Source organism: Magnolia sinica, chromosome 16 (genome assembly GCF_029962835.1).
Source record: "Magnolia sinica isolate HGM2019 chromosome 16, MsV1, whole genome shotgun sequence".
Taxonomy (NCBI): domain Eukaryota; kingdom Viridiplantae; phylum Streptophyta; class Magnoliopsida; order Magnoliales; family Magnoliaceae; genus Magnolia; species Magnolia sinica.
The window spans coordinates 53,635,643-53,707,731 of NC_080588.1; the positions used below are offsets into that span (position 1 = coordinate 53,635,643).

At 41.7% G+C, this 72,089-nt stretch overlaps 2 protein-coding genes and 1 pseudogene across 2 annotated transcripts in view; 1 reads left to right on the plus strand and 2 right to left on the minus strand.

Annotated features, from left to right (window-relative positions):
- Positions 1 to 506: 506 nt before the first annotated feature.
- On the minus strand, positions 507 to 41,036 carry LOC131228849 (uncharacterized). Its single transcript, XM_058224698.1, has 16 exons — positions 40,976 to 41,036; positions 30,635 to 31,056; positions 27,629 to 27,892; positions 26,621 to 26,745; positions 25,920 to 26,139; positions 23,978 to 24,103; positions 23,633 to 23,889; positions 22,674 to 22,781; positions 21,675 to 21,816; positions 21,402 to 21,567; positions 8,673 to 8,830; positions 5,865 to 6,188; positions 5,675 to 5,749; positions 4,511 to 4,580; positions 2,819 to 2,976; positions 507 to 790 (listed from the first exon to the last, which is right to left on the minus strand). Exons 1-16 carry the CDS (start codon positions 41,034 to 41,036, stop codon positions 644 to 646), a joined length of 2,823 nt encoding a protein of 940 aa, XP_058080681.1. The 3' UTR covers positions 507 to 643.
- A 20,357-nt stretch (positions 41,037 to 61,393) lies between these two features.
- LOC131228850 (ubiquitin-ribosomal protein eL40 fusion protein-like) lies at positions 61,394 to 61,938 on the minus strand (annotated as a pseudogene).
- A 3,747-nt stretch (positions 61,939 to 65,685) lies between these two features.
- The window catches only part of LOC131228851 (uncharacterized), a 17,071-nt gene continuing 10,667 nt past the window's right edge, over positions 65,686 to 72,089 (plus strand). The window contains exons 1-2 of the mRNA XM_058224701.1: positions 65,686 to 65,946; positions 65,998 to 66,414. Coding sequence (XP_058080684.1) covers positions 65,686 to 65,946; positions 65,998 to 66,414 — 678 coding nt within the window. The remainder of the gene's footprint in view (positions 65,947 to 65,997; positions 66,415 to 72,089) is intronic.

Below are 72,089 nucleotides of genomic sequence, written 5' to 3' on the forward strand. Positions count from 1 at the left end.
CGCTGCCGTCTCTTTTGCACATGGCCCCCACATGGTTGCATGCTCAGGTGATCTCCACTGCCCCTTACAAATCTCACAGATGCTCCCAACCAGTAAGCTATGCATGACTTTGTCATTTGATTTCATACATTTTACTACTTTTGTAATTATTTCAAAAATTATTTACTATTCCTTACAGGTTAAATTTATATTTATTAACCATCAAGTCGAGTTGGGTTGAGTCTTCGAGTTGACCCAACCCAAGAAAAACAAAACACACACACATGCAAACTCGTGAAAACTTCAATTCAATGTGAATCAAGGTTTAAATTATGGTCTGAAACCAGTACATATCAAGCAATACACAACAGATTTGGCTCCATGACTCTGTGGTAGACAGACTCTGTTTCAACAATGGGAATCTGGGATCATGGGATCGAGTGCCCGTATGGTGTGGGCGTGTGTGGGGGTGGGGGTGGGGGTGTGTGTAAAAAAAATTAAAGAAGAAGAAGCAATACACAACTGTCTCGGCCCAAAATCAGGTGATATGATCCGGTTTCAGTGGTGACCGGTATTGGCCCGAAATGGGGATATATGATCAGGTACACCAACTCTGAATCCTTGATGTGAATACAACTCTGACATTTGACTACTGATAATGCGATTACAGTAACGAAACATGAGTGGATTCATTCAAGAAGAGACAACCAAACACCAAATTGAAAAAATCTTTACCTCTAATAGCATCACCGCTCCCTAATGCTCTTGTATCATATTTGCATGCTCTAGTACAGTCGGGGCAGTAGGTAACCTGCAGTCAAACCAAATAAATGATATTTTCTAGAGAACATGAAAATAATGGAGGGGGTGGCAACTCCAAATTTCTGGCCTTTTTCTAGTCAATAAAGAAAGAAAGAAAGAAAAATGATTGGATGTTGTTGTATTTGATGTCTTAAATCGAGTCGGATACAAGGTCTATCGATGCCATTGACAGTCTGTTCGATGTCACCTTCAATGGCATCGAACAGTTCTCGATCCCATCGATATTTTCTAGATTTTCTTCAGTTAGTTGTTCTCACTGGGCACTTTTTCGATGCCATCGACAGGCCTTCGATGCCATCGACAAGATTCTACACAGATTTTATGCAAAACTGCGAATATGTGGGATTTGTTTCCGATTTCGTTTGGGATTCTTTCCAAAGCTATATATATGGGTGTAAACGGGATTGGAAGGTATTCTAAGTGTTTCTAAATTGTCCTAAAGGTTTCAAGGGGTGTAGCAAGGGTGAGATTTGAGGTTGTTCAAATCGGGTAAGCTCTATCTCTTTGTAATCTTTGCTTTCATAGTGATTATTTGTCGCTTTGTGCCCTGGTTTTTTCCCAAAAGGGTTTTTCCACGTTAAATCGATGTGTTCTCTTTGTGTTTGCTTGGTGCTATTGGGTTACTATCCTAGATTCTTCTCCGTGTGCTTCCGTGGTCCCCCCAACAGATGCATTAACTACAAGATGCTGGAACAATCTGTACAGATGGGTCCACCTTTAGAGAATCCAAACCATTGAGCCACACCATGGAAGAAAACTGCTACAGAAGAAAAATCTCCCATCACATAATCCTAGCTCAATTGATACATGGGTTCCAAATGGATGCTTCAAAGTGATCCACTCGGCAGTTGATATGCAACATGGAAAAAATTCCACATAATCAGATGGTTGGGTTTGTTCTAGGAGCCCATTGTTGGGCCCAGCCAGCAAATTACAAAAATGAATCCCAATCCACAATGGCAAGTTTCCAATCAATCAAGGACTCAATACATGAAGCCCACCCCATAGCATTCAATTTTTCCCTTCTAAACACACCCACCACTGACCAACTCTGATTTCGAAAAACAACGATTATTCCTTTCCAACCATAAAGCCCAAATACCCACTAGCAGAACACGCCTCCAAACTGCCTTCCCATTCTTTCCTACACCTCCCCCATGTCATACTGGCAAAAAGCCTTCAATAGATTCAAACATCACCCAATCCATGTTAAAGATTACAATGAATCTCTCTCGCATTTCCCTCGTGAAGGGACAATGAATGAAGAGGTGATCCACTGGTTCCACAGTCTGCATACACACAACAAAAATGTTGGGGATGATCATTCTCCTTTTTTGAAGGTCATCAATCGTGACAACCCCATTTCTTCCCACCAACCAAGCGAACGCCGCAACCTTAAGAGTAGCACCGTAATGCCAAGCCAAACAAGGACAGCCACTATGCACCCCTGATGAAGATCCAAGCAACAATCTGTAGAATGAACAAACCGAAAACCAACCCGAGCATTCTATCTTCCACACCATGCAATTGCTCTCCTCGAAAGACAATTGATAGCTATGAAGACTATCCAAAAGCCTAACAAACTCATCGACCTTCTCATCTGGAGGGGTGGGGTGCAGACCACAGCACCACTAAACATAAAAAAGTACCGAGCTACAATGATATTCACCATTCTAGCTAACCTCAGAAACTCCTCATTGAGTGTCATCTCCACTAGCTACGAATCTACCCAAAAGCGGACTCTCTCACCATCTCCCAACAGGAACCCAATGCCCTCTTCATGTCATAATCAGGGATTAAAAATCAGTTCTGGTGTATTGTATTGTTCGCCACCAATATGGGGTTGTATCACCCATATCAGGCTGTTCTGTTATGGTCCATTATGGCCATATCGTTCATGGACAAAACCAGCAGGCATTGAGTACTACCTACTGTTTCCATATAATACTTCAAACCTACTGAACCACATCCAGTTGATTAATCACTGCCTTTTAACTACCAAATGTTTCATACATACCTCCAATAGCTTAGGCTGAAAGGTGCTGTCAAGCATTACATCGACACCGTACATTGCCCTCGAAAATGAACTGTGCATTTCTGGGTGTACTGTTGCAGCTGATTCAAATACTGCTCGAATCATATTTCTGACTCGCTGGTGGATATCCAGCCATTTCACTGCAGGGTTAAAGCATGAAAGAATGTTGAAGTCAGAAAAAAGAAGGAAAAAAAATACTAAACTCATGAAAGCATAAATTTCCCAAGTTCTCCACTTTCCCTCATTCCAGAAGCATGTGGACCCCACTGACAACTCAACATTCCATCATTGTCCAGTGGGACCCCCCACCTTGCATTTCTAGGATACCAGCATATAAATGGAACTAACATGGTTTTCCGACTAGACAACAACCAAATGCTGGGTCATCAATGGTGGAACCCACTTGTTTCTGAAACAACAAGAAACAAGAATATGGTGTTTCTTCACTTCAAATAGGCTAGGTGTTTGCATTGAGAGCATAATCCGGAAATGAATTTGATTTCCATGGAAGTGTAGTTTGACATGTTGGTGTTAAAAAAAGAAAAAGAAAAAGGAAAAAAGAAAAATGAAAGCGTGGAATTCAACCTCCATTTCCAAGATTCTACTCAAAACACGTAAACATCAATTTCTCCCAACTTGTCCAAGGTGATGAGGGATAGCTCTCACCCTTTGACCATTAACCTTTTAACATCTCCATAGAAAACTTCACTCAAAGCCAAACAATGGAGTGTTTATTGTTGTTGGATTCCAGAATTTTCCATTCGCCAATGATTCCATTCAGGTTCTCCATTTCCATGTTTTGGATTCTCTCTATACAAACAGGTAGAGGAAAAATTTTAGAGTGCATTTGGATGTACCCCAAACCACATTGGATATTTTCACGGAACGACCGGTGCAGCATATTGGAACCACATTAGGTAGGGCTATCAATGGGCTGGGCTTGGGCTGGGCAAAATTAAAATTTTGAATAGGTCCAGCCCGAGCAGTTCAGAATCCGGGATGAAGCCAACCCCAGGCCAGGCCTGTTGACAGCTTTAACATTATGTGGAATACCAGTTTCCAGCCCATTCAGCCCCAAATCAACATCCAAAACAATCCAGGTCCTACCCGAAATGTAACTGATGTTAATTAAGCTCAACAAGCATCCTACCCGCCCCACCTTCCTAGGGCACCCAAACATACCCTTAGCCAATAGAGAAAAATTTTGATACTGTGCCAGTGTGTGATGGATGATATGCAGGCACTTAGAAATTGCGTGCATGGCATACAAGTAGTTAAATTAAACCGTCCAAATTATGGTACCCAGTGTAGATTTATCATGAACCAACATTAAGCTCATTAGAAAATCTGGTTATCAGACTGATGGACATTTATCGCACCCTTTTTTTAAAGATACATAAATTGGATGGTTAAAATGGGGAAAAAAATTCCAAGTCCAATTCCACGAACAAGTCTCCATGAATCGGAGGTTAGGATTGTTCAACCAATCTGATATTGGGGTTTGTGACCTGGCAACAGTGGCATGCAGTAATCCAGTCGGTTTATTTGAGTTAATATATGTGATGTGTACAATTTCTGAGTGCCTGAGTATCAAGCATCATAGGCAGCCTGAGTATCATATAACTCGAGTATCTTCCCATGCACTTAGGATCCAAGGGAAAGAATGAAAGGCACCTTGATGTTCCTTTTCGAACTCCATCACGAAATCTGGCGTGTTCATGTGATTCAACTTCCCAATATAATTCTGGAAACGAACACAGTTAATTAAAGGATGATAAATTGCAGAAATTCCTGGAGAATGAGATAAATGTGGAAAAATGACCTCCAACATGAAGTACTGTCAACTATGAAGATCATGAGTGTTTATGAACCTTGATTGCGACTAAGTGAATCTGCAAGGCTGTCAACTGGATGGGCTGGCCAATTGGACTTCTGGTCTAGTCTGCCATGGGCATGCATGGCCTCGCATTTAGTTAGTCCCATGAGTAGACCTGGGCCTGATTTTCAGGCCGAGAAAATAAATGAGCTAGACCTTGGCGTGACCACAAGTTTTACTTCGTTATTGAGGATGAGTGTGAGAGTGGTTCACTATGCGCTTGCCATGGACAGTCTCAGACCCAAATTTCATGCCTGACAAATGGCCGGGCAGGCTTGGGCTGACAGTCTGACACTGGCCTGGTCTAACACAGCCCACTGCAAGCTTTGTTAACTAGTATGTGTTTACAAGGCATCTCATCTACATGCCAGCATGGTGCACGGACATGAGATCCAAGCCATCCATCTGGTGGATCCCATCATTTGGATGATTTGGCCACAAAGTCAGGTTGGTCTGCTCATCAGGTCGGCTACAATTTACAAAAGGAATGGGCAGATGAAAAAAGTTTAGGCAAGTTTTCCTTAACCGCCCACCTATTTCTAACTTTGTGGCCCACCCGACAAGTAGACCAGTTTGATTTCCAGGCAAGGGTCTCTACTCAGTTGGATACACATGATGGAAAGTGTGGATCTCACCCCGTCTACCATGCGGGCACGTGTCAGTGTGTGCGTGAAGTGCCTCATAGAAGTTTGTGGGTTTGCAAAACCTCATCTGGTGCTCCTCAATCAATGCTTACAACCACTCCTTTCTGACAAAATTGAGTGATATGATCAGTCATGTTAACCGGCATCAAACTTTGGCCACAACTTTTTCTTGTGAATTTTGACAATCTGTCATTTCAAACAGAGTGAAACAATGGAACAGGATTTGGGTAGCTGATCCCAATTAGTTGGGATAAGGCTTAGATGAAGACAATGGCGATGATGACAGTGACATTGAAAAATTCGGTGCATAGAAAATACCATGACGGTGAAATGAGTTTCATATTCAAAAAGGGTGCTCTTGTCTAAAGAATATGGGTTATTAGCCAATCTCACCTGCACAAAGAAAAAAAATTGCGAAAATTATTTTGGAGCCCGAAAGTACAACTTGAATCATATTTTCAAGAGTCTATGAAAATTAAGTCTTAAAAAGAGAAAATGAACTGCATACCCAGAAAATATCAGCAAGGAAAATCTCCAAAGGATTCATGCTACGGACCAAGACAATGTAGCGGATATCAAACTTCTTCCCGTTGAACAAAGCAGGATGCTCGATGTACTTTTGACAAATCTTCGGACCAGTTTCCATAAGCCGTATAATAGCAGATAAATCACCAGTAACCGTCGTATCGATGGTCCTTGCCATGTTCCATGGTTTCAAAATCCATAGGTTGTTGAGACCATTTATTTTGCGAACGCGATAGTCCCCAATGAGTTCAGATAAATGCATTTCTAGATTATAGGTAGGCTGAAGCCACTCAGCCGATCCTTGTGCCTGTTGAAAGGAAAGTTAACCCTTGCCACATTCAAAATTTTAAAAATCACAGTACAATCAAAGTATGTGTCATCTTTTGATCAATGTTGTCAAATCGCATATGCAATTGCATGCGATCAGCATATGCTGTTCGCATATGAGATCGCACAATCGCATATGCCATGGCATTTTTTATTTTTTTTTCAAAAAAAAAGGAAAAAAAAAAAAAAAAAAAAGAGGGAAAAACTCGTCTAATTAGTACACATGATTGGATCGGGTTATTTTACTTATTTCATTATAGTTTGAGTGTTTCATTAAGTGATATATTTAATTACTTATATTATATTATATAAATTTTAACAATACGATCAACAAGCTACATTCAAAGATAACTAATTATTATAAACTTCAAACAAAGAAATTTTAATGATAAATGGATAACTTGAAACAACTTACAACTTAATTTACAAAAAGTAAGCACAACTTATAAAATACAAAAAATAAACATAAATGAAATAATTGTAAAGAGATTAGAGTAAGAAAGAAAGAGGTGTAAGAGAGAAAGAGTAAGAGATTTAGAGCTTTAGAGTAAAGAATAGTGAAAATGGAGGGGATACGAGTGACTAATTATAGGCAAAAGTTCTCCAATTTGAAAAAATAAAAAATATAAATATAAATCTTCCGCTCTTGGCTATTGGGAAATATGCGATCGCATATGCAGTATGCGATCGCATACTCCCATATGCGATAGCATATTTATCGCATATAAAAGTATGCCATGTCATACTTGCCAGGATCGCATATGCCATCATGGCATATGCGATTTGATCAACAATATGCACATATGCGATCGCATTTGATAACAATGCTTCTGAGAGCAAAATCTCCCACATTGGAAGATCCTAACCAGTGTTCGAAATATCGGTATCATGTTACGTATCGCATCCTTGGGATATAGATACATATCGGTTATCACATGGGATATATCGTTTGTATCAAGTAATTTATCACACTTTTTGGGAAACATTGGGAAAATGGTTGATTTTTTCAATGAAATTTCAAGAATTGTTAAAAAAGACCTTAATAAACAATTTTAAATCACAACATCTCAAAAAAGAAGTGTGCATAATAGGTTTCCTTTGTATAGGGTCCTAAGTTATGTGTTGTCTGACTGAAATAACGCAATTATATTCAAATTGAAAGCATAATATTTAGAGTGTATGTGATGATCATTTTGTCAAATACTCCTAAACACTTCAAAATTAGTCTCAATTGATAGTTGGTTGAAGGGAAAATTTTAATATTTTTTAATTAAAAACGATTTTTATTTTTCGAAAATTGACGAGGACTTAATAAATCAGTAGATCAACCCTCATACATACCTCATTTCATGTTTGGAGTGCAAGTGTGCAACATTGCAAGCAATTTGGGAGAAATTGGGGAAATTTCGAATTCTTCCCAAATTTCCCCAAATCAAACCACTTGCACTCAAATTTCGAAATTAAAGTGTATGTGATGATCATTTCATCAAATACTCATGTCTTAAATACGTCGAAATTAGTCTCAATTGACAGTTGGTTGAAGGAAAATTTTGAAAAAAAAACATGGAGAAGATGAAGAACCAATGGATATCGAATCGAAGCTCCAACTCCATGATTTTTAATGCAAAACATGAAGACCCAATGGATTTGTAACCATTTGTCACTGATTTCATATAATTTCAACAACAAAATTGGCATCGAAAATTGAAAATTCTCACTGGATCGAACATGTGGAATTTATCGGCACTACCTGTGCATTTCGTATCACACAGGTAGGATAAAAAATGTGGTGGGATATGTCGGCTGATATCATCAATATTTAAAACATTAGCAACTCGATCTTTGCCTATAATGATTTTCACTATTTATTTGTAGATCATGAATAAAGGGGCATGATCTTCTAACTTCGGAGATTTTTCAGGCCTCACCCATCCACATTGAGTTGGGGCCCGCTAGATCACGGTCTCGACCCTAGTTGCACAAAGCATGACAGGAAGCAGGAGGGATTTGGGTTCGAGGGAGCGTCTGTTTTGAAATGTCAGCAAACACACAAGCCTAGAAAGCAGGAGGGTGGAATCTCCCAACTTGGGACATCTTTTGGGTCATCCCCAATCTGGCCCATCAGATAATTGTCTCACAAAGCGAGGGGAAGGGGGGATTTTTGGGCGCAATCAAGGGTCCATTTCCATATCTTAGCAAGTGTAAAAGTTCAGGACGCAGGAGCGTGCATCCAAAGGGCAAGTTTGAAGCAGTTGCACACGTAACTAAGGTGTGGACCACCAAAACATGGGCTCCCACATATACGGAAACATGTGCAGCAGCAACCTGTAGGTATGCTGCAGTGCAGGATACTATAATTCCTATAGTGCAAGTGGTACATGATATGTAGCTTTTAGGGTGTTTGATTGCACCAAATATCATGAAATTTCAACCAAAGGCATCATTAGATAAGCAATTTCTTGACCTTATGAATCGTCTCAGCCAAATGGTGCTTCATGACAAGGCAAGCTTCAAAAGGGAATTGATTTATGTATTGATGGTCCTTTAGTCCAACAGCATTCTTCACCTCCTCGTCCACTTGCATGCAGGTCCAAATAATATCTGCATCTTTCGGTTCATTTACTGCAAACAAAACATAGAAAAAATATATATATATCATCAGAGTAAATGTTTTGAAGCCTACTCGACGTAAACACAAAAAGGCCACCCCATCTATGAAAAGAATTAGAACTTAAATTACTAACACCCCAACATTTTGTGTTTCCTAATGGCACGGTCAGAATTATGGCTCATTTACAATTCAGGTTGCTCTTTTGGATGACCCTAAATAATGGTTTGCACTTGTATTGAACTGAAGTTGTGGCCCGTGATAGAGTGGAATGCTGAAACAGGATTCTTGTAACCGACCCCAATTAGTTGGGGGTAAGGCTTAGATAATAATGATGATGACAATGACTTGTATCAATAAGTTGTGATTCAAATTTATATTTAGAATGTAACATCACATATATACAATATAATGCTATGCATTTATGATACATTGTAATCATGCTGTTCATTTCGCATTGGAGGAACCCACACAATCCTATCCCTGGTGTACCACGTACTGGAGGAAGTAGCGCAGCACTTACTCATTCCTATACCATGTACCACAGCAACCCACAATCAAGGTAACCTTGATCGGAGTATCTTGTAAATCTTTTAACAGATTTGTAGAATGACTAGGAAGAAAACAAAGTTTTCCAGAAAGCCCACAAGAAAAGGCCAAGCTTCCAATACATTTTTCAAATCTGGGTGAAAAGAAAGATGGGGCAAGATAGAACACTGCCCTCCATCCAACCTTAAATTTAAAGAGTGTAAAATCAACCAGAAATGAAAGAGTGATACAGGTTTGCCTCCACATTTTAAATCCTTCGATGGGGCCTTTCCAAGTTAAAAGATCCTGTGTCTATTCATAAAAGACTCACCTACGCAATTGATTCTCAAATCAACTTGTTGAGTTTAAATTCTGAACTGGTGTACGGACCATAACAGCTCCAAACGGGACATTGTGCAATTAGTAGATTTATAACAGACCATCTTTCACGTGAGAAGGAAGGGAGCAGAAATCAGAATTTTCATGGCCTGTAACAGTTTTTTTTTTTTTTTTTTTGTAATTAACTATTTACAAAGAAATAGGTAATCAGATCATTCAATCAGGTGAAAATTTCCATCATTTATTTAAGCAACTAGCACAAATTGTTTACTTGATTAAATTTCTTGTGAATGGACTTTCATTATGATCAGGTAAGTCAACAAAACCCAGAATATGTAAATAATGTTTTTAGCTAATATTTTCTCATTAAAATTCTTGCGGAGGCCAAAAAGAATATCTAGAGTTGTAAATAGAGCTGTACACGAGTTGAGCCGAGCCGAGTATTGCCCAGCTCGTGCTCGGCTCGCACTGCTTGAGTCCCAGCTCGTGCTCGGCTTGGCTCAGCCTTCGAGCTCGGATGCCCAACTCGTGCTTGGCTCGTCCGAGTTCGAGCAGATATCAAGCTTGCTTCTCTCACTGCAGGGAACGGAAGATGGAAACAATAGACACCAATATTGCTAGGGTCCAGGAGGAGAGGAGAAAGGAGGAGCAAGAGCTTGCTTCTCTCACTGCAGCTACCTTCGATGCCGATCTTTATGGGGGCGACAACCGCTTTGAGGGCTATGAGCAGTCAATCCTTGTCAATGAAGACAAGGAAGATCAGGATGCCGGGGAGCGAGAGGTTGCTAGGAAACTGGCATCTTATACTGCACCTAAATCGGTATTGAAGGAACTACCAAGAGGAATGGGTGGGGATGATATTGATGATTTTGGTTTTAAGAAACCGCAGAAAATCATCGATAGGGAGGATGATTATAGGAAGCGGAGGCTCAACCGGATAATCTCACCAGATAGGAATGATGCTTTTGCAATGGGGGACAAGACACTTAATCCTTCTGTGAGGACTTACAGGGATATTATGAAGGAGGCCTTGAAGAGAGAAAAAGAAGAGACATTGAGAGAGATTGCTTAGGGTTTTTTGTTTTGGGTATATATACCCCTGGTCGAGTCTGAGTCGAGCCGAGTCGAGTCGATTTCGAGTACTAGTCGAGTCGAGCAGGGTCAAGCTCGTGCTCGGCTCGAACTCAATTAGAGCACCAAAAATCAGCTCGTGCTCGGCTCAAACTCATTCCGAGCCGAGTCGAGTCGAGTATTTCCGAGTCGAGTCAGGCAAGTTAACGAGTATATTCTGCTCGTGTACAGCTCTAGTTATAAATGAAGTTTTGCTTAAGCCCACACGTAGCCAGACGTTCCAACCTAGTACGTTTGTTGGGCATCCAAGCCATGTATCAGGTTGGCCCTGCCACATAGATGATCTAGCTAGGAGATCAGGATGGTCCACTCATCAGACACACCACTTGTGTACATTGATGTAGACCTTTTGTAAGACCAGTATCCAAGACCGTACCGTTTCGTCGGCTTCTGCGGTCCTCCCGGTCGAATTCCGACAACCCACGACCTGTAACAGGCATTTGCACGCGATCCTGAGTCGTATCCCTCATTCCAGAGTCGGCTCGACCCGGGGCTTGTACCCTTGCGACCGCGCCGTCGCCGCGGTTCCGACGCCGCGTCTCGCCTGCCGAGGCGATACCCGGGCCAGGAGATATGGGCGCACATTCAGTTCGAGGAAAAAGGCCGCGCATTTGCAATCCCAAGAGAATGTCCCATCAATCACATCAAATGTCAAGTACTCCATCCCATCATGTCAAGTACAACACTCATCCCCAAGCAACCCCTAAAGTCAACTCTCTCTCTCTCTCTCTCTCCACCCATCAAGTACACTCATCCATCACTCACCCTTTCACCCATCACTATCTTATATCACCTCTCTCTCTCATCTCTCTCTCATTTCAAATTCCATCTCCCAAGCAACCATGAGAGGTGGATGTCCATGGGAGAGAAGCTTGGTGTGGCCCACTCCCTACCACCCAATCCCACCCTCCAAAACCAATCTCGACCGTTGAATCTCATCCTTTGGAGCTCTAGAATGCGTTGATGGAAGGAGAAGTCCATGATCAAAGGTGGGTGATCTTAGATCTACATCTTTGTCATTTTATTTTATTTTAGTTTTGTGATTTAAGGCTGACGCAGGACGTGAATTTAAATATGATATGCAAGATTGCGGGCTTAGATCACACCAATTCAGAAACAATCACACAAATTCCACATCCTACATGAAAATCCAAACATTCAATTAAAGGGGAATCTATGCGGGTCCAAGTCGACACAGGCTAGGACTGGACCAATAAAATTATAAGCTAAACAATGTCAAAGGGAAATAAAATCAACTACTCATGCATAAAAATCAGCCCCTAATCCAAGGGATTCTCTAATTTCAATTCAAGGAACCCTAAGGTGATAAAAAGGGGCAAATCAATTAGGGATCATGTAATATAGGGTTAGGATTCATGAAAAAACGGCTATGAGAGGATAAAAGAGGGTAAAAACCTGAGCCAAAAGATGATCCCGCATGTGGACAGCAACAATGGCCCAGACGGACGTGTGTGTGATCCCAGCCGCACGTGTGTGGGGCCCACTATTCAAAAAAAGGCCACCTTGGCCCTGGTCGGCCAGGGATGGACTCCAAAACCTCCAAATCTCAGCTCGATCCGATGTACGGTTTGTGCGTGGTGCTCCGCCGAAGTTTCAGCTCGCCTGCGGGCTGAAATCTAGAAACCTGCTTCAATGAAGAAATCTGATGCAACAAAAGGACAAATTCGAAGTATGGATGGTAGGGGAAGATGGAAAAAAAAAAAAAAGATGATGGAAGATGGGGGTGAATTGGGATCGATGTGGCTTTGCACCACGGTAGTTAGCCCTTCGAAAAGGGAGGGCTTCGCACCCACTTTTGAATTCTTCCACAACTCACGAAGAGAGCAGAAAAATAAAGCAGGAATTTTTTTATTAACTTCAATGAATGAAAAGAACTACAAAAGGTGCCTATTTATAGGGAGAACCCTATACCCAAAAACTCGCACCATGTGCGACACCTATTACTTGGCGATGAAGTAAACTAAAATAAAAACCAAATAAGAAAATCTAAAGCGTTCACGATGTTCTAAATAATAACAATAAGCAAAACCTAAAATATAAAACCAATCCGACGAGTGGGCCACGATCATGAGATCCCATGGTGGGCTTTTCTTGACTATCGGGCCACTTTTCTGAACCAAAACTTGTCATCTATCTAGGAGGCCCTCCTTGGACGTCGTCATCGAGGCAGATCGATGGTGGGGTCTTCCATCTACGCACGTACGTGTGTAGGGGTGGCGGCGTGAGTGCGCGTGTGCGCGTGATGTCCCCATCAATTCTCCCCGGCTGCAAAGATTTCGCCACTGGAGAAATAAAACTCCTGAACCGCTTCAGGATGTCAGGATCAAGTCTCTGAAGCTCCTCCTCAGTGAGCCACGTGCTGCCTGAAGCTGGGCTTAACTTCCATTTAACCACGTACTTCGGAAACCCGCCGTCCGACGTTGAAACTATCTGATGGTCCTGGATATCCTCTATTTCCTTTTTGGGTATGTGAAGGTTAGGTATGGGAGATAGAGGCTGGGAAAATGAGTCGGGAATGATAGGTATGGGGGGTAGAGGCTGGGAAGATGGGTCGGGATGGGTAAGTATGGGAGGTAGAGGTTGGGAACATGGGTTGGGACGGGTAGGTATGGGACGTAGAGGCTGGAAAAATGGGTTGGGAAGGATAGATATGGGAGGTAGAGGCTGGGAAAATGGGTTGGGACGGGTAGGTATGGGATGTAGAGGCTGGAAAAATGGGTCGAGAAGGGTAGGTATGGGAGGTAGAGGCTGTGAAGAAAGGTTAGGAAAAGTAGATATGGGAGGTAGAGGTTGGGAAAATGGGTTGGGAAAGAGCCATGGTTCAAGGGATAAATATGAGGAATCAGGATGGGTGGGCGAAGGGCCGGACAAAGTATCAGTGGTCCTCTGAAAAGTAACTAAATCCTCCACATCGGATGTGAAACTAATTCCCATGAAAGGTGGAAGATCTATCTCATACACATTGAGACCGTTTCGTTTTATAATTTTGACGGGTCCAGCGCTACACGCGTGTAACTTACGAACGGCCCTCGAAGGATACCGCTCGGGCCTGATGCAGACCATCACAGAGTCCCCAATATTGAATCCTTTGAAACATTTATATTGGTCTATATAAAATGTGCAATGTTCATTATTAGCCATGATCTTCTGCCTGATTTCTTGATGCCATGAATGAATGTGATGCGCAAAAGACTCTGCAGACTCTGACGGCCTATGGGACAGTGACATAGGGACAAGATCAATAAGTTTCCTAGGTTTATAATCAGTAACGACTTCACAAGGACTTAAACCTGTGGACCTATCGACAAACTTATTCAACGTGAACTCGGTTGTAGGTATTACGATGTCCCATATTCTGGTGTGCTCTATATCCTTCCTAGGGGACTCATCCGGTAGATCATCAGAAAAGATATCACGTAACTCATCCATTACCGGAATAGCCTCAGTGGGTAACTCTACACTAGCCGTTGGTACACTCTCTCCAGCCACAAGGCCACACATGTTGTACCCCTCAAAATAGCGGTCTTTATATCTCTCATGGGGTGGGTGTCTGGGTGCACACCCATAATTGATTCCTTGACCAACTCCATTCATTGGTGTATCCTCCAGGCCACCTGCTTGAGATTGGACATCTACCCCAATGGTGGGGTTTGTCCTAGCGATGGTTTTTAGTCGGGTAATGCGTACATCAAGCTGTTCACAGCATTGGTCCATTTCCAAGCGCTTAATCATAGACTCCAACGTCTGAGATATCTTGTTTAGTGACTCTTGCAATTGTTCCATATTTAGTGTAGGGTGCAAACCGAAACTGCGACCCATACGTGTGGGCATACACTGACTTACTCGACCTAAGGACCTGCTATGACAACTATATGCGTCTAAAAACTAAATGACCCTACGAGACTCTATATGAAGGAGACTACACACTGTTACTAAAATTCAGCTATATATGATGGACTAAATGCATGAAGGACTCAAACAAACTAAACCCTAAATATGTGGTGAATTCCCCTATAAGAACCCTAGGCTCTGATACCAAATTTGACGCAGGACGAGAATTTAAATATGATATGCAAGATTGCAGGCTTAGATCACACCAATTCAGAAACAATCACACAAATTCCACATCCTACATGAAAATCCAAACATTCAATTAAAGGGGAATCTATGCGGGTCCAAGTCGACACAGGCTAGGACTGGACCAATAAAATTATAAGCTAAACAATGTCAAAGGGAAATAAAATCAACTACTCATGCATAAAAATCAGCCCCTAATCCAAGGGATTCTCTAATTTCAATTCAAGGAACCTTAAGGTAATAAAAAGGGGCAAATCAATTAGGGATCATGTAATATAGGGTTAGGATTCATGAAAAAAACGGCTATGAGAGGATAAAAGAGGGTAAAAACCTGAGCCAAAAGATGATCCCGCGTGTGGACAGCAACAATGGCCCAGATGGACGTGTGTGTGATCCCGGCCGCACGTGTGTGGGGCCCACTATTCAGAAAAAGGCCACCTTGGCCCTGGTCGGCCAGGGATGGACTCCAAAACCTCCAAATCTCAGCTCGATCCGATGTACAGTTTGTGCGTGGTGCTCCGCCAAAGTTTCAGCTCGCCTGCGGGCCGAAATCTGGAAACCTGCTTCAATGAAGAAATCTGATGCAACAAAAGGACAAATTCGAAGTATGGATGGTGGGAGAAGATAGAAAAAAAAAAAAAAAAGATGATGGAAGATGGGGGTGAATTGGGATCGATACGGCTTTGCACCACGGTAGTTAGCCCTTCGAAAAGGGAGGGCTTCGCACCCACTTTTGAATTCTTCCACAACTCACGAAGAGAGCAGAAAAATAAAGCAGGAATTTTTTTATTAACTTCAATGAATGAAAAGAACTACAAAAGGTGCCTATTTATAGGGAGAACCCTATACCCAAAAACTCGCACCATGTGCGACACCTATTACTTGGCGATGAAGTAAACTAAAATAAAAATCAAACAAGAAAATCTAAAGCGTTCACGATGCTCTAAATAATAACAATAAGCAAAACCTAAAATATAAAACCAATCCGACGAGTGGGCCACGATCATGAGATCCCATGGTAGGCTTTTCTTGACTATCGGGCCACTTTTCTGAACCAAAACTTGTCATCTATCTAGGAGGCCCTCCCTGGACGTCGTCATCGAGGCAGATCGATGGTGGGGTCTTCCATCTACGCACGTACGTGCGTAGGGGTGGCGGCGTGAGTGCGCGTGTGCGCGTGATGTCCCCATCAAAGGCCCCACATATAGTGGGACTCACCTTGATGTAGTCTTTGTATCAAAGAGGGGCCCCTCCATCACCACCGATATCTCTCTCTCTCTCTCTCTCTCTCTCTCTCTCTCTCTCTCTCTCTCTCTCCGTGTGATGGCTTGTGGCCCACCTTGATGCATGACCTTATCCACGCCGTCCATTGATGTGGACCCCACCGTTCACGTGGGTGGTACGCGCAAAACACAAATATCAACTTCCTCCAAAGCTTGTGGGTCCACACATGTGGACCCACCTCAGATGTATGTGGTCCATACACATGGGACCCACCTTCCATTCTAACCGTCCATTCGTTTGAACGGTGGGTCCCCACCATGACGTGGGCGTTTCATCCAGCCGTCCGTCCATCTGGACATGGCCCACTGTGACGTGGGCTTCATCCACTCCGTGCATCCCTTGCAGCAACTGCTGACGTCAGTGGACGGGTGGGGCCCACCTCCTATGACATATGTGATATCCAAGCTGTCCAGATGGTGGGGCCCATCTGCTAACTGACGTCAGCAAGTTCTGCGGGTCCCACGTGATGTATTTGTTTCATCCACACCGTCCAAACCATCTGGACGGTGCTGGACCTGATGGACGGTGCTATGTGGGCCACACCATGATGTATCTGTTAGCCACGCCGTCCATCTATGTTCTGAAAGGGCAGGGCCCACTTTGATGACGTGTTGTATATTCACACGTCCATCCGTTTTTCCTGTCAGTGGGTGGGACCCACCCTGATGTATTTATTTCATCCACACCATCTAGATTGTACTGGACGGTGCTGGACAGTGTTTGGACGGTGTTGATTCACGCAAACAATGTTTGGACGGTGCTGATTCACGTGGACAATGTTTGGATGGTGCTGATTTACATAGACAATGTTTGGATGGTGCTGATTTGCATAGGAAATGTTTGGATGATGCTGATTTACCTGGACAATGTTTGGATAGTGCTAACCATGGTTAGTGGGGCCATGTGCCCCACGGAATGATAGTGTACAGTATACACATGTTACACCTATAACCATTGAAATGATTTTTGGTGTGGTCCAAGTCCACTTGAGGCACATTGATACAGCCCATCATGATGTATATTTGAGGCCCATGTGATAGGGACCACCTACCTTGTATTTAAGGCCCATAGGATGGGGCCCACCTACTTGAATCTGAGGCCCATGGGCAAGGCCCATTGTGATGTATTCGAGGCCTATGGGCAAGGCCCATTGTGATGTATTCGTGGCCTATGGGCAAGGCCCATTGTTATATGTATTAGGCCCATGACGCGTGGCCCATGACGCGTGACCCATTTGATGTATTCGAGGCCCAGATACGTGACCCATTTGATGCATATGAGACCCATGTGTAGGGTCCACATGTTATGTATTTGAGGCCCATGTGCAGGGCCCACTTGTGCATATGAGGCCCATTAGTGTGGCCCTTGAATGTGGCCTACTTGTTGTATATGAGGCCCGTTGATGCGGCCCACTTGATGTACATGAGGCCCATATGATGAGGCCCGATGTGTTATATATGAAGCCCATGTAATGCGACCCATCTTGATGTATATGAGGCCCACGTATCGCGGCCCACTTGATGTATATTGGCCCATTGGTACGGCCCATGTCATGCGGCCTATCATGATGTGTATTAGGCCCATGTTATGCGGCCCATTGTGATGTGTATTAGGCCCAGGTATGTGGCTCGTTATGATGTATTTGTGGCCCGTGTGGCGAGGCCTGATGTGGTGTATATGTGGCCCATTTGATAAGACCCATCTTGATGTATTTGTGGCCCATCCGTTAAGGCCCACATTGATGCAATTGCGGCCCATAGTGATGAGTGTTATGCCCGTGTGAGCGGCCCATAATGGTGTATTAGGCCCATGTGATGCGGCCCATAGTGATGTGTATTAGGCCCATGTGAGCGGCCCATAGTGGTGTTAGGCCCGTGTGAACGGCCCATAGTGATGTATTAGGCCCATGTGATGCGGCCCATAGTGATGTGTATTAGGCCCATGTGAGCACCCCATAGTGGTGTGTTAGGCCCATAGTGATGAGTGTTAGGCCCATGTGATGCGGCCCATAGTGATTTGTATTAGACCCCTGTGAGCGGCCCATAGTGATGTGTATTGGGCCCATGTGTATGGCCCATAGTGATGTGTTTAAGACCCATGTGATGCGGCCCACTTGATGTATGAGACCCTTGTGTAAGGCCCATTGAGATTGTAGGTGGCCCATTGTGATTGTATGGGGCCCGATGTGATGTATAAGGCCCATGTGATGCGGCTCACTTGATGTATGAGACCCTTGTGTAAGGCCCATTGAGATTGTAGGTGGCCCATTGTGATTGTATAGGGCCCGTTGTGATGTAATTGTAGCCATTGATGAGGCCTGATGTGATGTATATGTGGCCCTTGAGCAAGGCGCATTGTGATGTATATTAGGCCCTTGCGTGAGGCTATGGGCCCACTATATGTTTGGCTCTATATAGGCCACTCCTTGAGAGCAATGTTGGTTAAATGACCACATTGATGGGCAATGATGGTTAAATGTCCTCATTGTGACCTTCCCTTAGGCCCTTTGATAGGCCGATTATCGATGCCGGTTATCGATACCGATTATGAGTATGTGACAACACAGCATCATGATACATAGGGCTGTACATCGAGCCGAGTCGAGTCGAGGTGGGCCAAGCTCGGCTTGACTTGTCCATGCTATACTCGAGCTCGAGCTCACCCTCGAGCTCAACATTGAAGCTTGGCTTGTTTGCCAAAGCTTTCGAGTCGAGTTCGAGTCGAGCTAGTGGTTCGAGTCGAGTCGAGTTTACCTCAGTAGGGTAAAAGGAAAGCAAAAGAGGGAATGGGGACGAGTAGGGTTTTTTAGTAAAAACTTTTAAGTTTTAACTTTTTTAAAAAAAAAACTTAAATATATATATATATATATATATATATATATTTAACATTAATATAATATATATAATATATATTATTAAAATATATTACTCAAGCCGAGTCGAGCTCGAGTTGAAATACATCATGGTCGAACTTGGCTTTAACTCAACTCGAGCTTTAGTAAACAAGCTTGACTCACCTTGAGTTGGCCTTTCAATCCGAGTCAATCCGAGCTGAATCGAGCCGAGTCGAGCGAGCTTTTCTAGCCAGCTTGACTCGTGTACATCCCTAATGATACATGCCCATACGTATCATCTACATGTTTGTTATAAGATATGGTTGGCCATTGCATATGTCATAGAGCAGGTTGTTCATGGGACTCCCTGATAGGCGGAGTTGCCCCCACATGAGTGCACGGTATGTGCAGGATTGATGCGTGATTAGACTGTGTGACTCATGCATCTCGCATTGTATGATTATGATTACAGTACGCTCTAGTGACATCAAGGTCGTAGCCTCCACAGGCATATCGTGGATGGCCAGATGGGACACCGAAAATCTATTCTACATGGGGTGCTATAGATATCCTTGGGTGAAATTCCCTAAACCCTTTTGGTTCCAGAGGTTGCTCCAACGTCTAGACCGAGTGGATGCATGAACGCATGAGGGCCGTATACCATTAAGCCGCGTTTCCCACTGTGTCGTAGTCGGTTGGAAAGGGGTGCGGCCTTACCTGCCCGAAAGGAGGGGGCAAAGCTAGGCTGAGTTTGACCAGCTCGAGGAATGGGTCCGCTATCGACGAGTCAGACCCGATATTGGCAGGCGAATAGTGAGGTCTCTTCCACTCACCTTGTTGCGCGTGATGTGGCAGCAATCTGGTTTGAAGTGTACTAGACCCCGGTGATTTTCCAGAGAGGAACCGTACTGATATGTGGACTTATTGAATAAGAGTTACATACTCATTCATTCATTCATTCACTATCCACTCGGGCTGGTGGTGCGCAACTAATTGTTGTGTACCTTCGTAATGGTAAGGATTTCGGTTGGGGCGCGCGACTAACCTGAGATCAGGAGTCTAATACATTGTGTCTGGCTATACAAATTTAAGTATGGGACTGGTTTGGATAGAAGTCCCTTGTGATGGACCCCATAGCCTGCGATACTACGTACTATCATCCCGACCTCACACTCTAGCTTGATCATTTCATTTGCATCGCATATTGTATTACATCCGCAACATTTAGCATTTTGGGTTGCCATGTTTCTGCACTTATATGGCCTAGACGGACTTAGCAGGATTTGCATATTACATTGCATCCTCAGTATATGATATTTGCCTCATTATGATCTGCATTACGTACTCTGATATTGTATGACTCGTGGACTTACCAGTATGTTTCCGCTTACTCTGATATCGTATGATTCATGATCTTGTCAGTATTTTTGATATTGTATGATTATGACATTGTATTGAATACTTGACACTTACCTTGTGTACACACTTACACCACCCTCTAAGCTTTTTGTAAGCTTATGCACGATAGATGCGTGCAGGTGGCGTTAGATTGCAGCAGCATTGAGCATGGAGCATGCAGCGGCCTTCTGGAGCTTTGATTTCGATATATGTATTTTTCCTTTCAGCATTGTGTTCAAATGTTTATATTAGTGGATATGTGATGATATTGTTGTCTTTGTGATTTAGGTAAACATGTGATTATGCTTATTATGAGACAAATGTAAGTTGGAAAATCCTCCTTGTAGGATCACAGGATCAGAATCTGGCGTATGGGCGTTGGGAGCCGAGAATGGGGTACTACGAAGGTAGTCGGCACCGGATTTGACAATTGAGAATTTTTGTGAGCCCGATTTCCGGGTTTGGGGCGTGACACCTTTGACAATTTTTTAACCACCTACTGTTTTAATCCATAAGTGGGCCATGTAATGGGTTGGAAGGACTGATTGTGGGCCTGATCATTTACGGTGGGACCAAACTAGTGCAAGTCTCTAATGTCCAATTTGCATGTCAGATTGGCACATGTGGCCACATACAAAGGTGCATGCAGGGTTAGTGAACCTCTCCAAATGAAAAGAACAAAACAACCCTGGAACATGGTTAGGGATGACAAAAGGCTCAGCTGGCGCGGTTTCAGGCCCCACCCTGATAACAAAAATCTTCCATGGAGGTCCAACCCTAGCCCAAGAACAGGACAGCTTATGACATCAATTGGCTGGTTTGGGACTAAAATTGAAGGTTTGATTACAAGCGATCTGGGCCTAGGCTCAGACTTTTGGCCTGATTAATAATTGATCATGCTTGTGCGGAGACTGATCCGACCCATTTCCACCCCTAAACATGGCCATAGTAGTCTAGAACACAAAGGAACTTACCAATAACAAATTCAGGCCTTGTTAAAAATTCCTCCACTTGGGGTAGATCAGTGTAAACGCGAAGGGCGTGCCCATCACTCGGAAGCATACTTTGGGTTCCAGAGACCTCTAAACGAGGAGGACAAAGGCCTTTTGGGCGAAGTTGCTGGCAGTATTTCTCGTACTCCTAAAGAACACAAGCAAATGAACTTATCAACCAGTACTACTATAGTTTAGGGTGTGTTTGATATGTGCAACCAATCTCACCCTCAGTAATAAATGGTGTCAATTTACCTGGATAAAATAACTTTGTGGCGTATGGAACCAAGCAGTAAGCCTGGCAGACCGTTGCTTATCCTCCCCTATACCAAACAAGAAATCACGAGTGCATTCTTCCCCCTTCTGAACATTCTGTGTCGGCCATAACACAGAAAAGCTGAAAGCATTTTATTCAAGTCAAATGCAATTGTCGCAATTTTTGTTGCTGAACTTGCTGAGACAAAAAGACTGAAAGATAACACCACTTCCTTGAATTAGACTGGCAAGACTGTTATGCCATCATGCAGTACTCAAATGCACTAGAGCTCGAAATATCTGAACCTGACATTTAAGAACAGATGCATTACACATTTCCCATGCTTCAATTTGTCATGGGCACAAAGACATACTTGATCCATACCCATGCCATCTGTGGTTAGATGCAGAATCCAACCCTATATGCCCATATATGACCATGACGCCAGATACAGATGAGATATTTCAAAGAAATCACCCGCATAACATTTACGTTTTGATATCATAGCCGTGGATGCATTGGCCTGATACAATCATCTTGAAGCCCTAATCATGTAGTCTTAAACATTGAAATCGTTGGCCATAAAAGACACTGCTATCAAGACCTCAATGCTTTGAGACATCAGTGAAAGAAATGGTGTGTGGATGGGTCCCATTGAAGAAGTAAGCATCCTCAGCTGCATGGAAATTGCAGGAACCCTGACCATGGAACAGAAACTCAGCCGACTGAGCCGAGTTGACTTGGTTTTAGAGGAAACAGTTCCAAGTCAAATCCCCAATACACACACATTTCCTGAAACAGTACTGGTTCCAGTCTCTGGGTGAGTAATATTCCTCTGTGATTCCACAGTCCAAGCAAGCCAGAGTTGTAAAGGAGCTGATCACTACTAAAAGAGAACATGGGAACTCCCTACCTACATCATCTATGAGCATAGAAGAAATAGACCCAAAATTGTTGTCAGACCCAGAAAAGCAGCATAAGAATGGTAGATAAAGCACCTCACAGCTGACGCCAACTTCCCCTCAGGCATGTACAGAAAAGGAGCAATCCTGAAGTTCGGCTCATCACTATGCCACAAAGCTGAACCCAGTTCATCCATCACATACCTAGAAGAGAGATTGCCATTAGAAACCTGGAGAATAAACATTAGAAACCTGGAGAATAAACAAGTCGCCAGAATCAGTTATGCATGACAAATTGCCCAGTTATTGCATGTGGTTCATTTCATAGAACCTGTAACAGGTTAAAAAATTCTCATTACGATTGCGCAACAAAACATTGAGTAGCAATGTTGTTAAGAGACTTTATAGTATTCAACTATCGTATCCAAATCTCCTCCTTCTCTTCCACTTTGTTCACATCGATATCAAGGCATAGATTTTATATCCTCATCAAGTCCGCTACACTGAAAGTAGTGTCCTTATTGTTAATGATGATGGGTGTGGGCACTTAAATATCATCCTTGAGAAATTTTGCCTACTTTTCAAGCAAAGAATCTGGGTAAGGGATCCAAATGCCCATTATTCAGGAAAATTTCCCAGTTTTCAAGTTGAAATCCAGTAACATCACTAACATACCCATCCTCAAGGCCATTCGCCATCTTTTCAAGCTAAGAATACCGGAAGGGCACCTAAATGCCTATCCTTGAGGCATTTTGCACACTTTTCAAGCTAAGAATTCAGGTGGGGGCACCAAAATGCCCATCTATGAGCCATTTTTCCTGCTTTTAAAGCTAAAAATTCAAGGTCAGCAAAGTCCCCATCCTTGAGGACTCTTCCTACTTTTGAGCTAAAAATACAAGGGCACTAGGGGCATTTTGCCCAGTTTCTCAAGCACATCCCCTCCTATTTTAGGCGTGGAGAAAGATCCCTCTAGGGTTTTTCTAGATTTTTGTTGAAAATTATGAAAATGTCACTAAGTTAAATGCATAAAAGAAAGAAATGATACAGAAGCATACCACACAGAAGTTTCATCGATCTTCTCTTCATCAGCAAGCCTATATGTCATCAAATATAACCACATTGCACTAATAACACGATCGACGAGGGGTTCGCCAGCATTCCACTCAGGAAGGCGAGGTTGAAGCATTGAATCAATAACATGTTTTTCACTTTCTAGAATATGTGATGCACTGACCCCATTTAGTAGAGAGAGATTCGGAAGAGATTCGAGAATTTTAATTGCACTCTTTCCAAGAGGACCAGGAATATCCACCTGCAAGATACCATAGACTAAGAATACTGCTCGATTTCTTTGAGCCCATTTCAGCAAAAAGCAATCAGGCTAGTTCCATTGTGGATACCTCTAGAGCTTGCAAACAAGTGAATCCTTGCAGGAGTTTCAACAAATCACCAAAAGAATCCTGGTCCAATGGATTTCCGCGAAGATTCAAATATGAAAGTGATGGCATTTCGGCAGGGGAGAATGCCTGATAGGGAAAAAAACAATAAGAGAATGAAAATCAATTAAACCAATTAAACAAAAACCATCTTGAATGAAAATCTGCTAACTACCAATGGAAACTTGGAAGAGAGGAATGACATGATGCTCAACCCAAAGATTTCCACAGTATCATTGGGTAACTGTGCAAGTGGAGATCCAGATCATTGATCTGATGGACTCCGCAAGTGATAGACTCTGCAAATAGACAGCTAAGAAAAAATATAGAAAGAACCTCATTCTACAAATATAAGTGCTTTTTGGGGGAATCCCGCATTCACATTGTGGGGCCCATTAGACCAACAGTCTAGATTAGCAAACGATAAGAAACCCATTTGTGGACTCAAAACCCGGCAATGCTATCCATATCCTTGGATTGAGGATAATACAGTTCCACCTTTGAAGATATGCTTAACCAGTGAAATGGGTCCGAAATACCTATCATTATAATTTTCTGTGAGAATTGAGATGTTCATCCAAATCAATTGAATTCTAACCACCAAAACCTTGAAAGTTGAATCAAATCGCAAAATGGCATGAGGATTGAAATTGTAAATCGTAAATCGCAAATCATACAGTCATAGTAGGATTTATAATATTTACATAAAATATTGAAAAATCGCAAAATGGCATGAGGATTGAAATTGTAAATTGTAAATTGTAAATAGCAAATCATACAATCATAGTAGGATTTATATTTTATATTTACAAAAAATATTGAAAAATCTGAAATAATATTCATAAAATCTAAAATTTAGGATATGATGAAATATTCATATTTTATAATTCCACATCATAATTTGTCATTACCTAATAATAGATTACTACAACACATTGTTTGACATTATCTTAATAAAAATCAAGCTAAATATAGTACTTTTCTGGCTTCAAAGTTTTTGAAAAATTCATTGCCAAAACTTTAACTTGAAAAACGTGACAGTAAATTAAAAAGTAACATTATCAAGAGAATGAGACGGAAGTTTGAAAAGATTTTCCAAAAACTCCAAACTCAGGTCTCAAAATTTGCTTCTCAAAATTCTGGCAAATCATCAACTTAAAAGTCTCATAGAAATATATTATACAATTGGTCTTAAACCCAACGGTATTGCTACCTACTCGATGACTTCAAAATAATGTTCCACAAACCATAAAACATTGTCCTGTTGTAAAGTCAAAGTCATAAACTGCAAATTCCTAATGAGGCCTTTGAAAAAAATCTTCAAATAAGTTTTTCATTATTATGAAGAATTAAATGAACCTTTGAGTTTAAAGTCACATAAAGATAACCTAGAAATAAGTCATAGATCAATTTGGTGTCTTAACCAGTTAAGTACGAAATCATAAGGAAAAGCTCCACAATTTAAGGTTGAAGAGAAGATCCATCACTTAGGCCCTTTTTGGTTGCCACTTAAAGATGAGTTCATCTTATTTTAGTTAACAATAGTTATTTGTTAGAATTTAGAGATTTTGATAAGGATTAAAAATAATCTTGGTAACCCATAATTTAAAAGATTCTTAAAGCCCCCACTAATTTAAAAACATAAACTGAAAGCCAAGCAAAATTTTAAAAAGAAGTATAATTTGAATTGTAAATTGGGATCTGAATCATTAATCCCAGGATTCAAATCATAGAATTGTAGGATTCATCTAAAAAGGGTCACAAAGTGAGATTCAAATTGTTTTTCCTAAGATTTGACTTCCATCACAAAAGTACATCATCGGATTTTGACAACTATGCCAAACATAGGAAAGGAAACACAAGTCATACGCAAAAGAGAAGTGATAAAAACAAAGTTGCATCTCACCTTATTAGTAGATAGCCTCTGAATACATCTACTTGACAGATTGAGATTGGTAATGCCTTCCAATGGATGGTCAGTGTTCTGGGAACTGCATGGTTTGTCATTTCCATATATTCCCCCACAAAAACCCAGTGCCCACTCACCGAAATTACTAGTGAAACGTGAGTTGTAAACCTCTAGTGTGGGAACACCTTCAAGAATTGCATGCACAGCCTGACTATCACTGAAAAAACACAGCATGATATTTTATTTATTCTTACAAACAAATGCAATAACCACTACAGTGCTACCACAAAACTGAAACAGAAAGAAACACCTACCATGCAAGCAAAACACCTGATATTCTTTAGCCTTTGTAAAAGACACCATACACTTTTGGTAGATCCATGTGGCTTTCTCAGAAGATACGTTATTCTTTCAATTTTATCATTGGCTAGATTACTTCTCAGAAGTTTAATAGTATTCTTTACAGGTTGTAAGCTGCCAATATTGGCATTTTATGTAATTCCATTCTACTTTGCCGAAAAAGAAAAACCCTTCATCATTACACAATTGTACATGTTAACTCCATCAAAAAGCCTTACAATACCAGTTCAGACAACTAAAAAGGAAATAAAAAGAAAAAGAGAAAAAAAAAAAAACACCTCAGAGCAAGTAAGGAATATTACCATACAAAAAGAGCAAAATATCAGCAGAGAACTTACCAGTTTTGCATTACTGGGTTGTCGTTCATCCAAACAGCTCTTAGGTTTCTACATCTTGTGATTTCCCGCGCAACCGTTTCTATGTGCTTGAGCTTGTTTCCCCACAGGTTAAGGGCAACTAGATTCTGATGCAAGAAGTGTTTGAAGAAATCAAATCATCAGCATCATGGCCTTGCCACAGTTATTCGGGTTCAGCTAGATGAAGAAATCAAATCACCAAAATCTGACAAAAGATTAGTATAAAAAATAAGGGGCTCATGGTTCAGCAATCCAGATGGTCGTTCTGACTGGTCCCACCAAATAGATATGTGATGGCCTAAAAATCCTCTAGATAGGAAAATTCTAGCCCTTCAACCCGTGGCCTACAAAAAGACATTTAAGATTAAAATAAAGCAAGGGTCTGCATTGAACTGATAAAGGGCGAAAGATTAGGTGGGTAGGATCTTCCAATCTGAAAGATATTTGGCATATCCCCCATCTGCAATGTGCCTCATCAGATAGATGGCTTAGGTTATAAAACCATTCCCCCACAGTTTGGAATCTTGTGTGGCAGAAATTTGCACATTTGCTACTGAGCAGGACGCCATAATTCCTCAAATAAAAATAACCCGGTGTGTGTTGAGAATCAAGGCATAAACAAGCTTGAAAGGAACTCTTGAGTAATAAAATGAAGTAAATATGTTGTATGCATGCAAATGTGACTGCCAAAGAACACAAGTATATGCCAGGAGAAGTGACACACCAAATATTTACTAGATAAATCCAGAAAGCTAAAGATATCATCATCTGTGTCAAGCTCGTCAAACTCCCTTACCAAGTGGTCTTAGCCATTAGATGAAAATGGACAATTGCAACCAATGTCCACATTAACTGGGAGGAAATCAGACACTGGAAATCATCTGACGGAGGACATTTTTGGTTGGCCAAACGGCATGTGTTTGTGTGTGTGTACTATGGGAATTATAATCTTCTAAGAACAAAATCTTGTGTCGAGGAAAAGTGACAGACCGGAAATTTACTAGATAAATCCATTGAGCTCAGCATATCATCATCTATATCAAGCTCTTCAAGCTCCAACCACGTTTTAGCATCAGGTCCTTTCTCTTGGGATTTCTTCAGTTCCCTCTCCAAGATCAATGCAATACTTTCTTTGGCAATGTTCTCATCTTGCCCATTGGATTCAAACTCCTCCGCTTCAGCATCTGAGCTAAAGTCAATATCTACGCACATCAACGCAGCCATCCTCTGAGCTAACCCCGGAACTTCCTGCAGCTGCATGTGCCCAAGATTCCAAGAAGTTTCAATCGTGAGAAAAAAGAAAAAGTAAAGAAAATATAGGGGTTCAAAGAGGGATTCAAGTAATTGAGTTCATTGCATTAAATCCTAGGAAATGCTGGTCAATCCTGCATCATCGTAAAGAAAATGCCTCAGCTTGACACAGATTTGTTCAGTTAGTAGCTTCTGTGACATAACAGCCATTATCGAAAAACAATTGATCTTATTTAAAAGGTGTTTCTCCTACATGACACAACATAGAGTGATCGTTCCCATTATAACAGACACTATTACAAGCATTATGATGAGTTTTCAAATCCTTGCTCAATAGCGCATCATGCACCATTAGGCTGCATTTGGCTCAACCCGCAGGAGAAACCATTAACGATTTTTGGGATTTCTATGCTCACTAGAATTTCAAAAAAGAAGAAGAAGAAGAAGAAGAAGAATTGTACTCATTTGGATAGGAAAGTGCTCTTTCTTTCCACTCCAACAAACAAAATAAGAGTCCCATTTTGAATCCTAGAAATTCTAAAATCACCAATTATGTTTCTCCTCTCCTGAAATGGCCATGAGCCAAACACAGCCTTTGTATTTCTAGATGTATAACTGACATCAATTCCAATACTAAAGCTATTGCAATTGAAAAAAATAAAGATTTTCTAAGCCCACACAGCATGTACAAGTGAGCTCATCTGCACACCGCCCTATGTGCCAATGTTGAAAATGTGTTCGAGGTCCAAACCATCCATCTGGTGGGTCCCTCTCTGTAGATGCCCCTGCCAAAAATCAGGCCAGTCTGCTCATCAAAGAGCCTGCGATGTTAGAAAGAAAACTATGGTTTACAAGCCATCCATGAGTATTGGACAGACCCAATTTTTGGTCAAGGGCATATAAACAACTGAAGGATTGCCTCCTTGTACATGTGTGTGGGCTCTATAAAAGACTCTCCATCTCTCGACATAATTGTACTAGCTTTCATTTTGAGTTGAACCTAGGACCCGTTTGGCGCTGCTTTAATAAGAGTGTTTAGGCAATTATAATTCCCAAAATCACTTAAATGAGCATTAGACACATTTGGTTATTGTCCCATATTAATTTTTACTAAACCCAAAAACAAAAATACTGCTTTTTCCTTCGGCAACTTGAGACATTTCTAAGACCGGTTGTGTACTAAACAGGCAGATGTTATTTGAGGGAAGCAGACTACATGACAAATCTATGTGCATACAGCACACATGTCAGAGATCTAGGCCATTCATTTTAGGGTAGCATGCTCATCAAGTGAGCCACACATGGATGTTAAATTTGGACTGTCGGACTTTCTCTGATGGCTCATTTTCTTATACAAGTTTGACCTACCTCATCAGCGGCACAACAGAATATTTAGTCCACGGCATATTCAGTGTACTCTACCTAATGAATGTTAGGATCTCTGACATGCAATGTTTATCCTATCTCTAACATGTGTTCTGACCACTCGGGTGTAGGGGAATTTCTTTGATACATTAGCAAGGTGTCAAGGTATCAGCCAAACGACTCCCTCTGTTTTTTTTTAAGGCAAACCTATGTTTCAAATTACATGTAAAGTCTTTGCACCTGAAAAGACATCATATATTGCAGAACACGATGGTTGGTGCACATGCATGCTACGTGGGGCCAACTATGATGTGTACAGTACATCCAATCCATTCATCATGGGACCCACATCCTTCATTTGACCTAATTTTATCTTTGGGGCCCACATCCTGATTGGACCACAATAAATTCATGTGATGGTATGATTCATTCAGTCTATATTTTGAACCTTGATTCTTATTGTATATATCTTTTTTAATCGGTTGTGCAATATTTCTGTGCTTTCTCAATTGGTGATTGAAATGTTCATTTGGAAGTGCCACTACATGGATGTGGGCTGGACCTAAATCCACTCCTGTACAGTTGCTGACATGTTATTGATGGTACTATTGGGCCAACTGTATTTTATCCTTTGTTTCAATTTGTAGGCTGATTATTGGAAAGTTTTGTACGAGGGACAAGCCCCTAAATGATGTATCAGTATCATTTATCACTTTAATGTATTAGTTGATAGATTGAAATGGTGACTCGCCAACCATCTTTCAAGGCGACCAAATTTTGTCGCTTTTCCTTGGAATTGACCCCAAGCTTAAACATGAATGGTTAGAGAAGAGCATTTGGTGATAGATTTATTCTAAATGTTGTTGTCTAGAGTTGTTTTGTATTTGGATTAATGAAGACATACAGTTAATTAGCTTTTTCTTAATGTGTTTATGGTTAAATGTTTATATTCAGTTATTTGTCCTCATAAGAGGTCATTTGAATTCATGGGCCCACATCCATCGCTCACCTAATGCTTGGTCTAATGTGAGAATCAGCCCTAACCTTTAGTGAGCTGGGCTCAACCCAATCATCCATCGTAAAATCCACTCTTATATGTCATTTGAAATTTTCTTAAGGATTTACTTCTCTATGCTATGTCAGCTGTGAATATCCAATTACAGTATATAAACAATTTACAGGCTATCCAAACACAGACAATCATTTACTACTTAAAACATTTACAGGCATCCAAACGACCCCTTAAAAGCCAAACAGGATACACCTAAAACTCTTTTTGGGCATCCAAACGACCCCTAAAACAACACGAACTATCGCAATCGAAACCAACCGCACATCCAAACATGGCCTGGATAGTTGCAATTGAGAAATGATTCCAACCTGCTTCCGCGCGTCGGATAGGCGAAACGTCCACGCGTGGTCAACGAGGAAGATATCGGATTCCTTGGGCATGGAATCTGAGGAGAGGACGAGGCGCCGCTGCAGTCCGTTCTCGCATGGCTCGACTTGGAAGAAATCCCCACCGTCGAATGTTTCGGACGAGAGCTTGAGGAAGAGCTGCTTGTAGAGAGAGGGAGGGATGGCGGAAGATGCGAGTAAGATTGCGTGTACCTTAACGAAGTCGTCGAAGTTCTGGATGCGAGTAGACATCGCAGTGCGGTTCAAGCGCCGCCCCTTGGAGTGCTGCTGCTGCTGCTGCTGCTGCTTTTTTGAAGAAGGTAGCAGTAGGCAGTGGCGGGGCAGTTTACGATAATAGCCCTGTGCTTGATTAAGAATTACGAAATGAGAAAAAAGAATCGATACTCTCGTGAGCGTGAAAGTTCAAACGCGTGCACTCAGTACATTGCACATATGACATACAAGTAACTCAATTTTAAGCCGTCAGAAACGTGGATCACAACCTAGATGGATGATATGCTCAGATATTTAATGGATGAATTGGATAACGGAATGATTTGTGACTATTTAACGAACGCTTGAGATGGAAAATGGTAAAGTATTTGTGACCTTTTGGGACTAGGGGTGCACATCAAACCAGTAGAACCGTCGAACCGGACCAGAACTGACCAAACGGTCCGGTTTGGTCCGGTTCTAGAGTGCACCGGTTCCGATTCCAGTTCCAAAAATTAAACAACTGTTTAGTTCGGTTCCGGTTTGGGGGTATGTAGAACCGAACCGAACCGTGGATCCGAACTTGGAATTGAACCGTGGAACCGAACTTGGAACCGTGAGTTTATAATATATTTTAGTTGTATATTCGACTCATGATTTATAGTTTATAATGCACCCTTTGCTTATTTTCATAAATGTATTTGTTCACACCATTACAATATCTAAATCATTCATCAAGTTGATCACAACACGAATGGACAAGGGCTAAATTATAAAATAGAACATGCAATTGGGCCGGATTATAAAAAGCCCAGAACCGTGGAACTGAATCGGTTTTCACGGTCCGGTTTTGGTTCGGTTCTAGGGTGCTAACAGTCCGGTTCCAGTTCCAAAAATCTTGGAACTGTAAGTGTCACACCCCAAACCAGGAGATCGGACTCACAGGAATCCCGATCGTCGAATCCGGTGTCGACAGCCTCTGTAGTACCCCATTCTCGGCTCCCAGCATTCATATGCCAGATTCCGATCCTGAGATCCTATAAGGAGGATTTTCCAAAGTACATTTATCTCGTAAGAAGCATAACCACAAGTTTACCCAAATCACAAAGGCAACATCATCATCACATATCCACTAATATAAACATATGAATACAATGCTGAAAGGGAAATACATATGTCAAAATCAAAACTCCAGAGACCACTGCATGTTCTATGCTCAACGTTGCTGCAACCTAACGTCACCTGCACGCATTTACGTGCATAAGCTTATAAAAATCTTAGTGGGTGGTGAAAGTGTTTGCATAAGGTAAGTGTTAAGTAAGCAATATCAAAGAAATCAGAGTAAGCGGAAATACTAATAAGATCATAGATCATACAATATCAGAAATACTGGCAAGTTCATAAATCATACGATATCAGAGTGATGCGAAAACATATTGATAGACCCATAAATACCATCAGCCTTATCCATCCTATGCGATGCAGAAATATAATAAAAACAATATTGTATACTGATGAAGCAATGTAGATCAACTATGCAATACGGAGACAGCAAGCCAAATATCAGATGTTGATGATGCAATGCAATATGCAAATCCTGATGAGTCCACGAATACCATCAGTCGTATCTAGGCTATATAAATGCTTAGACATAGTAACCTAAAATGTCATATGCTGCGGATATAATGCGATATGCGGTGCGAATGGAATGACCATGCTGGCTATAGGGTCCATCACAAGGGACTTCTATTCAAACCAATCTCATACCTAAATTTGGATAGTCAGACTCAATGTGGTAAACTCCTGATCTCAGGTTCGTCACGCGCCCCAACCGAAATCTTGGCCATTGCGAAGGTACACGTAACAAATAGTTGCGCACCACCAGCCCGAGTGGATATTGAATGAATGAATGAGTATGCAACTTCTGCTTAATAAGTCCACATATTAGTACGGTTCCTCTCTGAAAAATCATCGGGGTCTAGTACACTCTACATGCAAATCGCCGCCCACTGACGCACGACCATGAAAGTGGAAGATATCTTACTATCTGCCGGCCAGTAGTCAGCCAATATCTACCCGGCACGTCGATAGCGAACCTATTCACGAGCTGGTCAAACTCAGCCTAGCTATGCCCCCTACTCTTAGGTGGGTAAGGCCACACCCCCTCCCAACCGACCACGACATAGTGAGAAACGCGACCTCCTGATATTCGGCACTCGGGTGCTCATGTATCCACTCGGTCTCAATGTTGGGGCGTCTTGGCCTTGGAGGTTTAAGGACTTTCACCCACAGACATCCAAAGTGCCCAGATGCTGGAACCAAATATTTTCGGTATCCCATCTAGTCATCCACAACATGCCTATAGAGGCTACGGCCCTGATGTCGCCAGGGCATATAGTAATCACGACATAATCCAATCATGCATCAATCCTGCGCATACCGTGCGCTCATGTGAGACAATCTCCACCTATGAGGGAGTTTCATAACAACTTGCCCAATGACACATGCAATGGTCAACCACATCTCATAACAAACATGCAGATGATGCATATGGGCATGAATCATGGTATATGTCATGCATGATCATCAATCATAACAATGCTCGACCTCACACAATCACAATGAGCCTCACATATCTCAATGGGCCTCATCCAGTCACGACGAGCCTCATACAATCACAATGGGCCTCGCACAATGGGCCTCATACTATCACAATGAGCCTCCTACAATCACAATGGGCCCCACATGGTCACAATGGGCCTCACGTGGTTACAATGGGCCTCTTACAGTCACAACAGGCCGCATATAATCACAACGCTACACTAGCTTATACACAGTGCGTATACTAACTCAGTCGTAGCCAATAATTGGCCTAAATATGGCGGGGTCCATAGAAGGACAGTAGACCTAATTCGTAACATGAGGATCGGTCCTCAACAATCGGAATCGGCCTTGATAATTGGAATCGATCTTGACAATTAGCCTCGACCATTGGAATCGGCCTCGGCAATCGGAATCAGCCTTAACAAATGGAATCGGCCTCGATAAACGAAATCGACCTCGATAATTGAAATCGACCTCGATAAATGAAATCGGCCTCGATAAACGAAATCGACCTCGAGAATCGGAATTAGCCTCGATAAACGAAATTAGCCTCGACAATCGAAATCGGCCTCGACAATTGGAATCGACCTCGACAATCGGAATCGGCCTCGACTAAAGGAATCGACTTCGTCAATTGAACTCGGCCTCGACAATTGGAATCGACAATCGGAATCAGCCTCGACAATCAGCCTTGACCAACGGAATCGGCCTCGTCAATCGGACTCGACCTCGACAATCGGAATTGGCCTCGTCAATCAGAATCGACCTCGACAAATGGAATCGGCCTTGACAATCAGAATCGGCCTTGACCTCGATAGTCGGAATCGGCCTCAATACTCGGAATCAACAATCGGAATTGGCCTCGACAATCGGCCCTGACATATAGAATCGGCCTCGTCAATCGAACTCGGCCTCGACAATCGGAATCGATGATCGGAATCGACAATCGAAATCGGCCTCGACTAACGAAATCGGCCTCGTCAAATGGACTCAGCCTTGACAATCGGAATCGACAATCGAATCGGACTCGACTTACAGAATCGGCCTCGTCAATCGAACTCGGCCTCGACGATCGGAATCGACAATCGGAATCGGCCTCGACTAATGGAATCAGCCTCGTCAATCGGACTTGGCCTTGATAATCAGAATCAGCCTCGACAATTGGAATCGACAATCAGAATCGGCCTCGACATATAGAATCGGCTTCGTCAATCAGCCTCGGCCTCGACAATCGGAATCGACGATCAGAATTGACAATTGAAATTGACTATCTGTGAGAATGAGCCTAACAAAGCCTAAGGAAAGGTCACAATGTGGACATCCAACCATCATTGCCCATCAATGTGGACATTCACTCAACATTACTCCCAAGGAGTGGCCCACATAGGGTTAAACACATAGTGGGCCCATGGCCTCACATAAAGGCCTAATACACATCGCTATGGGCCCCACTAATGGGCCGCATCACATGGGCCTCGAATACATCATATGAGCCTTAACATATGGGCCTCAAACATTGGTCATAAATACATCTCATCTGACCTTGTCTATGGGCCTCAAATACATCATAATGGGCCACAACCCATGGGCTTCAAATACACAATAGGGAGCCCTACACATGGGCCTTATATATATCGAGTGGGCTACATCAATGGGCCGCACTAATGAGCCTCATACACATCAAGCAGGCTACATCAATGGGCCACATTTAATGGGCCTCATACACATCAAGTGGGCCACATTGCATAAGATGGACGACGTGGATAACAAATACATCACGGTGGAGCTCATGGCACTGTCTAAACATTACCTATGTAAATCAGCACTGTCTAAACATTATCCATGTAAAGTGGCACCATCTAAACGTTGTCTAGCATCGTCCAACTCAATCTGGATGGTGTGAATGAAAACCCATACATCATGGTGGGGTCCACACGTCCCACGTGTGGATGGTGGACATACAGTACATCATCAAGGTGGCCACCCAAATCCCGTCCAGGGATGGATGGTTTGGATATAACACGTGCAACATGGTGCGTCCAGCATCATCCCATGCCGGACGGTGTGGACAACACACACGTGGCACATCACCCCATCGTCTCTGCCTTTGGACGGCTGGATGAAACCATACATCATGGTGGCCCAGGGAGTTGCGTGTGGTGCTCCAGCCAATCCACTTCCATCCCACGTCCCTGGACAGATGGACGAAGTGGATATAAAATAAATATATCAAGGTGTGGCCCACCCGTCCGACAGATGGCCGGTGTGAATAACACATATACCACAAGGGTCCCACCGTCCTGGTATATGGACGGTGGATATAGAATAAATACATCAAGTTGGGTCCCACGTGGGGCCCACCAGATACATATGTATATCATTATATATATAATATTATATTATAATAAACAACAACGTCCAGGTGCATGGGACAGACGGCGAGGATATACGATGCATATTTCAAGGTGGGCTCCACCCCCACACGTGCAGTACATGTGGGGTGGGTCCCACACCCAAAAAGGGCGGGCGGCGTGCATATATCACATACAGGAGGTGGGTCCTCACCATCTAGAAATGCTGGACGGTGTGGATATAAGATACATACATCACGGACGACCCTACTCAGCACTGTCCATCACTGGACGGTACGGGTACAACATACATGCATCTAAGATGGGGTCCACGTCCTAGCTGGACGGTGGGGACCCCACACGTGCAGGGTGGGTCCCACTGTCAGCAAAAGGACGGATGATTGGGATATAACACACACCTTATGATTAGACCCACACAACGTGCTGACGATCAATACAACGTCTTCAGAGCTATTTTTAAGGTACAATAGTCACTCCTTTATCACAGCAGGTGGGTCCCACGTGGGGCCACCACAATATTATATTATGCTAATATCATCATCATCATCATCATCATTATTATTAAACAAAAATAACACACTGTGTTTTCCCTTCATACAAACGTTGCTGGACATCTAGTGGCTGGATGATATGGATGGTATAGATAAAACCCGTATATCACAGTGGGTGGGGGAAAGGCCACAACACACATCAAGGTGGGTCCCACCATCCGGACGATTTAGATATAACACATGTATCACGTGGGACCCATTAGACGTGTCTCATTATGACCGTCCATCCATGGGATGGTGAGACCCATTAGACGTGTCTCACTATGACCGTCTAGATTCAGAAGGACCTGCCATGATATATGTGTTGTTACCACACCATTTAGCCATGGATGGTGGGCTTGCCTATCGTGCAAATGTAGGGCCCACTTACTGTTGACCTGGGCCCACCTGAACTGTTCAGGCTCACCATGATGTGTATATTGTCTCTATGCCGTCCAGCTAAGGCCCATTGTGCAAGGTTACCCTGATGAATATATGTGTTGCCCATCCGTTTTGGCTGGACCATGGATCAGGTCCATTGTTGTTTGTGAGGACCACCTGTTGTGTATGAGGCCCATTATGATGTATGAGAGGCCCATTGGCGCGGCCCGATTTGATATATATGAGGTCCATTGGTGCGGCCCGATTTGATATACATGAGGCCCATTGGCGTAGCCCGATTTGATATACATGAGGCCCATTGGCGCGACCCGATTTGATATAGATGAGGCCCATTGGTGCGGCCTGATTTGATATACATGAAACCCATCTATTTTGGCCCATGGGTGGGGTCCGCCCGTTTGTATTGTTAAGCCCATGTAATGAGGTCCACTCAATATATGAGGCCTAGTCTTGAGGCCCGTGCAATGAGGCTCATATGATATATTTGAGGCCCAGGTGCAAGGCCCACCTGTCGTATATTCGAGGCCCGATGTGATGTATGTTGGCCCATATGACGAGGCCGATGTGACGTAAATGAGGCCCATCGTGATTGTATGTGAGGCCATGGTCCCACTATATGTTTGACCTTATGTAGGTCACTCTTTAGGAGCAATGTTGGTTAAATGTCTACATTGATGGGCAATGACGGTTAGATGTCCTCATTGTGACCTTCCCTTAGGCCTTGTTAGGTCCATTCTCTTTGTGGGTTAACCCAAATAAGTGGGCCCCATTCACCATAGACGGATAGCTCCGTGCAATCGGATTTGATATAACTATGGCCGAGAGCCGATCTTTACATTATGGTTGATTGGTTGTCCATTTATGGACCCCGCCTTGTTTATATATGCTGGTTGTCGGTGCCGATTATCGATGCTGATCGTCGGTGCTGATTATCAATGTTAATTATCAGTACCGATTATCGAAGCCGATTTCGATTGTCAAGGCCAATTGTATGGGCCAATTTAAATTTGTCGAGGCTGAGTATCGAGGCCGATTCCAATTGTTGAGGTCAATTTCGATTGTTAAGGCCAATTTCGATTGCCGAGGCTGATTATCGAGACCTATATGATGCATATGCGACTCATAGTTGGGGCCCATTGCGATGTATTTGAGGCCCATAGGTAAGGCCTATTATGATGTATTCATGGCCCATGGGCAAGGCCCATTGTGATGTATTCGTGGCCTATGGGCAAGGCCCATTGTGACATGTATTAGGCCCATGATGCATGACCCATGTGATGTATTCGAGACCCATGTGTAGGGCCCACATGTCATGTATTTGTGGCCCATGAGCAGGGCCCACCTGTTGTGTATATGTGGCCCTTGAGTAAGGCCCATTGTGTTATATAGTAGGCCTTTATGTGAGGCCGTGAGCCCATTATATGTTTGGCTCTATGTGGGCCATTCCTTGGGAGCAATGTTGGTTAAATGTCCACGTTGTCAAAGCTGATTGTTGATGCCGGTTATTGATATCGAGTATGAGTATGTGACAGCATAACATCATGAAACATGCCCATACGCATCATCTGCATGTTTGTTATGAGATATGATTGACCATTGCATATGCCATAGTGCCGGTTGTTAATGGGACTCCCTGATAGGCGGAGTTGCCCCACATGAGCACGCGGTATGCGCAGGTTTGATGCATGACTAGATGGTATGACTCATACATCTCGTATTTTGTGATATGACCACCGTACGCCCTAGCGACATCAGGGCCGTAGCCTCCACAGGCATATCGTGGATGGCCAGATGGGACACCAAAAATTTGTTCTACATAGGGTGTTATAGATATCCTTAAGTGAAAGTCCCAGAATCCTCTTGGTTCCAGATGTTGCTCCAACGTCTAGACTGAGTGGATGCATGAGCGCATGAGTGTCGTATATCGTTAGGCCGCGTCTCCCACTGTGTCGTGGTCGGTTGGAAGGGGGAACGGCCTTACCTGCAGGAGAGGAAGGGGCAATGTTAGGCTGAGTCTGAGCAGCTCAAGGAATGAGTACGCTATCGATAAGACGGGCCCGATATTGGCAGGTGGATAGTGAGGTCTCTTCCACTCACCTTGTTGTGCGCGATGGGGTGGTAATCTAGTTTGGAGTGTAATAGACCTCAGTGATTTTTCATAGACGAACCATACTGATATGTGGACTTATTGAGTAGGAGTTGCATACTCATGCATTCATTTTATTCACTGTCCACTCGGGCTGGTAGGCGCAACTAATTGTTGTGTACCTTCGCATGGCCAGGATTTCGGTTGGGCGCATGACTAACCTGAGACCAGGAGTTTACCACATTGAGTCTGACTATCCAAATTTAGATATGAGACTAGTTTGGATAGAAGTCCCTTGTGATGGACCTAGTAGCCTGCGATACTACGTACTATCATCCCGACCTCACACTCTAGCTTGGTCATTTCATTCGCATCGCATATTGCATCCGCATGCATATAGCATTTTGGGTTGTTATGTTTTCTATACTTATATGGCCTAGATAGACTTGACAAGATTTACATATTACATTGTACCCTCGGCATCTGATATTTGGCTCTCTATGACTCCTCATTTGCATAGTTGATCTATATTGCGTACTCTGATATCGTATGATTCATGAATTTGTTAGTAATTTCTGCTTACTTTGATATTGTATGATTTATAAACTTGCAGTATTTTCGCTTACTCTGATATTGTATGATTCATGATCTTGCCAGTAATTCCAATATTGTATGATTAAGGCATTGTATTGAGTACTTGACACTTATCTTGTACACACACTTACACCACCCTTTAAGCTTTCTATAAGCTTATGCACGATAGATGCGTGCAGGTGATGTTAGGTTGAAGCAGCATTGGGTTTGGAGCGTGCAACGATCTTCTGGAGCTTTGATTTTGTCATATGTATTTCCCTTTCAGCACTGTATTTGAATGTTTATATTAGCGGATATGTGACGATGATGTTGCCTTTGTGATTTGGGTATACTTGTGGTTATGCGTCTTATGAGTTAAATGTACATTGAAAAATCCTCCTTGTAAGATCCCAGGATCGGAATCTGGCGTATAAACGCTGGGAGCCGAGAATGGGGTACTACGGAGGCTGTCGGCACCGGATTCGGTGATCGAAAATTTTGTGAGCCCGGTTTCTGAGTTTGGGGTGTGACAGGCTCCACGGTGATGGATGGTGTGGATATGTCACACCCATCGGGTAGGCCGCACATCAAGAGGGAGAGGGAAAAAAGAGAAAGAGAGAGAGAGACGATCGTGAGAGGGGAGGGACCCCGCCACTATGGGCCCTCCCTACATGCATAAATCAAGATGGGTCCCACATATGTAGGCCCTCAAATCACAAAATCAACAAATAAAAGCACCCACCTTAGGATCTTCTCTTCATTCTTCCGCCTATAGCCTTTAGAGCTCCAATGGATGGACTTCAACGGTTGAGATCAATCATGGAGGGTGGGATTGGATGGTAGGAAGGTGGGCCAGACCAAGCTCTTTCTCATGGAGAGCTTGGACGTCCACCTCCCATGATTGCTTGGGAGAATGAGAGAGGGAGAGAGAGAGAGAGAGAGAGAGAGAGAGAGAGAGAGAGAGAGAGAGAGGTGATGGGAGAGAGGGATGGTGGAGTGACATGAGAAGTAAGGTGCTTGTTGACTTTAGGGTACTTATGTAAGAGAGAGGTAAGGCTAGGGTATGGGTTGCTTGTACTTGACTTTGATTGATGGATTGATATGACATTTGATGTGATTGATGGGACATTCTCTTGGAATTTGCAACGTGTGGCATTTTTCTCGAACTGAACGTGGGCCCACATCTCCTGGCCTGGGTATCGTCTCGGCCCGTAATACGCGGTGACGGCGCAGTCGCTAGGGTATAAGTCTCGGGTCGAGCCGACTCTGCAATACGGAATATAACGCAGGGTCGCACGCAACTGCCGATTATAGATTGCGAGTTGCTGGAATTCGACCGGGAGGACCCTGAAAGCCTATAGAACAGTACGGGCTAGGATACGGGCCTCACAGTAAGCAATGGTTCGGTTCCAGTTTCACCCCAGAACCGGACTGAACCGAACCGTGTGCACCCTTATTTGAGACTACTCCTCAAGTAAAGAGTTTTTCCTACCATACGACCCACTTATGGGCCACGCATCTTACTAAGCCCACTTATTCTTACCTTCCAAAAATAAGCCCCTGTTGTACGAATAACTTTTCATCGGACCAAAATTCCTCGCCATTTCTTCCGAAAGCGGATTGGCTGGTGTGCGAAGACGAGCGCTGACGCTCCTTGAACTCCGAGTTGTATGAACGGTTCAAAAGAGGTCAAAGTTACATGGGCCCCACAGTTATGTATTTATTATATCTACCATGTTCATCCATATTTCGAGATCATTTCAGAGCATAATAATTAAAAAAAAAAAAATCATATCGAAAGATCAACTAGACCACGCCACAAATAGCAGCGAGAAAATTGACTTTACCGTTAAAATTTTCGTAGGGCCCACCATAACATTTACTTTCCATCCAATCTATTCATAAGGTCACAAAGACCTGGATGAAGAGGAAAAATAAATTTCATATTGATCCAAAACTTCTGTAACCCTTAAAAAGGTTTCAATGGTAGACGTTCAATTCCCCATTGCCTTCTATAGTGTGGTCCACTTGATAGTTAGATCTGTCTTATTTTTCGTCTCATGCCTTAATATGAGCTCGCCAAATAGATGGACAGTTTGGATATAACACAGACCTCATGATGGGACCCACAAAAGCGATGGGATTCCATTGGCAAAAAAAATAAAAATAAAATACTACCAGATTGTCGCTGGTAATCTAACAGCATATTTATTTATTTATTTATTTATTACCAGGAGAAATTTTTCCCCCTTACATTTTTCTCTAATACATATTTATGTAAATATGTATATATAAGTATATGAAAATATTTTCTCTCTTTTAATTCATTTATTTCTTTATTCATTTAACAAGCATATCTCCTAAACTAGAATGAGTTACTTGACATACCATATATGATTTTGGGGGTAGGAGAAGCTACTTTAGCCAACTAACCTAGTTATTTTCCAACATTCCATCAAGTCGATGGTCAAAATTTTATTTCATTCACTTAGCGGTCGATTTCAATCAGTTCGCGGTCAATTTCATTCATTTCATTCACTTCGCGGTCAATTTCATTCTCTTTACGGTCAATTTCAATCAGTTCGCGGTGAATTTCATTTACTTCACAGTTAATTCCATGCATTTCGCGATGAATTTTGGTGAATTCCCTTCACTTTGCAGTCAATTCCATGCATTTCACGGTCAATTTCCTTTATTTCACAGTCAATTTCATGCATTTCGTGGTCAATTTATTTTACTTTACAATCAATTCCATGCATTTCGTGGTCAATTTCTTTCACTTCACGGTTAATTTCATGCATTTCGCAGTCAATTAACTTCACTTCGCGATCAATTCCCTTTACTTCACGGTCAATTCCATGCATTTAACATGATTTGATAAATGTATAAAAGTAGATTGAGTTACTCATTAGGTAATCCAATTTCATATAACTCATTCATAGTCATAAACATGGATGACGTGGAAACACAAATATTAGATTGCTCCAACCATCAAGAAGTTTTTTAGGGTGGATACTATAATCCCCACTATATGGTTCACTTGAGCTTTGGATGTGCCTTATTTTTGTCCACACCATCCATCCATTTTGCCATATCAATTTAGGGCCCGCAAAAACGTGCCAGATCCTAGATTCAAGTGGACCCCACCACACGAAGCAGTGGTGATAATGACCTACCATTGAAACCTTCTTAGGGCCGACTATAATGGTTAATTTCCATCCAACAAATTCATAAGGTTACATAGACCTCGACGAAGGGAAAACACAAATATCAGCTTGCTCCAGGACTTTTATAACTCCCAAAAATGTTTTCAATGGTAAGTATTTAGTCCCCAAAGTGTGGTCCACTTGAAACTTGGATTTACCTCATTTTTAGGCTTGTACCCTAAAACGATATAGCAGAATGAATGTACAATGCAGATAAAACCCATACATCATGGTGGCCTGGGAAAAGGCAGGGGTGGTACCCAATCCAGGTCCGGCACAAGATGGTTCACTACCGAATCCGAGCCATTTTGAGCTTTCCAGACCACCAATGTGTTCGGATCACTCCATGGATGAACCATGCCTTGGAAATAACCTCCATGTGATTCGGACCGTCCACTAGCTGGGCCCAACCAAAGCCAAGTTCTAGCCAAGCCCAGGATGGCTCGGGCCATGATGTGCCTAAACAAATACATCTAGCTCAGCCCATGATAATTGTGTGTGGTCTAATCCCAACCATCAGCTTTCATGCAAGATCTGGGCTGTCATTAGGTGTGCCTCCTCATGCAAGACACACCACCCAAATGCCCTTGAAGCCCTAATGGGCCCAGCCCAGGATGGACTAATGGGCTCTTAGATAAATCCGAAGCCTGACCCACTTGATAAACGAGCTTGAATTTTAGGTCAGCCAAACCCTGGCCCTTGTATTCCATACCAAGTCTAGCCTAACGGGCTAGCCAGGTCCATTAACTACCCTTCTTGAGATCAACATGGCTATGGTTTGACCCGACCTACTTAAAATTCATCAAGCCCAAGCCTAAGCCTGACTCTACTATCTAATTGTAAATGGGTTTGCACACACCCTACTCTAGAGTGGACCTTGATTGGATTTCTTGATCATGATTAATGGTTTGGATTTGATGGCTTTTGTGGACTGGATTTAAGTAGGGGACTGTGGTCGGTTTGATTTGAAGATGAATTAATTTTAAAAAAAAGAGTTTAACCCCAATTAATTTTATTTGATGATGGTTAAGGGATGCGGGGCACGCATGGATTGATTAGATTGACTAATCATTAAATTTCATGACATTGAGTGCAACTAAACACACCCTAAGACAGAACTTTAACTGCAAGGCGACTATTTTGTTTGATTGTGCCGATAATCTGTCTAAGCAGGGGCTTTGTACTTGTAGGACCCACTGTGATGTATGGGTTTTATTTACGTCATATATCTTTTTTTTTTTCAAATTATTTTAAGAAATGATATAGAAAATGAGAAAAATCAAAAGATCAAGTGGACCACACCACAGGAAGTAGCTGTGATAATGACAACCCACTGTCAAACCTTCTCAGCGTCGGAAACGGATTGCGTGGTGAGTAACTCACTGCGCTTAGCGTACTGAGTAAACTCTGTGGGGTCCACCATGATTTATGTATTTTATCCGCTCCGTCCATCCCTTTTCCCAGATAATGTTAGGACTTGAACCCAAAAATGAAGGATGTAAAATTTTCAAAGGGACCACACCATAAGAAACAGTTGACTTGAACTTCTACTGTTGAAAATTTCTTGGGGCCACGGAAGTTTTGTATCAATCTTATATTTGTGTTTTCCATTCATCAATGTCTTTATGATCTTATGAACAGTTTGTCTTTATGATCTTATGAACAGTTTGGATGACAAATACACATCATTGTGGGGCCTAGCAAGGTTTCAACCGTCGAAATCATTATCCCCACTGTTTCCTTTGGTATGATCTACTGGATCCTTTGGATATGCTTCAATTTTGGGCTAAACCCCTTAAATTAGATGAAAAAATGGATGGATAGCGTAGATAGATGATATACATTCAAGGTGGGCCCAACTAAGTTTACTCAGTACGATAAGAACCTACAGAGGCCCCGCTTGTTAAATCTGAAGTCCAAAGCCTGAATTTGGAATTTGAAGTGCGGAAATCTGAAGTCAAAAACTTGTTTGGTAATTATGGCTGAAGTATGAAAATTAAGTACTAAATTGAAAACAATCTGTTTTGTTAACAAACATCTGAAATGTCTTAAATATATTAATTTGATACATTTGCCCTTGTCTCCTTTTTGGAAATGTTTTACATTATAAAGAAATTATTTTTTATTAAATGGAAATAAATTATTCTATTTAATTTATAAAATAAAAATAAAATTATAAAGAAATTATTTTTTATTAAATGAAATTATTTGTTCCATGCTTGTTTGGTCAAGCTTGACCCTAACCTACCACCCTTACGCGCTTCTTCAAGACAATAATCAATAAATAATTTTTTGTTGAAATCACTCTATCTTATTCTGTCACTATCTCTTGAAGTCATTGCTATAAAAGTCTAGTATAAGCTGAGAATTATTTAAAGAAAAACAATTGGATAAAAATCTTTTAATAAATTTACTTGAAATTTTAATAAATTTTAATAAATATCAACTTGATCGGAAACTTCTGCGGCCCCTAAGAAGCTTTGAACGGTGGATGTCACTGTCCCCACTATTTTCTATGGTGGCGTCCACTTGAACTTTAGATCTATTGCATTCTTTTTCTCATGCAAAAAAATGATCTCTCCAAATGGCTGGGCGGTATGGATACAATCATGGTGGGTCCACAGGGCATGTTGACGCCACTTCAGTGGGATTTGGTTACTGACCTTGTCAGTATCTAATCCGCGTCCGCATACCATACACCAGCTATATAGCCGAGTAGATACATGTCGTGCGAATAATCTCCAAGCTCCAAGTTGTACGAACGGTTCAATGGAGATCAAAGTGACATGGACCCTACAATGATGTATTTATTATATCCACACCTTTCATCAAATTTTAGAGATCATTTCAGAGCATTAGCCAAAAAATAAATCATATCCAAAATTCAAATGTACCACACCAAAAATAGCAGCGGGATAATGATTTTCACTGTTAAAAAATTCGCAGGGCCCACTATAACGTTTATTTTCCGTCTAATCTATTCATAAGGTCAAAAATATCTGGATAAAGAGGAAAAACAAATTTCATATCCATCCGAAACTTCTGTGACCCTAAAAGGGTTTCAATGGTAGACGTTCAATCCCCCACTGCCTTTTGAAGTGTGGTCAACCTTATCTTAGATCTATCTTGTTTTTCAGTTCAAACCTTACGACGAGAACGCAAAATGGATGGACGGTTTGGATATAACAAATACGTCATGATGGGACCCACAGAACTTGCTGACGTCAATACACCAGTCAATCCGCTTCCCATCCCGTACCCAGCCATCCGCTTCGGACGCGGATTGCGTCGTACCTCGCTTGGACGGTAATCCGTTCTGGCAGGGCTCTCTTATTTTTCAGTTCAAACCTTACGACGAGAACGCAAAATGGATGGACGGTTTGGATATAACAAATACGTCATGATGGGACCCACAGAACTTGCTGACGTCAATACACCAGTCAATCCGCTTCCCATCCCGTACCCAACCATCCGCTTCGGACGCGGATTGCGTCGTACCTTGCTTGGACGGTAATCCGTTCTGGCAGGGCTCTGTGGGGCCCATCGTGATGTAAGTGTTTTATCCACGCCGTCAATCATTTTTCTAATATCATTTTGATGCATTATCCTAAAAATGAAGCAGTTTCACAGCTCCAGTGGACCACACCAAAGGATGCTGTAGTGATAATGACATCCACCGTTGAAAGCTTTTTAAGGGGCGCTGTGATTTTTTATTTTTTATTTACCAACCAACGTATTCATAAGGTCACGTAGACATGAATGAAGTGAAAACATAGATATCAGCTTGATCCAAAACTTCTCTAACTTGCAAGTAGTTTTTAATGGTGGACATTCAATCCCCACCTTGTGATCCAATTAATCCCTGGACCTGCCTGTTTTTTTGGCTCATACCTTAAATGATCTGAAAAAGTTGATGGACGGTGTGGATCAAGCACATAAATCATGGTGGGGAATAAAGAAGTGTTCCATGTTAAAAGGTTTTGTATCGCGCAAACAATAAGATAAAAAATTTTAGAACTAACTTGAAAAGGGGTAATTTTGGAAGTAATTTTTTATTTTTTTTTTAATATAGAAAAATCACAGAGCGCATTCCGCATTCACTATTAAGGAAAACTCCTGTCACGGAAAGAATTCAGTGAAAAATTACTTAGCGCTTTCCGATTTCAGAGTTAACAAACAACACTTGATACGGAGAATTTTCTCCATTCCGCATTAAGTGCTACTTTTAAGAGTTAACAAGTAGGCCCTGAGTAACTCAGAACGCAATCCGATTTGAGACCTAGATGAAGGGAAAACACAAATATCAGCTTTATCCAAATATTTTGCAGCTCTCATTAAGTTTTTAATGGTAGCCATTCAATCCAGACTATATTCAGCTTAAGCCTTAGATTTGCCTTATTTTCTAGGCTATACCCTAAAATGCTTTAGAAACTAATAGTGGGTGTTACCTTTATCGTGTGGGCCCAACTCAATGATTGTGTTGTATATCCACACCAATCATCCATTTTTACATATTATTTTAGGGAGAAGTCCTAGAAATTAAGTAGATTTAAACATTAGGTAGACCACACAACAGAAAACAATGGTGAATTACTATACAAAACTTTTAAAAATTTTTTGTGGACTACAAAAGTTTTATATCTTGCTTAGCTTTATATTTTCCCTTCATCCATGTCATTTCGACCTAAACAGGTCGGATGGAAAGAAAAAGTTATGAGGCATTATCGTGGGCCTTATGAAGTTTTTAATGGTGGACATTCAATCAGCACTGGGGTGTACAAGAACTGAGCTAGCTCGGTTAGCTTGCTAGACTTGACTCAAAAAAGCTCGATTCAACTCGGTTTGAAGCTGAGTTTAAGCCGAGTCGAGCTGACTTTTTGAGCTCAAAAATGAGTTCTAGCTGAGCTCGAGTTACCCCAGCTCAACTCAATTCGGATCGAACCAATTTAGTGACTCAGTTACTTTGATATTGATGTTGCTCACCAAGTGTTTGATGAAATGACTCAAAGAAGTGTGGTTGGTGGCAAGGAAAGTATGTATATGAAACCAACACCCTTTTTTTCTTGATTTTTAACTTGCTTAGAAGGTGTTTGATAAAAAACCTGTAGAACTATTGCTACTGTCTCAAATACAGTGAGATTTTGAAGGTGCAATCGAGGTGTTTGTGAAAATACTGCAATAGTGAACTTGGCTTGATCTTGGCTCGAACTCGGCTCAAATTGACCCGAACTGTTGACCGAAACAAGCTGAGTTGGTCAGTCAGGTTCGAGGACCAAGCCGAGTTGAGTTTGAGCTAAGGTCAGTTAGTGGTTGAGCCGAGTCGAGCTGAGGCTTGCTCGACTCGTTAAACACCCCTACCCACTAATGTATTACCAGGATGACAGCTAATCCGGTCCCACCATCCATCTTTTTTGCTAGCTCATTGTCCCAAAATTGCAGCATATCCAAAGCTCGAGTGGACCACACCACAGGAAATGTGAGGATAATAATGTCCACCGTTGGTTTCAACGGCCCACCGTGATGTTTATTTGCGATCCAACCAGTTCCTAAGGTCGTACAAGGGAAAACACAAATATAAGCCTGATCCAAAATTCTGTCGTCCTCAAGAAGTTTCAACGGGAAGCATTCAATCCACAATATCTATGATGTGTGGTCCACTTAAACTTGGGATGTACTTAAACTGTGAAATCATATCCTAAAATGAGCTGAAAAAACTGATGGACGGCCTGGATATACAACATATACATCAAGTTGGGCTCTGACGGTCAGGGCCTGAACTTCTAAGCTTTTACCCGTGAGTCACTTATTGTCGTCATGTTAGAAATCGTATCACCCTCTTATTCGGATTCCGTTACGAGCAACTGCCTACTCGCGAGAGTCGCCGTCCCTATCGTCGAGTCGCAGACGTCAATCTAGCGCATCGGAGCAAGACCCGAGCCGTTCATCAGGTGGGCCACGCTTTATATTTTCCGAATGGAAAAGCCGGGCGAATCCAATCGTCAGGTGGGCTGCACATATGATTGGACATGGGCCATTGGTCAAAATTGCCCTGATTTTAGATTTTCAATATTTGGACGGGTGGATTTGTTCAACGGTTGGAAGATGCTTTTCAATATCAAACGTCCCTCCAGATTGAGTTCGTTTCGCGTGACACGATCCATTGTACGTCGCTAGCCACGGAAGCGGATTGGGTGGTGGCGCTGTGGGGCCCACCGTCATATACATGTTTTATATCGACGCCATCCATCCGTTTTTTAAGCTCATTTTTAGGGCATGGGATGAAAAATGAAGGATGATCCGAAGCTCAAGTGAACCGCACCAAATGAAACAGTGAAATAAGATATTGTGGCAGAATTATTCTGCAGGGACAATCCTAACCTTTGATTTTTGGAGTTGTTCTGTGCCATTGAAATTTTCTTTTCATTATTTTAAATTCATCTACAGATGGAGATGGACGCAGACATCCGTTCAGCGTAATGTTTGCCCTTTACTGCTTTACGGTACAAAACGCTGGACGGTTCTGATACTCAAACAACTCAATATCTTGTCGATAGCGTGTGGCGACACATGCTGAATCGTGATTCGCGACAAACGGAAAACGAACTCCTCGAGGATAGTAGGACGTGTACAGATAGGACCAAGTTCCGCTAACGTGGCGGATTGCGTCCTACCCCCACCCGCCTCCAGCTGGGAACGGGCAGCATATTTGAGTGGCCACCGTGATGTATGGCCTTATCCACACCGTCCATCCATTTTTTCGTATCATTTTAGGAAATGAAGCCAAAAATTAAGCAGATCCAAGGCTCAAATGGACCACACCACAGGGATCTGCGGTGATAATGATTCTCACCATTGAAACTTTTTTAGGGCCCACCGTGATTTTTATTTGCCATCCAACATATTCATAAGGTTACATAAACCTGGATGAAGAGAAAACACAAGTATCAGCTCCATCCAGAACTTCTGTGGCCCCCTAGAAATTTTCAAATGGTAAGAGTTTAATTGCAATTTTGTAGTACACTTGAGCCGTGTGTCTGCCTCATATTTTTGTTTTATTACTAAAATGATACGAAAAAATGAATGGACAGTGTGGATAGGTACCATACATCACGGTGGTCACTCAAAGCTGCTGCCCATTCCTAGCCGTAGACCGGCATGGCGAGTAAGTTTTTAGTATAGACCCGGTAGAGCACCCACCTTTTTTTCTCGACCCGAACAAAACTTATCTAACCAAACTAGACCTCTACTCGTGTGGATGAAACCATCAAGATGAAAATACCCCCACTTTTTCCGGCTACTTACCCTAAAAATCTGCTTTGGCAACATAAGTTTTCGGGCGTCGAAAAAAAAAAAGAAGAAGCATAGTATGGAAGAGTCTATAGTGCTAATTTTTTCACGGGCGAGGTAGGATGCAATCTGCATCCGATCATGTTATGATGCATCCACCATGTTACGTTCATCAAGACCATCAATCTCAAAACGAAGAACCGTGGATGGATGATACCGTTAAAATATTTCAAAATGAAACATCATGCCCATCCAATCATCATCGTTTTTCCTCTGGCCATTGTTGCACTTTGCTCTTAACCGTCTATTGTAGGATACTAGTTGAAGGGGTAGGATCTTCTACTACATGATAATTTTCATTCCCCTACTATCCAAAGTAGATGCCATCAGATCAAAGGTCTGGATCATCGGATCATCGGACCATCTACCCCTTCTATCCAAATCTACGTCCCGGTGCATCAGTTACTAATTGATCTTCCGTGTCGTGTAGCCATCGTAATGAGGAAAACCTTCATACTCCGGCAGAGCATGAAGGATCATATGCAGGTGCTTAGAAATTGTTAAGAAATTGCATATTTGACATACAAGTAATTGAAATTAGACCATCTAGATTGTCGGCCTTAGTTTAGATGTATCTATATTTGATAATCTTAGTACAGGATCGTGGGCATTTATTTGAGGGTAAAAATGAAATAAGATCCAATGGTTCTAATTCAAGTGTACACGAATCATGAACCAGGATTTCCTAATAAAGCTGATCTTGGACTGTAACTTATAGAGGCAGAGTCTTCCACAATCCAACCGATTTATATTGAGTTAATGCATGTCACATGCACTATCTAATGGTGCTTGCGTACGAAATATCACTCGCTGCGAGAGTATCTTATAACTGTTGAGGTTTGTTCTACGAAATCACATAGATATGGATTTAGGATAACAATCCAAAAGCACTAAGCAATCACGGGAGAACACAAAGATTTAATGTGGAAAACCCTTACGGGAAAAAACCACGGCACAAAGCGAAAGATATTCACTATGAAAACAATAATTACAAAGAGAGAAGACTTACCCGATTCAAACAACATCAAATCTCACCCTTTCCACATCATTTGCAAACCTTAGAACCATTTTAGAAACCCTTGGTAAGACCCATGTCTTAACTCGTACCGTTCCGTAGGCTTCCGCGGTCTTTCCGGTCGAATTTCGGCGACCCGCGATCTTTTATCGGCAGTTGCGTGCGACCTCGATTCATATTTTGTATTCCAGAGTCGGCTCGACCCAAGACTTGTACCAGTGTGACCGCGCTGTCGCGACGGTTCCGACGCTGCGACTCATGCACCGACCCGATACCCAGGTTAGAAGATGTCGGCCTGCTTCAATTTGAGGAAAACACCACGCGTTGCGAACTTCGAGAGAATCTCTACCAAATGTCAAATCAATCCCATCAATCAATCAAAGTACACAACTCATCAAATCAAGTACCCTACCCCATCCCCAAGTACACAACACCATCTCTAAAGTCAACTTTCCCATCCCATCTCTTACACACCCCCATCACTCATCCCATCACTCTCTCTCTCTTTCAATCCCTCTCTCATGCTCTCATTTCTTACCTTTAAGATTCGTTAGGACTCATTTCTTACCTTGATGTCTCTACCCGCCAAAAACATACTGTATAGTGGACTCATTTGATCCGTCTTGGGCCATAGAATCTAATGGATGGAGTGGATTCTCAAGACACGAGCCCCACATATAAAAAGCAACCTCGAGAAAAAAAAATAATGAGGCACGCTGCTGCTGTCAGCAGCGTGCGCAGACGCTGCTCGCGGACGGACGGGCTGGCCTCACGGCCTTAGCTGTGGGTCCCACTGTGATGCGTTTCGAACATCAACGCCATGCATTTGATGGGTCCCCTCGGACAGGTGGCCTCCCCAATAATAAGCCGTATACGGAACTCAGGTGGGCCACACCATATAAAATCATGTAAAGATATGCCTAAAATGTATAAAATCACTTGGTGGGGCCTACCTGAAATTTGGATGCGGCTGAAACTTAGTTTGGACCTCTAATTTTGTGGGACACATATAATGGACGGAGTAGATCTGATTAATGTGGGTCCCACCTAGGATAAATAAATAAATATATATATAGCATGCATTTACTACCTCGACGTCCAGAGGAGTCTGGGCATCCAACGTTAAATAGGGAGGGCCCCCTTGGCCTCAGTTGTGGACCCTACCATGATGTATATTCTACATCCATGCCGTTCATTTAATAGGTCCCCTTTAATGATGCGTTGGTTCCAAAAATCAGCCATAAACAGTTCTCGGATGGCCCGCACCATCACCATTCATGCAGTGGTATGCCAAACCACATGGAATCAAATGCTGGGGTCCACATGCAGCTTGGATCCACCTGAAACTCGGTTTGGACCCTTAAATTGGTGGGACACACACAATGAATGGGTTGGATTTGTGAACTACATCACGGTGGACCACAGGACCATATAACTGTACCAAAAGTTGGTTGACAAATAAACATTGTAGTGGCTCTGTCCATGTGTCCTTTCAACAGGGTGGATGGAAAATGAATGTTACAGTGGGCCCTTGCTCATGTGACCTTATGAATAGTCGGATGGCACATAAACATTACAGTGGGCCAGGTTGGGTAGAAAATAAACATTACAGTGGGCCTAGGTTGGGTAGAAAATAAACATTTCAGTGGGCCAGGTTGGGTGGAAAATAAACATTACTGCAGCCCCAGGTCTGAGTGACCTTATCAATGGGTTGGATGGAAAATAAACATTATGTTAGGCCCCACATGGGACCCACTTTATGAAGTGGATTGGCTGAAGTACCGTGTACAGCAGCTCTGCAGCTGCTGTATTAACGCTTGCAAGTTCAGTGGGTCTGAACATGAGGCAAGTGTTATATCCATTCTGTCCAGCCGTGGACCCAGTTGCTACTGTATATAGCTGCTATAAGACCTCAGTTCTGTGGGCCCTAATCACAAGGTATATGTGTGGTGGGTCCCACACGTGTGGACCCACCTGGCATATATATTTCATCCTGATCATCTGTTAAATGACGTCTAGGGCTGGACGTTTGCATGAATGGTAATATATATGTATATATGTATAAATAAATATGTGTGGTGTATATATTAATATAAACATTATATCTGGTGGTGCACATCACGTGGTCCTAGCTGATGTATATGTATAATATATATAATATTATATCTGGTGGTCACACCACGTGGCCCCACCTAATGTATATGTTTCACCAATCCTATCCACCACCCGGACCCTTGGACGGTGGGATTCCCATGATGCATGTGTTGTACATACATGTTGTCCAGCATGTGGAGCTCACGTGTGATGTATCTGTTTTATCCTAGCCTTCCATCATTTGGATGATGGGACACCACCATGAGATATTTATTTAATCCATACTGTCTAGAATGTTTGGACGGTGCTAGACCATATTTGGGCGGTGCTATGGACCACACCATGTTGTATGTATTCCACCCACACCGTCCACCTATTTTGACGGTGCTGTACTGCCTTACCGTGATGTGTTTGTTTCATCCACATCATCCAAATAGTGTTGGACAGTGCTGGACAATGTTTGGATGGTGCTGATCTACCTGGAGACTGTTTGGATAGTGCTGATCATCATTAGTGGGCCATATGCCCCATAGAATGATGTGTACAGTGATACACATGATGCACCTGTTACTATTGAGATGATTTCAGATGAAATCCAAGCTCCCACTTGTGAGGCCACTTTGATATACTTGTGGCCCACTTGTGAGGCCCATCTTGATATATTTGTAGCCCACCTATGAGGCTCATTAGTGCGGCTCATTGATGCGGCTCACTTGTTGTACATGAGGCCCATTGGTGCGGCCCAATGTATCGACCCACCGTGATGTGTAGGCCCACGTGCTGCATGTGTAAAGCCCACCTGTGATGACTATTTGAGGCCCACTTGTTGGATATTTGGGCCCACCTATGTTTGACTCTATGTGGACCACTCTTTGGGAGCAATGTTGGTTAAATGTCCACATTGCTTGGCAGTGATGATTAGATGTCCACATTGTGACCCTTCCTTAGGCCTTATCAGGCCCATTCTCATCATTCTCTTAGTGGGTTAACCTAAATAAGTGGGCCCCATTTACTACGGACGGATGGCTTCATGCTACCAGATTTGATATAACCACAGCCGAGAGCTGATCTTTATATTATGGTTGATCAGATGTTCATCTATGGACCCAGTCTTGTCTATGTGACCGGTCCTCGGTGTTGATTATCGATGCTGATTGTCGGTGCCGATTATCGATGTAGATTATCGGTGTCGATTTATCGAGGCCGATTGTATTGGCCAGTTCCGATTGTCGAGGCCGAGTATTGAGGCCGATTCTGAGTATCGAATTCGATTGCCAAGGCCGATTGTTGAGACCTATATGATGTATATGTGACTCGTAGTTGAGGCCCATTATGATATGTATTAAGCCTATGATGTATAGTCCATTTGATGTATTCAAGACCCATGTGTAGGGCCCACATGTCCTGTATTTGAGGCCCATGGGCAAGGCCCATTGTGATGTATTCATGGCCCATGGGTAAGGCCATTGTGATGTATTCATGGCCCCTGGGTAAGGCCCATTGTGATGTATTCATGGCCTATGGGCAAGGCCCATTGTGATATGTATTAGGCCCATGAGCAGGGTCCACCTGTTGTGTATATGTGGCCCTTGAGTAAGACCCATTGTGTTGTATATTAGGCCCTTGTGTGAGGCCGTCGGTCCATTATATGTTTGGCTCTATGTGGCCATTCCTTGGGGGCAATGTTGGTTAAATGTCTACATTGTCGAGGCTGATTGTTGATGCCGGATATTGATACTGATTATGAGTATGTGACAGCATAGCATCATAATACATGCCCATACACATTATCTGCATATTTGTTATGAGATGTGATTGACCATCGCATATGCCATAGGGCAGGTTGTTCATGGGGCTTCCTGATAGGCAGAGTTGCCCCACATGAGAGTACGGCATGTGCAGGATTGATGCATGATTGGACTATGTGACTTATGCATCTCGCATTTGTGTGACATGACCACCATATGCCCTAGCGACATCAGGGCCATAGTCTCCATAGGTATTTCGTGGATGGCCAGATGGGACACCGAAAATCTGTTCTGCATGGGGTGCTATAGATATCCCTGGGTAAAAGTCCCTAAACCCTCTTGATTCTAGAGGTTGTTTCAACATCTAAACCGAGTGGATGCATGAGCGCATAAGGGCCGTATACCGTTAGGCCGCGTCTCTCACTATGTCGTGGTCGGTTGGAAGGGGGTACGGCCTTACCTGCCCGAGAGGAGGGGGCATTGCTAGGCTGAGTCTGACCAGCTCGAGGAATGGGTCCGCTATCGACGAGCCGGGCCCGATATTGGCAGGCAGATAGTGAGGCCTCTTCCACTCACCTCGTTGCGCGCGATGGGGCGGCAATCTGGTTTGGAGTGTAATAGACCCCGGTGATTTCTCAGAGAGGAACTATACTGATATGTTGACTTATTGGGCAGAAATTGCATATTCATTCACTATTCACTCGGGCTGGTAGTGCGTAACTATTTGTTACGTGTACCTTCGCATGGCCAGGATTTCGGTTGGGCGCGCGACTAACTGAGATCAGGAGTTTACCACATTGAGTCTGACTATCCAAATTTAGCTATGGGACTGGTTTAGATAGAAGTCGCTTGTGATGGACCCCGTAGCCTGCGATACTACGTACTATCATCCCGACCTCACAATCCAGCTTGGTTATTTCATTGCATCGCATATTACATTCGCATGCATATGGCATTTTGGGTTATGTTTTCTATACTTATATGACCTAGACAGATTTAGCAAAATTTACATATTGCATTGTATCCTCGGCATCTGATATTTAGCTATTTATGACTCCTCATTTGCATAGCTGTTTTATATTGCGTATTCTTATGTTGATTGACTCATGAACTTGTCCATATTTTTGCTTACTCTGTTATCATACGATTCCTGCTCTTGTCAGTATTTTTGCTTACTTTGATAATTCATGATTTTGTCAGTATCTCTGCTTATTCTGATATTGTACGGTTTATGGATTACCAGAATTTTCGGTATTGTATGATGATGGCATTGTATTGAATACTTGGCACTAATCTTGTGTACACACTTACACCACCCTCTAAGCTTTCATAAACTTATGCACGATAGATGCATGCAGGTGATGTTAGGTTGCAGCAGTGTTGAGCTTGGAGCGGGCAACGGTCTTCTGGAGCTTGATTTTTAATTGATGTATTTTTTTTTCCTTTAGCATTGTACTCGAACGATTTTATCAGTGGATATGTGATGATGATGTTGTCTTTGAGATTTGGATAATCTTGTGGTTATGCTTATTATGAGTTAAATATATATAAAAAAAATTTTCCTTGTAGGATCCCACGATCGGAATCTGGTGCATGGACACTAGGAGCCGACAATGGGGTACTACGGAGGCTGTCGGCACCAGATTCGACGATCGGGATTCCTGTGAATCCGATTTTCGGGTTTGGGGTGTGACACCCTTAGAATATCTTTATAAAGCTTTAGAATACATTATAATAGACCTAGAGACTCCTATTTATAGTTTAGGAAACCTCACTTATGCACCTCCCTGAAACCGCCTCAAATTTATGCAGTCCATGCAGAATCTGCGTAACATTCGATTAGTCGAAGACCTCGAAAATTTCAGAAACATTGTTGCTAGAATTCGAGTCGAACTTTCTTCGACTAGTTAAGGATAATAAGTTTTAAGACATCTTTTTGACAACAATAACTGCCCTCTCATGCCTTATTAGTTAAATATGAAGTCTAAAGCCTAAATATTGAAATATGAAGCATGAATTTGAAATCTAAATATGTAGTTGGAAAATTTCTTTGGTAAGTGTGGTTTAAGTTTGAAAATTAAATACTTAATTTGAAACAACTTATTTGTTAACAAATATTTAAAACATTTGAAATTCATTAATTTGGCATATTTGTCCACATCCATTTAATTTAAATAAATTAAAGTACACGATAGAAAATTAAAATATCATTATCCATAAAAACATATAAAAAAATAAAATTGATGATTTGTATATATAAGTATATTGGTAAGTTTTTCTCACATATTGGACATAATAGTTTGTTCAAAGTCTTCAAATACTCATTCTACTTCAAGCATATCATTCTTTGATTCGATATTCATCTCCAAAGGAACATTTTCATTATTATATCATTAGAAAAGTGTATCGAAAATGAATTCTTTTATGATATAGTTATGTATTGTCATGCATGTAATAATTATGTCTCTTTGCGTTAGGAAAAAATATGGTATCATCCGATTTAAAATTACAAAGCATGCCTTCAACACGTCGAATGCTCATTCGAGTATATTTTATAACTTTGCATGTATGTGATTGAAAATATCATCTTTATTGGTATGCCACATACCACTGTGAAAGTCACTCAACTAATATTGAACGTTACGATATAGTGTCATAAACCCCAGTTATGTAAGTGTAAGCAACATCAACTAGATAATATTTATTTACATAAAAACAAATGATATTTTTAGTAGATTTTCAAGTTATAATTTTACCAAGTTATATGAAAAAACATAAAAATTATTATCAGAAGGGGGTAACGGAATATTTTTTATTGGATTAAGCACAACATCCATAAGAACCCTTAAATCATGTGCTACGCATTCTCATTCATTTATGACATGTATAAAAATCATATTAAAGTCACAGATGCCTAGATGCCTATAATGTTCTGAGTGCATTCACCCATTGATCTTCCCATACACCTCTCCCAACTTCTAGTTTGCCTTACTCAAATTCCAGCCTGCCTCGCTCAATTTTCAGTTTGTCTTGCTTAACTTCTTGTTTGCCTCGCTTAACTTCCGGTTTTCCTCGCTCAATTTTCACCACCCACAGTGGGATTAAGAAGTGCCCTCGCTTGGTACAGTTTGCCTCGCTCAATTTCCCCCACCCCTCTTCAAATTTCCCAATCGTTGCTTCTTAAAAACCCATGCGAAACATTCTTCTTCTGTCATTCACGTCCCTTCCCCAAGGGGTGCTTCTACACCCCAAAAGTCATCTTCCAAAGGTCACCACCTTCGAAAACTATCCTTATAAAAATGAAAACTAATCACCCAAAATACCCATCTACCCTCCGCTCCAAAAAACCTGCACTATGCAGTAGCCGTGTCTTCAATTCCCATTGAAGATCTCCGAGCCTTCCACAAGATGGAATGTGAACTCTTCACCCGCTTGGTCTTCGAAATGGGAAGCGACCCCATGCAGTCGATGTAAGTCATTGCGTTATGGCTTTGGTTGGAAGAAATACGGTTCCTAAACATCATATCGAAGATAAAAACGTTATCGGATTGAGTGGTTAAGATGATCATCGAAGAAGCAGAAACATGCCTCAATTGTCTCCTCCCCGACATGACCCCTCCCAATGCTCAAAACAACATCCTCATCACCACGGGCCTTATGGAGCGGTCCATTTCACTCCACTTCTTACATGAGAATAATGATGTTGTGATTATTGGTATCTCTTTTTAATTGAAGAACGTTTGTTTTAGGATCTTTGAAGACATCCTAGGGAGAAAAGCTGAGAATGTGGGCCCGATGATACCAGAGGCCAGTGAGATTAGGCCTACTTTTGGGCCAATAGTGAATGTGGGTTAGGAGACATTGTCGATTGGAGGTGTCGGGACTTTTGGTGAGGGAACAAGCATGCAGGGAGTGAATGTGGGTCCGATGAAGGGTTAGTTTCAGCCACATGCGAAAGGCTCGAGTAGGTAGGGTGTTGCTCTTAGAGAGCCTAAGATTATGATGGGCAGTGGATTTGAACGACTTTTCAGAACTATCGAAGAAAATCTCCCACATCAGTTCTCCATGGATATCGTGACTTGTTGTTAGGTATTCCACAGCCTATACAAGGTATGAGACAAGTACTTTGCCCCAATTTCTATCTAATTTGAACCGTCCTAGAGGAGGAATGCCAGGGCTTGTTTTGGGTGGCCTAAACATTAGTGAGCCGCAAATGCAATCTGCTTTGAACCCTTTGGCCTAACCTTGGGCCCCCAGAGGTGAAGCTTCACAGGAAGATATGAATATGTTCTTGACCTTCTCCCACGGTTACCCGCTTATTGAAGAAGATATTAGAGCCTTTTTTAAGAGGTAATTAGAGAAATAATCACATATAATAGCAATTTTACTTTTTTTTTTGAGACAATGTGTCACATAAGTAGGACACTGATTCATGATAAATGTAAGTCATGCCGTGATGATCACATGGTGCAGAAGGTCTACTCATAGAGTGAGTCACAACATGAAAGTAATGCACATCTGACGGTATCACTCAATCTACTGGTGTGGCCTACTTGATGAGTGGATGGGCTTGATTTTCATTCCTAATGATCATCATGGTGTGGCCAATTTTTAAAAGGATTAGATATTCTATGCAAGTGATATGAGAGAAAGCAATGAACGTGAAAGTTCACATTCAACAAATATATATGATCATTTGTTGGTAATTTATCCTCTCCATTTGCAAATATGCTTGTTTTTTTATAGATATTTCTTTCTGTAGGGAGCACTTTTTAGCATGACAACCATGTCGAAGGTCCAAACATCTCATCAAGCAAACCACGTCATCATTAGCATAACATGACACGATGATCAGGCTGGTGCATTTATCAGGAGGGCCACAAGTGCAGGTTAGATGATGACCAATACTGTTGAACTTATTTTAACCTCCCGTTTTTATCATAAACTTGTGGCCTGGTCATCTAATGACTATTCTGGCCTGATTTTGGTTTCATGTAACACTCGTAGTGTGGCCCGCCAAATGAATGATCCAAATGTCAGAAACAAGTATTTCTAAACATGTTGTTTTTATCAAATACAGCTAATGAGGGAATTGTATTAAGTCCTTGTACATGCAAGAGACACCGCCTGGGGTTCAGCCATTGTTCGCCCGCCTTGTATTATACTCATCAGCTACAGTTCTGACGATTCTTGTAGGTTGTGAGAAGGCAAAACTCGTGATTAAAGAAAGGCATGTGTGGGTGAGACCTTATATCCCAAAGAAGAAACGATCGCCATCAAAGTCGTAGCCTGATCGAAAAATAATGTTCATCATCATCGTTGTCGTATAAATAAGGCATCTAAGTGGATTATGATTGAAAAATGATGCCATTATCGTCGTCGTCGTTGAATAAATAAGGGTGTCTGAATGAATTATTACTATTATGGTGTATGTGTATGCATGAATATTGTAAACCCATTGTATTATCAACGACACGCATATATATTTTATGGTTAAATAAATTCAATAAAAGAGACTTCGAAATGCAAAGAGAGAGAGGAATGCTCACATGAATTATTATGATTGAAAAATGATGCCATCATCGTCGTCGTCGTCGAATAAATAAGGGTGTCTGCATGAATTATTACTATTGTCGTGTATGTGTATGCATGAATATTGTAAACCCATTATATTATCGACGGCATGCATATATGTTTTATGGTTAAATAAATTCAAGAAAAGAGACTTCAAAATGCAAAGAGAGAGAGGAATGCTCACATGTGCCCCTTCACAAATGCGTTATGTGCTCAAAATCTAACCGGTGCATGTAATACTGCACCCTATGAAACCCCTAGATCTTAATTTTCGACATAAACCAAAACTTTTGTGGCGCCATAGCAAAGAGAGAGATGCAAATTAGGGAAAAAAATAGTTTCTTTTTCCCATCACGTGTGCCATCGTTCACACACACACACACACAAATATATATAGGGAAATGGTTCTATGCGGTCGACCTCATGAGAACTTCCCATGAGGTCGAGCTGTGTGGGCCCCACCATGATGCGTGTTGAACATCTACCCCATCAGTAAGATGCACCATTTCATGGTGGGCCTTGGGCTTAAAAATCAGGTCAATCCATGACTTTTGCGGGCCACACCACATACAAAAGTTGAGAGGGGTTACCTTCCCATTAAAACATTCATAATCATTTGTTGGGCCCACCGAGATGTGGTTCATAAATCCAGCCCATCCATTATGTGTGTCCCACTTGGATGAGGGGTCAGACCAAGTTTTAGATGCATCCAAATTTCAGGTGGGCCTCATTAAGTGATTTTATATGTTTTACAAATGTCTTCATATGGGTTTAAATGGTGTGGCCGACCCGAGTTCCATATACGGCTGATTTTTGAGATATTCTGTAATTCAAAGGGGACCCATCAAATGCAATGTTGATGTTCAACACGCATCATGGTGAGGCCCATACAGTTCGACCTCATGGGAAGTTCCCATGAGGTCAACCGCATACAACCATTCCCCCCCCCCCCCCCCCCACACACACACACACACACATTTGAACAAAACGGTTAACTAAGTCACAAAAGAACAAAAGTGTTGACAGCCAATTATGGAATTCTAGTCTCAATTTTCTATCTAATAGGAAGAAATCAACCACAGAAGGAAAATATCATAACCTACCACTGTTCTTCCTACCCTCCACCTATGGATTTACTTGATTTTCTTCTTTGGCCTCAACTGATTGTTTTTGGCTGCACTTCTTTTTCCTGCAGTTCACAGCTAGAGGATGCATGCGGGCATAATACTTCTGACAAATCATTTCATCTTGATTGTATTTTCGGGCCAACGCCATCAAAGACGGTTCGATAATCCCACCATAGAGCCTCAGCACAAGATGCAGCGTCGATTCTTTTTAGATATTGTAGTCTGTGAGTGTGTACGGCCGTCTTCGAGCTGCTTTCTTGTGAAGATCAATATTGTTGATCTAGTGGAATTCCTTCCTTGTCTTGGATCTTGGCTTTGACATTGTCGATGGTGTCGTTGGATTCAACCTCTAGGGTTATGGTATTCTCCATTAGGGATTTTACGACGATCTTAATCTTCTTTTATATATATATATATATATATATATATATATATATATATATATATATATATATATATATATATATATATATATATATCACCATGCATTTGATGGGTCCCCTTTTGCCATCCATTGACTAGATATCTTTTAACATGTCAGGTGCTTGCGACATCCAATCTGTCAAATAGGTTGGCCCTACCACGATGATCACCTTATGAAATATCGGTATGATATGTTGTTCAAGCGGACCATACTTATATATTTTTTATTTCTTAGTGGCTATACATTATTTAATATCTCATGACCCAGATAATGAGTGGATGGGAATGATTTTAATAAAAGACGATTATCATAGTAGGGACAAACTATTAGACCGGTTGAATTTGTCCAACACATCTTAGGTTGGAAGTTATACGCTATCTACGACACCTACGATTGGTGCAATTTCACAATAGTATTCATGAGTGGTCATCTCAATGAAAAACAACCCCTAAGATTACAATTAATAATATCAATTAAGATTATTTCAAAGTGAATTACCTTGCAAATAGTTTAAATGAATTTCTCACAAATATCATAGTGGGCCTTACCTTGCATCACAACATCAGAACTTCCTATGAAAGGCTTTCACATGAAATCTAGGTCCCCTACCAGGACCTAACTATAAATAGATGGTTATGCTAGGGTCTTCGTGGGGGCCCACCATGATCTATATGTTTAATCCGCTTCATCCATATAGTTTGACATATCAATTTAAACAACTAGGCTAAAAAGGAGATAGATTAAAAGCTCAAGTGGACCACACCACTTAAAGCAATGGGGATTGAACTCTTACCATCGAAAATGTCATATGGCCCATCATGATGTTTATTTGCCATCCAACCTATTTATAAAGTCACATAGAGCTGTATGAAGAAAAATAAATAAATATCAACTTGATCCAAAACTCATGTGGCCCCTATAAATTTTTAATAGCATACTTTAAATCCCCACAACTTCATGTAGTGTGATTCATTTAAGCCTTAGATCTACCTCATTTTTTATATGAGGCCCTCGAATGATCTTTCGAAATATATGAACAGTGTGGATAAACATATAGATTATAGTGGGCCCCATTAAGTCATTGACATGACCGTTTGTCTCTAGCTAGTGTGGATCCAGAGGTGGATTGCCTCTTGGTATTGCGCCGCTGGTAGTAGCATGGTGGATCTAGATGGGGATTGCTTACTGATGTTGTCACGGTAAGGTGACTATTAAACATTGTTGTGTGGCCCCATGATCAAACCCAATGGTTGACAACCACAAGTATAGGACTGAGATGCATCAATAACTTGGTAAGACCGAGGTAGATCCATATGGACTTTGGTGAGAATATACTAATTGAACTTAATATAAGGATAACGATTGGTCGGGATTTTTAATTTAACAGAATAAAAATATTATAAAAATAATTAATAGAAATGATTAAGGATCCAAGAATCCACAATCAATGGACTTTAAACTTAATTCGTTTTCTCAAGTTGATAACTCAACTATAACTGAATTCCATTATTACGGGAACTGAAAGCATCCAATGTACCCGAATGCGACAATAAATCAATCAACTTTATAAATTAATTCATTATTCAATATAAGAATTCAATCACATCCAATCACAATTTAATATAAAAATTTTAACTTTTATTAAAAAATGAATTAACTATCAAATATATATTAAAATATTCATTTCTTAGCTTTAGCTAAGAGATTAGCCAAGTGTGACTAATATCTTAAACAAAAAGAAAAAGAAAAAAAAATATAATCGAATGATTGAGAAGGGATTATGATTTCGAAGAAGCTTCGTTACTCCTAAGTTTCTCTCTCAAGCCTTGATTCATCCTTAGAAAAGACTAAAGTACCACTTTAAATAAAGTTGATTCACAACGACTTATAAAATTCACACGTTGTCATGCTTCAGTCGCACTGAACATCATTTCGATCACACCGAATTAGTCTATCGGTTGAAGCCGAATTTACTTTAATTTATTCTATGGTCTTTGTCTCCCTTAGGTCGAACCGAATTATCATTTGGTGGCACCGAATTTAACCTCGGTTAGATTGAATTTCGAGCCAAACTAACTATGAAAATCACAATTTATTGCTAGATTGTTTTATGCACATTTTGGTCGGACTGAACCCACTTTAAGTGGGATCGAACAATCTATTATTTCTGTTGATGGACTACTTGATTTTTCAGTCATTTCTCTCTCCTTCGTACTTGGTTTCCATGGATCTTTGGTACTTGAAATATTCAATAATAACCTATAAATATTCAACTCTTTGCTTGTTAGTCTATCAAATTTCATCGCTACAAAATATAGATTATTATTAGTTAATCAAATTAACACTTTAAATGCGTAGAAACTAATGCAATTAATAGGATAAATATATACTATCTAGATATTATTACCTCACCATAATGTATAATATGTGTTTTATCCACACCGTCCATCTATTTTTTTTTAAAAAAATTATTTCAAGAAATGATCCCAAAATGAGGAATATTCCAAATTCATGTGGACCAAACCACGAGAAACAATGGTGATTTAATGCCCACAATTAAAAGCTTATTTAGGATAAAAAAAAAAGTTATGGATGAACCTAATGTTTGTGATTTCCTTTCATATAGGTCTACGTGACCTAATCAACAAGTTAGGTGGTAAATAAAGATTACAATAGGCTCATGAAGTTTTTAATGGTGTGTGTTGAATTGCCACTATTTTCTTGTGGTGTGTTCCACAGGAGATCTGAATCTATCTCAATTTTTAGGCCAGTGCATTAAAATGATTAGAAAAAAATAGATGAATGGTGTGGATAAAACACATATCATAATGAGAAATAAGCATTGTCTACTAGCTTCGTTGTTGCTGGTAATGTTAGTGGGCAATTCACATGTGATCCACTTATGCCATATCCGGGGCTAGAGGCGAATGACTCTGTCAGTGGCTTTGTGGGGCATACCATGATGTATATGTTTTATCTACACTGTCCATCTACTTTTCAAAATTATTTCAGGGCATAAGATAAAAAAGAGAGGTATATATAAGGCTCAAGTGGGCCACACTGTAGGAAATAATGGAAATTGGGTGTATATGGTTGATAACTTCTTAGGGCCACAAAAGGCTCCATCGAGCGTATATTTGTTTTTTCCTTTCATTTAAGTTCATGTGACCCGATGAAGAGGTAAGATGAGAAATAAACATCACATTGGACCCTTGAAAGGTTTCAACAATAACCATCTAATTACTATTAGTTTCTATGGTGTGGTCCACTTGAGCTTTATATATGTCTCATTTTTAGGCTTATGCTTTAAAATGATCTAAAAAAATTTGATGGAAAATGTAAATCTAACACAAATCATGTTAGACGTTAAAAAAATTTTCCATGTTAAAATTTGGGTTCTCTATTACACAATCAACATAGGAGAGACAACATCTGTAACAAGACAAGGATAAGTAAATTGGTGACATTTTTTTAATTAAAAAAATATGAAGCGCATTTTATATATACTATTAGGTATAACCTCTAGAAAAAAAAAATAATAAAATCAATGAAAATTCACGTATTCCTTCTCGAATTCCGCATTAACAAACGACGTTTAATATGGAGCATTTTCTCGATGCGATAGTAATTGATATTTTTTAGCTTTAACGAAGAGGCCCTTAAGTTTCTCTCCCCCAGTAAACATCGGTATCACCAACCAGAAGAGAGTCTTTCTCACATGGCTCCCTCCAGCAACATCTTTCTATCCCGCATGACCATCATTTTGCGGAACTCGTTCACCTCCCTCTCCGTATCACGCGTGAGTACCATTCTCCGCAACACCCTCAAATGCCTCTTCAGCTTCGTCCTCTTGCGCGACCTCATACTCTCCCTCCTCTTCCTCTACTGCGGCCTCTCCCCGACCACTATCTGCCTCGACGAACGCACCTCCATTGGTCTTTGGGCCCCCATCTGCCCCTGCTGCCGCAAGCCGAGCCTCGTAATCATCCACAGCTTTAGCGGCAACGCCCGCTGGTAGTGGGAGCACCAGATCCGTCCTCTCTCCAAGGCCTTCAATGTCTATGTCTTGGATCTGATCTTCTTTGGCGATTCCTCTTTCGATGGCGACGAACAGTCTATTGAGTTACAGTCGCGATGTATGGCGGAAGCTCTAAAGAAGGTTGGATTGGAAATGTATTCGGTTTGCGGGATTAGTTATGGTGGTTTTGTGGCATACGGTATGGCGATGGTTCACGTGGAGGAGGCGATTGAGAAGGTTGTGATTTTAACGGTTGGGATCTGCGCAACGGAGGAAGAGAGAGAGGAAATGAAGAAGAGGAGGAAGGGTGAGAGGGATATCGTTGAGATTCTGATGCTAGAGAGGGCCGAGGATTTAAGGGCTCTGATGAGGCGATCGATGTATAAGTCGCCGTGGGTCCCAGATTTCGTGCTGCAGGATGTTATCCGGGTACGGACACTACCCATCTGTTTATGGTTTTACAGAAAAAGAGCTTTATACTCTGGCAGAGTGTGATGGATGATACGCAGCCACTTAAACTGCTCGAACGCATGTCTGGACTCGATTTCGGCAGTGACCCATCCAGTATGGTCAGTGCTCTGGGCCCAATATGATTATGTGTTTTGATCCATGCCGTCCATCCATTTTGCCATCTCATTTTAGATTGCTAGCCCAAAAATGATGCAGATCCAAATCTCAGGTGGACCACACCACAGGGAACATTGGTGATTGAACGCACACCATTGAAAGCTTCTTGGTGGGCCATATTTGTGTTTTCCGTTTGACCGAATCAACAAGTTAGAAGGAAAATAAATACTACTGTAAGCACTAAGAAATTTTTAGTATGGTTCACCTGAGATTTGGATCTTCTACCTTGGAATGATCTGGAAAAATGGATGAACGACGTGGATATAGAATATATACATCAAGATGGGCCCCACAATAAGGGCCGCGCCGAATCCACTAGCATGATCCAGATGAACTCATCCAGTCCAACTCGAGACATCGAACTCGATTGGGTCCAATCGGGTTCGAGGCAAAATCACATGGCGCCTGGTTGATTTAGTCAACATTTGAGTCATGGAATTCTAAAACTATGGTTTTTCAATTTGACGTAAGATGTCAGCTGTCCAAATTCAACGGCCATGATTGGTTTAGATCATTCCATACTAGGATTAGGTGCGGCCCCAGCCTCACCCAAGATAGTGCAACCCGTACTGTGGGGTCTATCTTAATCTCTATAATCTATATCCACACCGTCCATCCGTTTTAAAAGATAGTTTTAGAGCATGAGCCAAAAAATGAAGCAGATCTGATTCTCAAGTGGGCCATATCATAGAAAACAGTGGTGATTAACCATTAGTGGGCCGCATGAGTTTTGGACCGAGCTTATCCATGTTTATGTGACCTTATCAACAGGTTGGATGTCAAATAAACATTATTGAAACATTACGGTTGGCCCTAGGAAACTTTTTATAGTATGGCATTCAGTCATTACTGTTTCCTATAGTATGGTCCACCTGAGAATTAGATCTTCTTAATTTTTGATATCATGCTCTAAAATAATTTAAAAAAATAGATGGATAGTGTGGGTATAGAATACATGTATCAAGATGAGCCCCACAGTAAGGGCCACACTGACTTGGATCAGGCCGGGCCGCACCTAATCGGCTCGTGTTATGTATTATCGGTTGCTGAAGACGTACCTGGGAGCATGGTTGGGCAACAAAGGCCATTGGTACGTTGAGTTTAATGTGGATTTTAGGATATATTTATATTGAACGTGGACCATTGACCGGGTAGGAATATCCGTCGATCTGATTACCTGACGTGTCGGACCTGAGAAATCCCATCATGGATATTGGATTTTTAACCCGATTATCTAAATAGCTCTAAATGGGTGGGATAGGAATATTACAGAATCGGATTGGCGTACTGAGTTACTTAGTACGCTTTTATCGTACCGAGTAAACTCTGTTGGGCCCACCGTGAATGCATGTGGTTTATCCACTCTCGTCCATACTTTTTTAAAGACCATTTTAAGTGTTGAGACCAAAATTGAAGTATATCTCACACCTTAACTGGGCCACACCACATGAAACAGTGAAATTATTAATTTCCACCGTTGAAACCTTTTTAAGGCATGCAGTGATGTTTATTTTTCACCCAACCTGTTCATGAGGTTAAACAAAAATAGATGAATGGAAAAAACAAATATCAGCTTGATCTAGAATTTCTGTGGCCCTCAAGAACTTTTCAATTGTAGAAGTTCAATTCACACTGTTTACATTGGTGTGGTCCACTTGATCTTTTTATAGGCTTCATTTTTGGGATAGAGCCTAAAATTATCTGGTAAATTGGATTAATGGGTTGGATAAAATTCACTAATGAAGGTGGCCCCACAGAGTTTACTCAGTACGACCGTACGATAAAGTCGTACTGAGTAACACAATAAAGTCGTACTGAGTTACTCAGTACGCAATATGAATGTATGTGGGTTATCCACGCCGTCCATCCGTTTTTACAGATCATTTTAGTACTTGAGTTTAAAATACAAGCATGCCCAAAGGTCAATTGGACCACACCAAAAGAAACAGTGGGAATAATGACTTCCACCGTTTTCAACGTTGCTAGGGCCGAAGGTGATGTTTATTTGTCATCCAACCTGTTCATAAGATCACACAGACATGGATGAAGGGAAAACACAAATATCAGCTTGATCCAAAAATTCTGTGGGCCCGAGAAATTTTCAATGGTAGAATTTCAATTCACACTGTTTCCCGTGGTGAGGTCCACTTGAGATTTGGATATATTTCATTTTTGGGCTCAAATCATAAAATTATCTTTTAAAATGGATGGAAAGAGTAGATAAAATATGTAGATCACGGTGGACCCCACAGAGTTTACTCAGTACGCTTATCCTACTGAGTTACTCAGTACGCAATCCGCTTCCAATCCCAACACCAGCCACCTAGCTGCTGTCAAAGCTCTATGGCCCCACCATGATGTGTTTGTTTTATCCTCGAAATCTCAGGTGGACCACATCACAGAAAACAGTGTTGAATAAAAACAAATTACTATTAGCTAAAGTGTTTTCAACAGTAAGCATCGTTCAATCCCCTTGTTTACTCTGGTGTAGGCCACCTGAGATTTGGACCTGACGGTGTGGATAAAACAGCTGCATCATGGCGGGGCCCATAAGAGCCTTGAAACTGGGCCAAGAATAAGGACTGGATGCTTTATCTTTGTTGAAGTCAATAATTTTTTGTTCAAATGCTTTTGGATTTGTAGCTTGATATTTGTTAATAATGTTATGATTATTATTTTTTATTTTATTTTAGTTATTTTTATTTATTTTTTGAGTTCTTGTGGCAAAATTCTTCAAAGATTTGAATTTAATTTACCAAATAGTTTATAGAAATACTTTTACAAAAGAGAATTTATATTATTATCCTTCTTTATTTTCTTTACAATAATAAAGTGGAGAATAAAAAATTCTGGGGCCCGCGTGTGGCATGTTTCTCACGTCCAAGCCATACGGCAGATGCAGACCCCCCATCTTTTGGAAGGCAATTCATTAAAATGGCGCTGAGATACTGATAAAGACTACCAAAAAGTGCTAACAAACAAAAATAGTCTAGCCAGATCATGAGGTGGGCCAATCCATAAAAGAATGATATACGCCGTTCAAAATATCTAAATTCAAGTATAGCCCATTTGATGATCACGGTGGGGGTGCATACGTGGATGAGTTGGACTTTACACCCATACCATGTGGTCCCCACAGGTCTCGACTTTCCTTCCTTTTTAAAGAAAATTTAAATGAGTGTATTTTTATAATTTCATTGCCAAAAAATACCTCCATATAATTTTTATTCCTTGAAGCATTATTTGGTTAAATACAAGTTCTTTGGGAATATCTCCACATTTTATTATGTACTTTACTTATTATTAAAAATTTTAATTAGATGTTAGTGGGATATTCAATTTCTTACTATCTTATTCCAAGTTTGCTAGTTAATATCTGTATCCCACTTAGATCCGAGCCCTTACATGCATATGATGTCGATATTAGAGGCCTGCTTGAAAAGTGTGATTAAGAGTTATAGAATTGCATTTGGTCCGTGTAAATTCTGTCATGTATTTTGAAATGACGGAAGGATTGGATTAATTCAGGTATCATATCATCCATTCCGAATAATAGATTCTGCAGGATTGCCAGTGAATTTTGAAATCCACTAAATTTGTGGTTCTTACATTAAAGCATGTGTTTTATCCAAACTATCCATCTATTTGCTCCCTTTACATGTGACATTCGAGTTGCATATGCATAGTGTATCGGTTGTGAAATCTTGTCCATTGATTACAATTCCATGTTCCACTAAATAAAGGTTTCACTTACTACGATGCTTTTCCCATAGGAAGAACTTGATCCCGAACATGGGATTAAACCATCAAAACACCATGGTATTTCCAAACATACAATCATTGTACAATAATTGTCTTAATTTCATCTAATGCATTTTCATACCATTTAATCCAACGGTCCAAACATGTAAGACCCGTATCCTAGATCGTACTGTTTCGTAGACTTCCGCGGTCTTCCCGGTCGAATTCCGGCAACCTTCGACCCTTGACCTGTATTTGCGCGCGACCTTGAATCACACGTCGTCAACCTGAATCGACTCAAACCGAGACTTGTACCCTTGCGACCGCGCCGTCGCCGCGGTTCCGATGTCGTGTCTCGCGCGCCGATCCGATACTCTGGCCAGGAGATGGGGGCCAGCGTTCGGTGTGAGAAAAACACCGTGTGTGTAAATTCCGAGAGAATCTCTATGACTCATCACATCAGTCCATCAATCAATCAATCTCATCATGTCAAGTACATGTCAAGTACACATCACTTCTCACCCTTCCCCAAGCAACCCCTGAAGTCAAAAGTTTCTTACAAACCCATACCTTTCTTACACCATTTACCACAAAAGTTAAAAAGTCTCTTACACATCCATCACCACCACATCCATCACCCATCCCTCTCTCTTTACAACCCTCTCTCTCATTTCTCAAAACCCATATTCCAAGCAACCAAAGCATCACACGTCTAAGCCATTTCTACCTCCAACAGAGCTTTGTGTGTGGCCCACTTTCAACCCCCCTCATCTTCCATCTCAATCATCCAAACTCCATCTCCTCCGTTAGGATCGAAGCTAAGGAGCAAAGGAAGCCAAGGGAGCAAGAAGAAGGCGGTGTGTGATTTTGGAATTTTGTCTTTCATTCCTTTGTTTGATTTAAGGGTCCATATCTATTAGGACCCACCTTGATGTAGGCTTTGTATCAAAGACGGGCCCATAGTGGCGGGGCCCCTCCATCCTCGCCGATCTCTCTCTCTCTCTCTTGTGTATGATGGTTTGTGGCCCACCTTGATGCATGATATCATCCACCTTGTCCACCCATCCAAAATGGTATGGTCCACCTTGATCATGCCCTTTTAAATCGGTGCCATCCATCCGTTTTATCTTGGTCATCCGGTGGGCCTGGATGTAGGAGAAACACAAATATTAGAGTGATGAAATCAGAGGGGCCACGACCATGTGGGACCCACCATGATGCTTGTGTTGTATGTACACTATCCAGCGTCCAGGGACGCTGGACGTGCACTAACAGTGAAGAGTGGACTAACGTGGGGTGCACCAATAGTGAAGTGTTAATTGACAGTGGAATGGAGGGTGCACCACAGTGAAGTGTGTGCTGATGGTGGGGCCCATGAGACCCATCCACGCCATCCACCCTTTTTGATGGGCCACACCATAGAGCATGTGTTTTATCCAACCGTCCACCACCCCTTGAAGGTTGGACCCACGTCCGTGTGGGGCCCTCCTTAGTGCGTGTGCACACCCAAATCCATAGCTCCAGTGGTAGGCGGAGTGCAAGATACCTCGTTTCAACGTGGGGCCCAGGCCCTAGCTCAACTGGTAGGCTGAGTGAAAGATACCTCGCTGCAACGCTGAGGTCTTGGCACGATTCCCTAGTGAGGGTGGCCTGCACATGGGACCCACCTGAGGTGCCTGCATGTGTGCAGTGCACTGGACGTGGGGCCCTCTGCTGTATGTTTTGCACCACGCCGT

Bases quoted from the DNA above. Each gene is read 5' to 3' on its own strand.
- LOC131228849 (XM_058224698.1), bottom strand. From the start codon at position 41,036: ATGGCGAGGAATTTTGGTCCGATGAAAAGTTATTCGTACAACAGGGGC. The intron at 21,817-22,673 runs GTGCTTTATCTA...AAATGCTTTCAG, and splicing joins AAGTTGGCGTCAGCTGTGAG to CTTTTCTGTGTTATGGCCGA. The intron at 2,977-4,510 runs GTGCCTTTCATT...TTAACCCTGCAG, and splicing joins GTTCGAAAAGGAACATCAAG to TGAAATGGCTGGATATCCAC.